We start from the raw sequence: 69,254 nt of genomic DNA on the forward strand, positions 1-69,254 counted from the left end.
CGTTCTTCGTGGTTCTTCCAGAATGCTTTTCACCTCTGGGGTGTAGGGGGCTTGGGCTGACTCTCCCTCCCGCCAGGGATTAGGTCCACCTCTCAGGCCTCCAGCCTCTGCCCATCTCTGAGAGGAGAAGTCCCACCACTACCCTGGGGAGGAGCATCTTGGGGCAAAAACGTGTCCGGGGAGGTAGGAACAGCCATCTGGGGGCAGAAGAACCAGAAGAGGCCTGCAGTGGGCAGGACTCAGGGCAGTATGTGTCCTCAGACTGGCCCTGCCCTGCCAAGGGGCTCAGGCCTCAGCTGGTGACATCGCTCACTTCCCAGCAGAGGCCTTGAACTTCTGACCAGGACTGAACATGGAAATGTCCCCCCCCAGACCCAGCTGTGCCCAAGGTCCAGGCCGGGCCAGGCAGGGCCTTCACGGCAGCCAATCCCTCGCCTTCTGGTTCACATTTGCAGCCTTTTCCGGAGCGCCACCCGCCGCCCGCTGCCGCCTCACGCCTGCCAAGATTCCTGAGCCTTCGCGGCTTCCCCGCTCGGTGGCGGCAGCGGCAGCGGCGGCGGCGGCAGGAGGAGTCGGGCTGGGCTGGGAGGGGGCCCGGCAGGAGCACAGCCAGGCCACTGCACCCGGGCAGGCCAAGCAAACACAGGCTGCGCCAAGGAGCCGGGGCGAAATAGTTCACAAATGAGAAAAAGCTGCTTCCGAGTTGGGCTGGGGTTTTAAAAGCCCAGGCCGCAGGGAGCTGAGGTCACCTGCAAGAGGGGCTGCCCGCTAGGACACCCTGAGCCTGGGAGGGGCTTCTGCTGCAGCAGGCGGGAGCGAAGTTAGACAGCAGCAAGCACAGGCCTCATCCGGCTGGGGCTATCAGCGAGCCCTGCCCCCAAATCTAGCTTACCTCTCAGGTCAGAGGGGCCTCTGAAGGTCCCAGCAAAGGCAAGGCCTGAGGATGAAAGAGAAACAGTGAGGAAGATGCCAGGAGCCGGGAAGCCTCCTGCCCTGGCTCAGCCACCCAGTGCCCACCGCAGTCCTCTTACCGGGAGCCTCTGCTGGAAATTGGCCCCAGTCTCAGCCCCTCGTCTCAGGGAGCCAGGATGAGTGCCCCACAATCACTGTCTTCCTTCATCTGTTCCCAGCACACTTGGCAATGCCCATGGGGTGCCTGGCCCTGGCTTGATGGAGTCCCTCCTGCCCTAGGGCCCAGGCTGAGGAAGCTTCTCTGTGTGCCAGGATCCATGCTGGAGATGTCCCTACTCTCTGCCACGCCCTGGGCTAGGGTGGCCCCTACTAGAGGCTACAGTTCCTGCCTGAGGAAGCTCCTTCTATGTGGGGAACCGAGGCTGGGCCTTGGGGGCACAGAAATGGCTCAGCCCCATGCACTTCCCTGCCCTAAATTATCTGGAGGCATCAGACAAGTGACCATCACACAATTGGCTAAGATCTCTGGGTTGGGGGAGCACAAAGCAGGGAACATTGCCTCCACCTTGAGTTTCCCCAGAGGCTTCATGTAGGAAGGGACTCTGGAAGTGGATCCTGAAGGGAGAGTAGGAGTCTGAAAGGCAGAGTAAGAAAAGGAACTTCAGGCACTAGGAAGCTGCTTGGCAGATACAGGGAAGGTCCAGAAGTGCCGTGGGCTGGAGAGGACAAGTAGGAGCTGAGAAGGCCAGGGCAACAAAGTGAGGAGCCTTGAATGCCATGCTTGCATTTCTTTGGAAGGCAGTGGGGAGCCACAGAAGGTTGTTGAGTGGGAAGGAGATGTGGTCAGAGCCCTGGATGGCCAGGTCCCCATTTCTGCCTCCATCAATCATGTCTAGTTCATGTCACACAGCTGGACACAAGGGAGCTGAGGCTGTAGTCCAGGCCCAGCTGTAACTCCGGGGTGGATAGGGAGGGGACACCTAGCCAGCCCACCTGGCAGGGAGGCCAGCAGCAGCGTCACTTTCTCCTCCAGCTGCTTGCTTGCCTCTGCCTGCTCCCATGGAAACTCTGACATCCCAGCCCCGTCTCTTGCTGCACAAGCAGCGAGATGCCAGAGCCAGCAGCTCCTAGGCCTTCCCTCTGACTCAGCTAAGAACTGCCTCAGTCCCTGCCACTGAACGCCATGACCCTTCACGTGGGTCGTGAGGCTACTCTCTGAGGGCCCGGCCCAGCCGATGAGGTTGAGTGGGAGGTCCTCACTGCCCAACTCAACCCTAGCCTCTCTGGCCACAGCCCCCAGCCCCACCATGAGGCTCAGGGAGGAGGAGTGGTTTATGTCAAATCTGGGCTTTGAAGGATGAACATGCATTTAATGGGGGGGGGGGGGGGGGGGGGTGGCGGGGACAGGTCCAGGGAGGGAACAGCACGTGTGAGGGCGTGGAGGTGTGAAAGCCCTAAACGTATCCAGAGGATGGAAAAAAACAAACAAAAGAACTAACCAATCACAGCTAACATTTATTGTGCACCTATTATGTGCCTGGCTCTGGGTTCCTGTCGTGGATGATCTCATTTCACGAAGCAGGGTACTTTGCCTTCCCTTCTTACAGAGGGGGAAACCAGGGACAGAGAGGTTAAATAACTGGCCCAAGGACACACAGCTCATGAGGGATGGAGACTGAATTGGAACCGAGGCTGTTGTCTCCAAAGGGGCTCTTAACCTCTGCATTATACAGATGATTGGAAATGAGAAGGGCTAGCTGGTGTCAGCCTGAGAACATCAGAATCAGAGACCCTGGGCCCAGCCTAAAGCTGGCTCCCCACCCCCTCCCACGTTAGCATTTATGGACAATGGTCTCTAAACCCCAAGTACATTTTATGCCTTGGACATGGCACTAGGCATGCTCCTGGCACTACGTCATCAATTTTCATGTAAGCCTGGAAGGTGGGAATTGTCCCGTTCTGAGGAGGACCGCTAAGATCCAGAGGGGTGACATCCATTCTGCAAGGTTACAGGACTGGGAAACACAGGGGCCAGATCTTAACTTTGGTGCTTGCCCAAACCCCAAATGGCCAAACCCCTATATAGTTGGGGTTCCTGGAGACCTCAGCCATGGGTCTTTCTCCCCACTTCTCCTCCACGCCACCTGTGCTGCCTCAACCCAGATGGCAATGGGGACAGGCAAGGCTGGGAATAGGATGGGCAGCTACTGTCAAGGGCCTCAGGAACCTTCTCCAGTTGATCAAGGCTCCCTCAGTCCTACAAAATAGGAAGCAGGGGCGGGTGGGTGTGCCAGGGCAGTGCCCGGGCCTACTTCAATGGGACTCTGTTCTTAACCTCCACCCACAGCTGCCTTTCCTAATCTCCTCCTTGAGCCCCTCCCCTGGCGACATCTCCTCTTTGCACGGAGCCTGTTGCCAGCTAAATCCCAGGCCAGATGTGGGTGGGATAATCTGCACCCCCCAGCCCCCTGCCAGCTTCTCTGCAAAGGGCTCCCAAGGAGGCTGGCCAGGGTCCCAGGCCCACATCCCCATCCTAACTTTCCAAACTGAGGTGCTGATCGGCAAATGATCCACCTGTCCTGGAGATGGGCTCACGGAAGAAGTCCCCATTTTCCAAGCAGGCCCAGACTGAGAGTCTTGCTTGAAAAATCATGATAGGTGGGGCGCCTGGGTGGCTCAGTTGGTTAAGCATCCAACTTCAGCTCAGGTCATGATCTCACTGTCCCGAGTTCGAGCCCCACATCGGGCTCTGTGCTGACAGCTCAGAGCCTGGAGCCTGTTTCAGATTCTGTGTCTCCCTCTCTGTCTCTGCCCCTCCCCTGCTTGTGCTCTTTTTCTCTCTCAAAAGTAAACATTAAAAAAAAATTTTTTAAAGAAAAAAAGAAAAATCATGATGGGTTAAGAGCCTAACTGCATGGATTCGTCTCCCAGCCCTACCTCTTACTAGCATGTGACCTCACTCCTCTGTGCCTCAGCTGCTCCATCAGTGACATGGGATCAACTCCTATTCATGGAGCACGTGTAAGGATTCCATGAGTTAATTTCATATAATGAACTTCTCGTGGTATTTGGCATATAGGAACGTTCAATAAATGTCTGCTATTATTATAATTATCATCACTACAACCCCTCCCCAAAGCCCTGTGAGGTTAGTATTATAAACCCTATTTTACAGATGAAGAAACCGAGGCTCAGGGAGCAGTCACTTTCCCCAGGTCACTCAGCCAGTTAGTGGTGGATAGCCCCAGAGTCTGCACCTAAGCTGAGGGAGCCCACAGATGAGGACAGCTTCACAGCCCCCTGGAGCAGAGGCACAGTGGGGGCGGGGAGAAGGGGGTCCCCTCAGCCCCTCCTGCCTGACCCCCAGGATCTCTCCCCTGCCCAAGTCCCTGCTGCCGTCCCTGCTGCCTCCGCAGGAGGGGACTCTGCATTCCTGGCTAAGCGGCCAGATTTGCTGTGCTCCCGGAACTATGAAAAGAATGTTTGCCACGAGCTGAGCCGTGGTCGCCTGTCAGAGGAGCGCGGCCTGAAGGGCCCACGCAGGGCTGCATGGCGGCCAGCACCAGCCAGGGTGGGAGGGAGCAAGGCTAGACACAGAGAAAGCTTCTGGGGAGTGAGGGCTGTGGCCGCAGGGCAGGGATGCACACCACAGAGTCAGCCTCCAGGGATTGATTTTCCGGAGAGGAGAAATGACCCCTCCACCCCCCCAGTCTACATCGCTCCTCGGCACAGGCTCTAAGGAGAGCCAAGGTGGCATCAGTGGCCCATCTCATAAATGGGATATGGGGCCCCAGAGGAGAAGTCACCTGAGATCACACAGCAGCCAGTGGCAGAACTGAGACCCAAAACCAGGACCCCTTCCTTCCAGAAGCTTCCCTCCCTTGTAGGGCCCACCAGAACCACTGTGGGCTCTTAGACACTAGAAAACACCATCCTAGGCCCCTCTCTTCCGGGCTCTTTGGGCCTGACCTTCTCATGCCTGCTACACCCCATGTTCCCCACCCCACAAAAAGTGCCTTGTGCTGTGAAAATGTCTGGGGGCACTGTGGATGCTCAACAGTTAAGTTTCCATCCCTTTCTCCACCAAATCAGGCCCCGGAGAGGGCAGTGACCCGGGAGGTTGGTGGGAAGCACATGAGTCAGGCATCCTCACAGACTTGGGAGTGAATCCCAGCTCAGCACTCAACAAGTTGACACTTGGCCAGATTATTGACCTCTCTGAATCTCCACTTTCCCCTCTGTTAAATGGGCCGCTGATTCTTGCCTTGCAGCACTGTTACAAAGACTAAATGAGACCTGTGAACATAGGAACGGGCACACAGTAGGCACCCAATAAACTCTTACTGTTACCCTCCCCCAAGGGGACAGAAAGAACTGATGTTAGAGAAACTCAGGTGATAAAGTTCCTTCCACCCCAAGTCCTTGATGGTTCTTGCTAGTGGAGCGGCCTCTGGAAGGAAGGGAGGCTTGAGGCCAGGATCCTGGCCTCTGGTCTCAATTCTGCTACTGGGTGCTGTGTGACCTCAGGCAAGTTCCTCTTTGAGTCTCCTTGAGCCCACCCCTGAGATGATAAAGCCGGCATGGCTCCCCCCACGAAGCACTAACCCTCTACCACCCCCTTCTGCCCTCCAAGAGCCAGGAATCTCAGCCAATCCAGGTGGCACGGGCACAGTCGCCTCCCAATTCGGACCTTTCCAAGAATCTGGAAGCAGGACCAAGTCCTCCCACGTCCCTTCCCAGGATCCGCCCAGAGAGGTGCAACCAACACTGATCAGAAGTGTGGGGGAAAGTCCCAGGTGCTACACCCTGATGACACATGTGACTTGGGACCACTCCTTACCTCTCTGCAGGTAAAATGACCCCTGGAGACAAACATTAGCATTCTCATTTTATAGATGAGGAAACAGAGGAAGCCGCTTACCCAGGGTCACATGGAAAGGAACCCAGGTCTGTCTGACTCCCAAGGCCACCTCTTCCGCTCACTGCACACACTGCCTTCACTCAAGACCCACTGCCCACACCCCAGGACCCTGGAAATGCCCACAGAACAGAGTGGATCCGGAATTCCCTTTCTGAGAGTGTGACTTCCCTGGCTGATGTCTGGGCACCTGTGTATACACATATGGCCTCACACCCCTACTCGGGCTTCTGTACACACCCCAGGCCTCCCAGACACTACACCCCCAAACTCATGGCCACACTCAACACCCAGTCCCTCGCTATCTCAGCATACCAGACTCCAGGGTCCAAATCCATACCTCTCCTTCACCTGCCTCCACTAGAGACAGGCCACAATCACCCAGGAGAAGGGTCCTGGCTGACCCTGTCCTCACCCTCACAGCCAATCACCGAGGCCTGACCAGTCTCTCCCCTTACTGCTTCCTCTCATCCCCATGCCAGCCACCCACCTCGGCAGCCATTGCATTCACCCTCAAATGGGCCCAGCCTCCTCAGTGATTTCCTTGCCTATAAGATGCCTTTTTATCCTTGCCCCAGGAGCAACCACAGTGATTCCCAGACTGTATCATTGTGTGGCTCACACCCTTTCTCTGGTCAGGGCTCTTGGAAATCTGACCCCAAAGTAGTGCTCAGTCCCTCCCACTCATTCCCCTTCTGTGTGATCCACCAATTGCTCACTGTCCCCTAAGAGAACCTTCCCACCTCCATACCTTTGCACTTGCTGTTCCCTCTGACTGGGATGGCCTCCATTCCCCCTTTTCACCACCTGCACCTGTCAAAGTTCTCATTCTCCTTGAAAGCCCTAGCCAGAGTCACCTCTTTGGTGTTGCCTCCTTGATAGGCCCTCCCTCCGGCACTTTGGCTTGCACGGTGCCTCCCTCTCATGTACCTCGACAGACACTTTGAGACACAGCTGCACCCCATATGACAGGCCCCTGTGCCTCTCCGGTTCTCCACTCCAACTCTAAGTGCCTCGGGCCACAGATGGGACCCGCTCATCTGAGGCCCCATGGTCCCATAAGGGGAGCCCCCCATGCCTGCTGCTGGGGGGTCTGGAGTGGGCTGGGGGGCCAGCAGGGCTGGGAAACTGGGGCTCTGCCAACCTTTGGTCTGGCTCAGACCAGGAGCAGAGGAGGTAGTGAGGGGTGGTTAAGCTGACAGCCCTGTTTGGTATCTTTCCCCTCCCTCTTGCTAGCAGACAAATTCACTTCCATTTTTTCTTTCCTCTTCCACTGAGCCAAAGAGCAGAAACGCTCATTTTCACTCTGGTGGACAAAGTGAAACCAGAGGGAGAGACCCTGGTGAGTGTGCCTGAGTGTGTGAGCGTGTGTGTGAATGCGTGTTGTCCTGAGTATGTCTGGCTGGGCCACATGGGGCCTGCCATGTGTCTGTAGGAGTTTGGGTGTGTGTGTGTGTGTGTGTGTGTGTGCGCGTGCACACACGTGCCCTGTCATTTCAGCATCTGTGGTGGTGTGTGTTCAGTAGAGCATGTTCACCTGTGTGGTTGTGCATGACTGTCAGTGGGAGGGAGTGTAGCTGTGTGTGGCTGTGAATGTGTCTGTGGTATGCCCTCATCGTTCTGGGATGACTGTCCAAGGATCTGTTAGTGGTCACCAGCCCAGCGAGAACCCAGTGGAGGCATCTATGCCCCGACCAAAACCGCCAGCTCCCCTGCAGAGTGGGTGCCCACCAGACCCCCCCCCCGCTCCCTGTCCCGGGCTCTAGAATGGGCTCCCTGAGGGCACTCCATCTGCTCAGGGCAGTGAGGGTCAACGCCCAGAGAGAAACCCCAGCCACCCCAGCTCCCCACCCTTTCAAATGACCATGGCAGCTCCCCAGAGGTGGCCTTTGCTAAGGGCACTCTGAGGAGGGGATGGACCCTTGCCAGCAGACAAGGACAGGGGTCTTAGCAAGAGGCACTGAAGCCAGACGAGAGGAAACACTTCTGGGTTGCGAGGGACCCCTGACGGAGGCCTGTGTGGAACCTAGCATGTTCTCACACACACTGGGGGTCTCACCCAAGCACCCACCGACACACATTAATAAACTGGCAGACACTCACTGTCCCCCTCGCATCGCGCAAGTGCACACACTGACAGGCGCACACACTGGTACACACGTACACGCAACAAGCAAACTCAGAGAGTTTGCCCTTCCCCAGCTGACCACTTCTGGGGAATGGGGAGCGAACCGGGCTTCTCCACCCAGGGACTCCCGGGGCTACCCCGTCTCCAGCCTCTGGACACACACACTGGGGAGGCTGTCCTGGGGTCCTTAGACCCCAGTCCCTCTGGGCCAAGCAAGGGCCCTCTCATCCCTGCAAGTCTCGGTTCCAAGCTGGGGCAGGGGGATGCTGAGCCTCAGTCTCCAGTTTGGGGGTGCTGCCAGAACACCTACAATAGGAGGGACCTGGGGGCAGAAGCAGAAAAACAGAGGAACTGGAAGGTGGCCAGCGAGCCAGGAATGGCAGAGAGATGGAGAGAGGGGGAAGGGAGAAGCTGAGGGGTTTCCCCTGCCCAGGGCTAGAGGGGGGCTTTAAGGCCCCTCACCCCTCCTGTCTCCTCCACCGCCCTGTGGGGGAAGCTTTGTCGCTCTCACTTCGCAGGTGGGAAGGGAGACTCCCAGAGGTGAAGTGATGTGCCCAGAGCCCCATCATCTGGGATTCCACCCGCAGTCTGATGCTGGAGCCCCCACTTCTGGGAGAGGAAGGGAGGAGAGAGCTTTATCCGGGAATCTGCCTGGGGGAAACGGGGCACAAGGAACGGCATGGGCTCTCTCATCCTAGCGCCCACACTCTGGCCCGAGGTCCCATCTCGTCTCCACGCCGCGGCCCAAGTCGCTGATCTCGCTGTCCCAGACAATCTCAGGGGCAGCCTAGGCCGGGTCCTGCCCTCGGGAGCCCCCAGCCCCGGAGTCCGAGCCAGCCTCCCGGCCTTTACCTGCAAGGGCGGCCGCCGGGCGCCGCTCCCTGCCCTCGAGGGCCGCCCCGGGCGCGCGGGCTCCTGGCAGGGGGTGTCGTCGAGGTCCGCGCCGGCGGGGCTCCGCGTCGCTCTGCCGGCCGCCCCTCGCGGCTGCCGGAGTGGGCGGGCGGCGCGGGGTGGGGGGGGCTGGGGCGGCGGGAGGGGCGCGGCGGGGCGGGGCCTCCACCCTCCTCTTTCCACAGCCACGGCCAAGGCCCGCGCCCCGCCCGGCCAAGCGCGCGCCCTGCCGGGGCCTCGACGTGCGCCCCCCGCCCCCGCCCCGGCCTCCCTGGGTCCCAAGCTGAGACCCCACACACCCGCGCGTCCCCTTTCATCCTCGCGCACCCTGTATCTGGGTCTGGGCCCTCTGCCCAAGAGGGCTACCGTCCAGGGGGACACAAACCTGCCACTGAGAAGAAGGGCAGGGGGGTGGCCAGTGCGGGGATGGGGCAGCACAGGAGTGTGGCCCATAAACGAGCAGTCCACAAAGGCTTCCTGCAAATGGTGACCTAAGCTGAGGGCGTAGGGCTTGGGGCCCTCAAAGGAATGGAAGGAGGAGCAGTCGTGAGCTGCACATTGGGTTTAGGGAGGTGAACCTCTGTGCTCAGAGGCAGGCAGGGACCAATGCTGTGCAATCTAGCAGGACACGCTGAAGCTGGTCAGACTTCACCTTCAGGAAAATGGGCAGCCACAGAAGACTGGAGCAGAGCAGTGAGAACTGTGCTTTAGAAAGAGCCCCCTGGGGCGCCTGGGTGGCTCAGTCGGTTGAGCATCCGACTTCAGCTCAGGTCATGATCTCGCGGTCCCTGCGTCGGGCTCTGTGCTGACAGCTCAGAGCCTGGAGCTTGCTTCAGATTCTGTGTCTCCCTCTCTTTCTGACCCTCCCCCATTCATGCTCTGTCTCTCTGTCTCAAAAATAAATAAACGTTAAAAAAAAAATTAAAAAAAAAAAGAAGAAGAAGAAAGAGTCCCCTGATTGTTCAGGAGGCGGAGGCAGGGACAGAGGCAGGGACACTGGTGAGGAGGCTGCTGGAATAATCCTGGCTGTAGTCCAAGGGGCAGACAGTAGGGGTTGGAGGGAAGGGTCAAGGCTGAGAAGAGTTAAGGAAGTGGAATAAGGAGGATTTGAATGTAGGGATGAGGAACCTAGAAGGAAGGAGTTATCAAGGACAGAGCCCAGGTTTGCAGTTAGGCAACCAGGAAGTGGTGGTCCGGAAGAAGGGTGTTCAGATGTACTGAGTTGGACGTGCCTGTCGGGCTTCCATGTATCCAGAAGGGAAGTGAGAGTTCTGGGCTAGAAATTAGGGGCTCATGGTGACAGATGATGACTGATGTGACCTGGACAATGCCTAGGGAAGGAGTGCAGGAAGAGGAGGAAGCCCACGCCAGGACCAGGACACAGGGAATGCCAACATTCAAGGGCATGCAGAGGGAGAGGGGTCAGTAAAGCAGATCCAGAAGGTATGGCTGGGGAGGTGATGGGAAAAACCAGGAGAGCACTCAGAAGGCAAAGGCAGAGTGTTTCTAGAAGGCCAGGGAGCCTCCCAGGGTCAGGTGTCACAGAAGAGCATGCTTTGGGACTGGCAATTAGGGACTGGTGGCTGGGGTGTGGGGCGGGGCAGGCCAGGGGAGGAGGCAGCCTGCAGAGGCTAAAGGAACAGCCCCAGGAGAAGTGGAGGCGGAGTGCAGTGGGGGAGTTCAGATGAACTGAGGCCAGCCGAAGCGGGGGTTTGGGTGAGGGTGTGTGTGTGTGTGTGTGTGTGTGTGTGTGCATTCTAAGTGGGAAAGAGCAGAGCCCTCAACAGGTCTAGAAAAAGAGCAGGGAGGGCCCACAGCAGCCTGAATCTGGGTCTGGGCCCAGGTCCATCGCCCCTTCCCCCTCCTACCGCCTGCCCTCCAAGGGCCTCCCACTTTGCTGTCCCCCTGCCAAGGTATACACCAGCCGCGCCACTCCTCATTGGGGCCTCTCGCCCTTACCCACCTCCAGATCCTGGGCCCACTCCTGTTCTACCCCTCAGACTGAGGAGATTGCAAGAGGTCTTTGGGTCTGGCCTCCTGGCCTGAGCCAGCCCTGACGGATTATAGGAGGCCGGGCTGGGGTACTCTCCTAAGAAGGGGAAGGGGCCAGTGGGCAGGGGACCTAAGAGAACACTGGCTGGGGTGGAGAACTGGGTCCCTCCCCCAGAGCCGGTGTGAGAACCAGGCCCTTGATAGGGATCAGATGGGGAGTGAGGGCTCAGGGAGGGGGGTGGGAGCTGAGCAGCAGGGGCTGAAAGTTGACAGCATGGACTCTGGAGTTAGACTGCCCGGGTTCAAGTCCAAGTACCCCATTCCCCAGCTGCATGCCCTTAAGCGAGTTACCTAACCTCTGGCACCTTTGTTTCCTCATCTGAAAAGCTCACAGGCTAGCTGTGAGAATTAAAGCCATCAATCCGCCTGTGAGCTGTTCTTAGAGAAGGGAGAGGCAGTCAGTGAAAGGGGAGCTGCTGAGGCAAGCAGGCAGGTGTGTGTGTTGGGGGGGGGGGGTGGTGCACTGGTGCTGGGGAAGGGGCTCCTACAGGCTGCATGCACAGACACTGACACGCTCAGCCAGTGCCCCACAGGATCCCGCCTGATTCTCCTAACTCCTTGAACTTTCCTGAAGCGCTTGGGCCTGGTTCTCTGTGGCATACATGGGCCCCTCTCTTCTGGTGCTGCTGAATGCCCTGCAGGGAGAAAGAGTTCACCTCCTTCATTCAGGGAGCCCCAGTCCAGGACCTGTCCTGTTGTCCCATAGCTCTGGTGTTGACTGCACTCTCCAGGTGGGCCTCAGCTGCCCATCCCCCAACAGAGGCCGAGATAGCCTTGCCGTGACCCTGCCACAGCTGCCTCCCTGTCCACCAGCTCTTTGCATAGCAAACTTCAAGGCAGGAAATGAGTGTCCTAGAGCCAGATGTCTGCAGATTCTGCCATCAAAGCTCCCCTCTGGGCTAGGCCATCCCAATTGCCAGGGGCAATTGGTTTGTTTCTAGTGCTGTCTGGTTATCAGTGGGTCAGCTCTGCCTGAGGTCACCTGCTGTGTGGCCTTGAACAACTTGCTGCCCCTCTCTGGGCTTCAGCTCCCTCCACGATCAGAATCAAAGGCTGGCAGAGAGGACTCAAGGACTATTCTAGGGGCACCTGGCTAGCTCAGTCAGTAGAGGGGGGTGACTCTTGATCTCAATGTCATGAGTTGAAGCCCCATATTGGGCATAGACATTATTTTAAATTTTTATTATTTTTTTAAAATTTTGGGGCACTTGGGTGGCTCAGTCAGTTAAGCATCCAACTCTTGCTTTTGGCTCAGGTCATGATCCCATGGTTTTGTGGATTCAAGCCCCATGTTGGGCTCTGTGTTGACAGCTTGGAATTCTCTCTCTCCTTCTTTCTCTGCCCCTCCCCCACTCTTGCTGTCTCTGTCTCAAAAATAAACTTTAAAAAACCCACTTTTTTTTAATATAAAAAGTTTTTTTAAAAAGGACTGTTCTAGACCTGAGCAGGGATATCAAATGGAGTGGGTGGTTAAAATAAACCAGACCAGGCGTGCAACCTGCTTAGCGCAGCCCCTGGCAGAACCTATGCTGGCATCTGCCTGATGGTTCAGAGCGTGGGCTGAGGAGTCAAGCAGACCTGGGTTTGGATCCCAGTTCTGCTTCTCTGTGACTGTGGGCAAGTGGCCTCATTTCTCCAAACCTCAAATTCCTCCTCTTTAAAAGAGGGACACTGAGGGGCGCCTGGGTGGCTTAATCAGCTTAATCGACTCTTGATTTCAGCTCAGGTCATGATCTCACAGTTCATGGGTTTGAGCCCCACATCAGGCTCTTTTAGTGCAGAGTCTGCTTGGGATTCTCTCTCTCCCTCTCTTTCTGCCCTTCCCCTGCTTGTGCTCTCTCAAAATAAATAAGTTTAAAAAAAAGACTGATAGTCCCTAATGATAACAGCTAACTCTCACAGGGCTCTGCCTCCATGCCAGGCACTAGTATGAGTGCTTTATGTGGACTAACTCATTTGATCCCCCACAAGAACCCTTTGAGATGGGTATCATTATAGTTGCCCCTTTGTAGATGGGAAAACTGAGGCACCGACAGGTTAACTGACTCACCCAGAGTGACATAGCTGGGGACGTGGGTGAGCTGGGAATTGCCTCCAGGCAGACTGGCCCCCAAGTCTACCCACCGTGTCACAGGGCCTCTTGGAAGACAGAATGAATATAAAGTCTACACAGGCCGGGCACATACCAGTGACTCAATTAATGTGCATAATCTTTACTACTGTTACCACGATTCTCCCATTCATTCTAAACTTCTATCTTGATCTGCCAATAAGAAAACTCTCTAGGCTCCAACCACTTCAGCTTGAAGCCTGGGGAGGGCCTGGATGGAACCTTCCTCTTGCCACCACTCCATCTGTCTGGCAAGCTGAGGAGGGGGGAGGGATGTTTGCACAGATGTGTGGCCCAGGGTGTGCAGATAGCCGGGGGAGGGGTGTGGTGCTGGTAAATTCCTGCTCCACTAGTGCCTTGGCGATTCTGCACCCCCACCTCATCCCCACCCCCAGCTTTGACATCTGCTGGAGGACTGGTTCTACAATTCCTGGGAAGCCCTTCTCTCTGTCTCACCCTCCTTTCTTCCAGTCGCCAGAGGCTTCTCCTACAGGACTAGAGAAATAAAGACCCTCCTGCAACCCCCACCACCCCCTCACTTCCACCCCAGGGGATCTCTCGGCCCCATCCTCAAAAATCCCAGTAATGCAGTGGAAATTAAAGTTACCTTAAATGTTCTAATCTTATAACAATTTTGCTTCAATCAACATCTAAATGTGACCACATGTGCCCAGACCACCCAGAGCCCTGGTTGGTGGCTTGGTGGGGGGAGCGGGGAGCTCCTGAAGGGATGGAGGGCCGAGGGCTGCTCTCAAGCATGGCCTGGCTCTGGAAAGGCTCCCTGGCGAGGAGGTCTGCAGGTCACTGGGCCCTCCCTCCGCTTTCTCCTGGCCTGCCCACAGGTGGGTAATCCCTCCCTTCCTCACCTCTCCTCCAGCAAGCTGGGAAGCATGGTGGACCATGGTTGGAGTCTGCTTGTACTCTGTCCTGGGTATCTGGGCTTGGGGACAGCTGGGGACTCAGGCAAGTGGAGGCCAGGGCTGGCTTCATGGGGCATGCCTGCCTGCACATTCACACAGAGCTCCTTGCTCAGACAGGCTTGGTTTACTGCTCTGCGGGGTCACCTTGAAATTCATAATTTTTGAACAAGGAGTTCTACATTTTCATTTTGTACCGAGCCCCATAAATTAGGTAGCTGGTCCTGGTGGAGGTCCACATACCCCTCTGTCTATGGACCCTCCTCACTTCATCCTCACACTCAGTCGGCATGCAGGCAATAAACATTTATTGAGCACCCAATTTGTGCTAAAAAGTAGCACTAGATGCTTGGGGATACAGCGATGAGCACCACGGACACAGCCTTGAATTCACAAAATTACTCTCTGCACACACTCAGACCCTCCTATATCCACAAGCAGTAGTTTTGCAAGACGGTTCTGTACTCGCAATCACGTTAAACATAACTGCCAATTAGGGAACAGCCAGAATATGCCAGGAAATTTACACACTTCTTCTTGTTTCATCCTCAAAACAGTCCATAAGGCAGGCATTATTAGCCCCATTTTAAACCAGATGAAGAAACTGGTGCTCAGAGTTCAAATCCTTCACTCAGTGTCACATAACCAGTAAGGAGCAGAACCCAAACTTGCCTTTGTCTCTGGTCTACAACCTCTTCTGTCCCTTTCCTCCTCCCCGCCACTACACACACTGCATTGGGCTGCTCCCCCATGGACGGAAGCTCCCAGCATCTCCCCAGCTCCCAGCACAGGACTCTTTTTGTTAAGCGAAAGAGTTCACATACAGACACACTCCCCAAGGAATACACAGAAACAGACACACACTGAAACCCCAACACTTACACATGTAACACATAATTTAGAGTGTGGTATCCAATACTGGATTGTTTGGGTTCAAGTCCTGAATCTACAATGTACTAGCTCAGTGTTCCTCAGTTTTCCCATCTCCAGAATGGGCATAGGGATAGGGCTATTGGGAAGGCTAAATGAAAAATGTATGTGGGGCGCCTGGGTGGCTTGTCAGTTAAGCGTCGGACTTCGGATCAGGTCATGATCTCACAGTTTGTGGGTTCGAGCCCCGCATCGGGCTCTGTGCTGACAGCTCGGGGCCTGGAGCCTGTTTCAGATTCTGTGTCTCCCTCTCTCTCTGCCCCTCCCCCACTCACACTCTGTCTCTCGCTCTCAAAAATAAATAAAACATTTAAAAATTTTAAAAAAAGAAAAGAAAAATGCACGTGAAGCACTTAGACCAGCACTGACCAGCGTGTAGCCCCTCTTCAACAAATATTAGCTGTTGCTATGAATAACATTTGTCCGCGCTCACTCACACACGCTCTCAAGCCCTCACATCGTCCCCCCAGCCCTCCTCAGCCCAGCTCAGTCCTACACGTCCCCACGGCTGACAGTCCAGGCGCCCAGAGCCAGGAAGGAAGAACGGCTGCTTCTCTGGGCGTCCCCTGGGGCTCTACCTGGGCTGGCCCACGTGTGTGGTGCAGAGTGAGGGTGCTGCTCCTCAGCAGCTCTGGGCCCATCAGAGAGGGCTTCCCGGAGGAGGCCTCCGCCCAAGCCAGTGAAGGCTTACCAGGCGAGGTAAGATGGTGCCGCCCTATGCCTTGGCTCCCTCCACTGTCCCTCACAACAACCACCCCCTAACTTCTTCTGCAGCGCCCTCCCTCCACCCCCTTCCCCACAGTAGAAACTTTCCTCTCCTCCTGCCAGGAGCGTAAATTGCCCCCAGGAATGCGCTGTGTCCCACAGCAACCCTGGCAGTGGCCCTCGGCTGTCCTAGGGTCAGGCCTGGCTCTACATCAAAGGCTGGGGAGCCGTAACAGCGAGGCTCCTTGCCTACCGCCACCCTCCCTGCACCGCCCCCCCCCCCCGCCCCCACCGGCCCTCTGGCTTCCAGGGAACAGCACATGGTAGCACTTAAGCTCCGAGAGAACCAGAAGATGCCTTTCCTGCACCAGCACCCCCAACCATCCACAATGAACTACTTGTTAGGAGACTATTTTAATTTTACTTAATGCAATTTCTGTCCTGGGCCTCTGTTGCCACCTCCTTCTCTGGATGCCCAGTACAAATATAGGGGAGGCCAACCCACCAGGGGAAAGTATAACCTAAATATGGAAATGTCACGCGTGGAGGTCTAGGGCAGGAATAGGACTCTCTTACATCAGGGGAACAGTGCTGGTGCTCTGGTCTCCACTTAGGAAGATGAGGGGTTGATGAGAGGAGGGCTCAGGGCTAGCTTGTGCAACTGAGGCCAGCATGAGAGTTTGGGGTATGCACAGGGGCCACACACTTCTTTGCCCAAGTGCTCTAATGCCCTGGGTTCAGTAGCTAGGCCCTCGCCCTCACTTAGCCTGGCAGCACGTAAGCTTTGCTGTCAGATCCTGTGGGAGTGACTGGGGGAAAGGGGGGAGCGCGTCCACATTCTAACCAGCTTCTGAGATTTGTCCATCAGGTGCATCTTCTAGCAAATTATGAAAACCAGGGGTCCAATGGTCACGCTAGGACAACAGAGTGGTGATCTGGAGACCCCTGGTGGCCAAAGGCTGAAGAGCAAGGCCTTTTCTTTGAGCTCTGCGGAGCCAGTGCCAAGCCCAAAGGCCACCAGCATGGACTCCGGCCCCAGGCCCCAGAATTTAGCTTCAACCCAGGCTGCTGACCTCATTATTCAGCCCCCCTGCCGTAAAGCCAGACAGACCTGCCCCATCTTGCTTGGGAGGGCATGCCGGTAACATCCTGGAGAGCAAGGAATGGCCCAGCCTTGGGGGGCTGTCCCAGCCTCAGTCAGAGTAAAGGTGAGGGATATATAATCCACAATGAATTAATTCCAGGGGTGGGGATGTGGTAGGGGACCTCGAAGCTTGGTTGCTGGACTTGTATATGTTTGGCTCATTTGGAAGAGATGATGAGGTGATGTTCCCAATAGTTCCATAGTCCCCACCCCCTCCCTTCCCTCAGCCTCTGGGTGCACATCACACAATTGTGGGGCTGCCACTGGGAAAAATCACTGAGGGGGCTTTGTTTCCACAGCTTGCCGACTCTGTAATGCTGCCCATGTTTAACTCTGGGAAAGGAAATATCTAAAACCTCATACCATACAAAAGGCTGCCGGGAAGTGGGGGTGGTGCTACAAGAGGAAGGGTGAGAGCCCCCTGGAGGAGGGAAGGGTGCGGTTCACTTTCCTAGGCAGGGCCCAGGCACCGCACAGCGCGTCCACATCTGGGCCCACATTCATTCTCTTTACCTCCTTGATTCACTCAAACTCTAGGGTGACTGGACCCAGCCCTATACTGGGTGCTAAGGATACCATTGACCGAAATGGGGTGCCCGCCCTAGGGCCCTAAATTGTATCTGGAGGGGGAGGTAAAGAGGCTCAGAAAAGACAGGATCCCAGAGGGAGCCTCCCTATACTTGGGAACACAAAAGTGACACCCCCTCCCCACCCCTGCTTGATGGCCTAACCCAACTGGAGGAGGCAGGTCGTGTGCAAACTGCCTCTGTTACTAGCGTCCCAAAACCTTGGTTCTAACCTACACAACCAAGACAAACTTAACGCACAATGCATCACCTCAGGCCTGTGCACTAACCTTGAGAAAAGCCCAGAGGCCCCATTTCCCCCCAACAACCTGAGTATCGGGACCTCAAGGCCCTAGGCTGTCTCTAAGAACAGTGCTACCAATAAGGCCTGACAACCTCTGATCCCTCCCTTGAAAAGCTATCCTAACTTCTGTAAGGCTGGGAGAGGGGCCCACAGGCCTGCTCCCCTCCCACCTCTCCATGTGAACCAGGCATCACAGTTAATATGGGCTTTGTTGGGAATGCAAGCTGGTGCAGCCACTCTGGAAAACGGTATGGAGGTTCCTCAAAAAACTAAAAATAGAACTACCCTATGACCCAGCAATTGCACTACTAGGTATTTATCCATGGGATACAGGTATGCTGTTTCGAAGGGACACATGCACCCCCACATTTATAGCAGCACTATCAACAATAGCCAAAGTATGGAAAGAGCCCAAATGTCCATCGATGGATGAATGGATAAAGAAGATGTGGAGAATATATATACACACAATGGAGCATTACTTGGCAATCAAAAAGAATGAAATCTTGCCGTTTGCAACTACGTGAATGGAACTGGAGGGTATTATGCTAAGTGAAATTAGAGAAAGACAAAAATATGACTTCACTCATATGAGGACTTTAAGAGACAAAACAGATGAACATAAGGGAAGGGAAACAAAAATAATATTAAAACAGGGAGGGGGACAAAACAGAAGAGACTCATAAATACAGAGAACAAACTGAGGGTTGCTGGAGGGGTTATGGGAGGGGGGATGGGCTAAATGGGTAAGGGGCATTAAGGAATCTACTCCTGAAATCATTGTTGCACCATATGGTAACTAATTTGGATGTAAATTTAAAAAAAAGAAAAAAGAAAATTAAAAAAAAAAAGAAAAAATGTCAATAAAGCAAAAAAAAATCCAAAAAACAAAAAACAAAACATGGGCTTTGTGACCTAGCTTCTCCCCTTAATGGCCGTATAACTTCAGGCAATTTGTCGTCTTCCCTCTAAAAATGGACTTATTTTGGGGCACCTGGGTGGCTCAGTTGGTTAAGCGTCTGACCCGTGGTTTCAGCTCAGGTCATAATCTCACAGTTTCATGAGTTCAGGCCCTGCATCAGGCTCTGTGCTGGCTGCTGGTCGCCTGCTTGAGATTCTCTCCCTCTCTCTGCCCCTCCCCAACTGGTGCTGTCTCAGTCTCTCTTCAAATAAACTTAAAAAAAGTTTAAATCAAAATGGAGTTATTGTGAATAATGGAATTATCGTGGATTAGGTAATGCAAAGTGCTAGGACAACGTCTGACACATGGTAAGCACTCAAAAAATCGTACCCAACACCAGAGGTTTAACTTTCCTTTGACTTCATATCACCCTATAGACACTACCCTACTTCTTAGCTCTTCTTTACAGCAAAACTCCTTGAGGGGCGTCTGGGTGGCTCAGTCAGTTGGGCGTCTGACTTTGGCTCAGGTCATGAACTCACGGTTCGTGGGTTCGAGCCCTGCATCGGGCTCTGCGCTGACAGCTCGGAGCCTGGAGCCTGCTTCGGATTCTGTGTCTCCCTCTCTCTCTGCCCATCCCCCACTCGTGCTCTGTCTCCCTCTGTCTCAAAAATAAATAAACATTTTTAAAAAAATGAAAAAAAAAAAACTCCTTGAAAAAAAAATTTAGTACTCTTAGTCCTCTCCCTTTCATCCTCTCAAACCTCCCATCTGGCTTTCACCTATTTTTATTTTTCAGTATTTATTTTGAGAAGGAGGGAGAGCACGCACATGTGTGCACGTAAGCTGGGCAGGGGCAGAGAGAATCCCAAGCAGGCTCCATGCTGTCAGCAGATCCAGATGCGGGGTTCGATCCCATGAACCATGAGACCACGACCTGAGCTGAACTCAAGAGTCAGAAGCTCAACCGACTGAGCCACCCAGGCATCCCTATTTTCAAGTAAACTCTATGACACACGTGGGACTCGAACTCATAACCCTAAGATCAAGAGTCACATGCTCTACTGAATGAGCCAGCCAGGTGTCCCCTCCCTATTCTTTTTTTTTTTTTTTTTTAATTTTTTTAACGTTTTATTTTTGAGACAGAGAGAGACAAAGCATGAACGGGGGAGGGGCAGAAAGAGAGGGAGACACAGAATCCGAAGCAGGCTCCAGGCTCTGAGCCGTCATCCCAGAGCCCGATGCGGGGCTCGAACCCACGGACCGCGAGATCGTGACCTGAGCTGAAGTTGGACGCTTAACCGACTGAGCCACCCAGGCGCCCCTCCCTTCCCCATTCTTAACAAGGTCTCTCTAGCCAAGCCTTCCAACTTAGTGGCCAAAAAGCTCAAGGTAGTCCATTTTAGGTATATCTGCGGTAATGGTCTGCTTCTAGATTTTGCTAGATAATAAACCCAAAAGTGACTTTGAAGGAGTATTTGCTCCCAGGCTTCCCAGACTCTCTAGTCTGTGGGGAGAAGCCATTTCTAGACCAGGTAAAAGCAAGGCAGGGTCCAGGGATTTAGCTGGTCTCCTCACTCCACTGCAATCAAATTCCAGAAAGAAAACAGAACATGATTAGGATTTCACTCAAGAATGTGTCTTTATTGAAGAATTTGTAAGAAAAAAGGATGGACCCTCTGTAAAAAGAGGAGATGTTGCCTCCAAACAGCAGGGAGGAATGAGACCTGGGTGGCTTCCCAGAAGTCAGTGTTTCCAGCATGGCTCCCCTTTCCTGGCAAGCACTAGAGTGTGTCACACCATGACTAGTAATTCCTGTCCATCCCTATCAGCCTCTCCTCCCCCGTCCCACAACCCTGGATTCCCTACAGCCATTTACCAATGGCTTTCTGAAGGCCCAGGAATAGATGTGGGGTAGGCTTGCCTCTTTAATGGGATCAAACGGGTTTTGCTTTGGAAAATTCAAACAGGAATGTAAAACAGTTGAGCTCTTTGTAGTCCAACCAGAGATGACTGCATCCAACCCCTCTGAAGGGAGAGGGAGCAAAGAGTTTCCCTCCTGAATGTACACACTTGTGGGGTAAATGGACTAGATTGCAGTCTGCTGTTTATTAGCATGGAGAATGGAAACAGAAAAATATGTAACAACCATGTTAAAAGAGTCACTGAGTTCTAGAGGGCAGAGGGAGCTGAGGCTTCTGATTCCAACAAGTGCTCCTTCCTGCTAGCTACCCTGAAGTCCTGGGGATGGTCACTCCTCTCCAGCTGGGAGATTGTCCTCAATCCGCCTGATGAACCTCATCCGGATTTCTGTCACACCGTCTCCTTTCAGGGTGTCCTGGACAAACTTGGCCTCCACAGCCATCTGGACCTGGGGGACAGTGGGAAAATGAAGGGGCGGGTGCCTAGTTGCAGCCTCTGGGGAACCACAGGGGACAGGCTGTAGCTGACTCATCCATGGCAGTCCCAACAAGGGGGCTGGTTTCTCGCAAGGATAGGATTGCCAGTTCGTGTCCCTGTAGAAAGCAGTGGCCCCGATCTGTAAGGCTGACTTAACAAAGAGCACCCACAAATGAGACCTTTACCCAAATAAGCCAATCTGGGAATTTCCTGGGCTTTGGGGGCTGACAGCACTACTATCAGCAAGAATCATCACCATGTAGAAACATCCACCTTGGATCCTATGCTCAGCAGCGTCACATCTCAGGTAGCAAAGTGCTGAGGGGAGCCAAAGGCCTTTCTTTTCTCTCCTTCTCTCATTCCTTCAAACCTTTATCAAGCCCCTACTACATTTCAGGTGTCCCAGGAGGTAAAGAGCCGCACTCACCATTTCCAAGGCTCCCCGTAACACCCCACACAAGAGATTGGAATAAATAAGGGATGAGTGGTTATCGGGAAGTTCCACAAAGTCCACCAAGGGATTATTTTCCAAAATGAGGGAGAATTCGTCACCAGCTGGGCTCCAATTGGTGATGCTTGGAGTGATGCCCAAGTACATCTTGAACGCCACCTGTCAGGAACACATGACAGCACTATGTGGAAGAGGAGTAGGGACCGCACACCAGGGAAGGTGATGGGACTGGCAAAGGAGAACTAAATGGCTTGGGAACAAAACTGTGGCCTTTGCAAAACACTGGAGTTTTAGGCATTCAGGGCAAAAAAGACAAAGCATCTGTGCACAATTCCACACCCCGCTCCTTCAAGGCGTCATACAATTAGGCAACTTGCTGCCCACCTACACTTCTTCTGACGGGGTGGCTTCTCGGAACCAGCACATGAGAGGCCCGGTCCACTTCCTCGTCCTCTGTGCTACCTGAATCCTTCTTGAAAGCAAGTATGAGTCACTGTGGCAGAATTACTCTGAAGACATCCTTCCCTCTATCCACCCTCCTGATTCCAAACCCTCACACTGTCTCTTCACTATCAGCTCTCTGTAGGATTGGGGCCGGCATGCTCTCCAACAGAAAGAACCAACCTTTAGGCAACGGACGCCACAAAGCTAAAGGCGTTTTATCATTTATTATTAATTCTACCATACGTAATGTTAATATTATCAATAGTGACCATTTCCTATAAGCACACTAAGTTAAGTGTATTCGTTTTAATTGAATGCTCATGTTCATTATTTCCTTTACTTCTTACAATCACTCTGTGAGGCAGCTCTTATTTTCCTTTTTTAAAGATGAGGTAAGTGATAATTAAAAGGTTAAAAGCAACTTACCCTTAACTGGTAAGTACTGGAGCCAGAATTTGAAGCCAGGTTTGTCTGAATCCAAAGTCTGTATTCTTAACCCCCAGGCTGCTCTGCTACGTCTTCATAGTCAAGGAGACCTGGCTTTGACTTCAGTGGGGCTTTCATCCACACAGATGATCCCAACCACTCTTCCCTTTTCATAATCTGTGCTATTCCCAAACCACCAGGAAGACTCCTTTGACCAGACAGCTGCCTAACTAGTATTTTGGAATACTAAGGGCCTCTCTAAGGGAGATGGAGAGTGTGGTAAGCAGTGCCTCCCAATGACATCCCTCAGCACAACAAGGTGGCCCAGGATAATGACCTTGGCGATGACGTCTGCAGTTTCCCGAAAGTCGTGGCACCTTCCAACATTTGACCGTGCCAAGAAATCTTCTATCAGTCGGACTCCAATGTTATAGCCCCTGGGAAGAAAATAAGAGAACAGACTGTATTATGGAGTGTGAATGTCTTATGTCTGAACATAAGGCTGCTGGTGGTAAAGGGAAAATAGGGGACAATTCCAAAACATCTCAATACATGAGCTCAGTGGAAACTGTATCCAAAATATTGGTTACAAAAGAGAATCCTGTTCTGGGCTCTAAAGGACCATGCGGATTGTGCACTAGGGAGCCCCATTCTTGTCCCTCCCGCAGAGCAGCTCACTCACATTTTATCCAGCTGTTTATTCACATCTTCATCATTTTCATAGTCCTTGCATAGCTGGGTGACCAGGGCCCCATAGGTAAGGGTGAAAAGCTCAGAGCTCTAAAAGACATTCAAAAGACAGTCAGAACCAAGATGCACAAAAAACAAAGTTTAGTGAGTCTAGATCAGCCTCAATGCAGCTGTCAGGATTCAAAGGAAGGTCATCCGTGTATGGTGAGAAAGAACATCCTCCTCTATGGAGTGCCAACGAGTGTGGCTCCCCAGGGTCAAGGTGGCAGGGCTTCAGCCAGACCTACTACAGAACAGGTTGTAGAAGGCACTTCATGCATAGAGGAGTCACTCTTCCAACATATCAAGGTGGGTTTCTGCTAACCCAGGACCCCACCACAACCGCCAAGCTAAGCTTGGGTCACCAGAATCTGGGGTGGGAGCAGCAGTCATCCACTAGATACCATGAAAGACAGACCTGAAACAGACAGTTACAGATTAGCTTCTGTATGTTAGCAGGTGTGACCAATGGCTTCTCTACACCTAAGAATATCTGGGGTGTCCTGGCCTCAACTCACTCCCAGCGCCCCACCCACGAGCAGCAAGGACCCAGGGGCCTTGTCTGTGGGGAGGAAAGGAAGTCCTAGACAAAGTCCGCTGCTCTGATAATCCCCCTCCTAAGTCACCAAAATGAGGAAAAATAATGTTCCTCTTGACACAGAGCAAAAATGTTTCCAGGAATGGGGTCACTCTGAAAGGAGTCCAATCTTTTGTGTACCTGGAACACAGCCCTGATCTGGACTGGTTTCTACTACAACCACAGTTAAAATCACAGAATCCCTGTCTCAGATAAAGACTCCTGTCACCTACCTACCAAGAAACAGAGATGTGGAAGGGAAAGGATGACAAATGCCATGACTACAGAATGAAAGCAGGAGGTCAGGAGCTAAACACAGTGAAGAACATGCTAACAGCACATCTGGGGCAATGGATCCACACAGAAGGCAGGCTGAAAGATCAAGTCAGCCACCCAACCGCTCCCTTCTGAGTGGAAGCTCGTCAGACTTGGGGCAGAGCACCTTTCTGTCCTCAAGTCTTCTGGGGAAGAAAGTCCAAGTAATGTTAAAGCCCAGGCTCTCAGGACCTCAGTGCTCCTCACCTCGTCCCCCTGGCCTGGTGCTGAGGTCACTGCAAGAATGATAATGTGAGCCTTCTGCTCACATACTGCCTTCTACTTTTCATAGTCTCATTTTCCACCCCACCATAATTCTGTAAGGCAGAAAGGGCAGGGATTAATCTCATTTCAGAGATGAGGAAAACTGAGACTCAGAATGATTAAGTAATCTGCCCAAAGACAAACAGCTAATTATTGACAAAAGTAATTTTGGGAGACAAAAAACAAGAGTTTCTAAGCCAATATTCACTCTACCCACTGTTCCCCATAAGTTCAATATTAATAGCCCCCCTAAAAAATAACAAAAAACTTACCTGCACTAGAGAGTCAGAGAATCAGTTTCAGAACCAGGAGGCTTTTTGAACTAAACTAAAACAGTCAGATCAGGGTGTCTCCCAGAGACCATTTACCAAATATGGCAATTAAGGGGAAGCTATTAAGGAGGCCAATGATTTTTTAGTAAAGTTACGGGTTTGGCACTAGAATGGCTTGGACATGAATGGATGGAGACAATCCAGCAGTTACCAGTCTATCGAGTTGGCACCACTGCATTAAATCAGGAGAGCTTTCCTTCCATTATTAATGAGCCTTTGGATAGAGACTCCAATGGCCTCAGCCCACCATAATGCCAAGTAACATGCATATCACAATGTTATCAAGCACCTTATACACGCAGCAGCCCCCAATTTACCAATAAAAAAAATCAAGGTTCTAAACAGATCTGTCCATGGTCACAGAATCAATATGCCTGGGATTTGGGAATGAGATTCCTGACCCAGGTTCTCCACACTCTCTCTTAATTTGCAATTCTGTCTCCATCTCTGATTATGAACCAAGCCCACTTGAACAGTGTGCAATGTAAATACATCACTTAAAGGTCTTCATACTTTAAAAATAGGAGTGGAGCTGTGGCACAGAAAAAAGTCATCCATTCAATGTCTACTATGTACCAGAGATTATCTAATAGGAGGGTGATACATAATAAATTGAATAAAATATATGGTTTGCCAGATGATGATAAGAGCTATGGACAAAAAGCCAGCAAAGGATACACACACGCAGAGAGGGAGAGGGAAAGGGAGAGGGAAAGGGAGAGGGAGAGGGAGAGGGAGAGAGGGAGAGGGAGAGAGGGAGAGGGAGACAGAGAGAGAGAGACAGAGAGAGAGAGAAAAGGGGAGGGAGAGAGAAAGAGGTGTCAATTTTAAATAGGATAGTCAGAGAAGGCCTAGTAAGGTGATATTTGTGCAAAGACCTGAAGGAAGTAAGGCTATGCCATGAAGAAACCTGGGTGAAAAGATTGTAGGAAGCAAGTGCAAAGACACTGACATGGGAGTATGTCTGCCATGTTTGAGAAACAGCTAAGAGACCAATGTGATTTGACAGGAATGAATAAAAGAGAAAACAGAAGAGGAAGACAGGTTACTGCTGACCTGGGTTTTCAGTCCTTGTGACCCTTACGACAAAAGGTTTCATGGGACCTTAAAGGTCAGCTAATTCAATTGATCCAACTTCTTCATTGAACATAATAACCACATTCTCCTTCCCAACAAAAACATGAATCTCTTCTGCAACATTTTTAAGTGCTTTAATTATGTTTAGTAACAAGGGCCATTTACATTTATAAAATCTTCAGAATGCCTTTCATTAATCCTAATAACAACCAGGAGTTTAGCAAACATCATCCATCCCCATTTTATAGGTGACAGGTTAAGTAACTGAGATTCAGTCTTCTTAATAGTTGAGCACTGTCCTGTAAAAAGTTATGTGATCGAAGCCATCACTTAGTATTTTGGAACATCAGTTTTTTTCACATCTGTACAATGGTGACAATACTATCTGCCCTCGAGGGCTACAATGAGATATATATAGGGCACCTGCTGCATAGTACCTACACAAGAAGTACAGTACCTACAAAAGAAGTAGATGCTGTTATTTTTTATTCTTTTTTTTTTTTTTTTAACGTTTATTTATTTTTGAGACAGAGAGAGGACAGAGTATGAACGGGGGAGGGTCAGAGAGAGGGAGACACAGAATCGGAAGCAGGCTCCAGGCTCTGAGCTGTCAGCACAGAGCCCGACGTGGGGCTCGAACTCACGGACCGCGAGATCATGACCTGAGCCGAAGTCGGCCGCTTAACCGACTGAGCCACCCAGGCGCCCCTGTTATTTTTTATTCTTAAACTAGTTCTCTGTAGTGTGCTATCAGAGAGTATCCTGAATTGGTTTGAGGGAGATTTTTGAATCAATATAAAGAACTTTGTAATAACTAATAAGGCAAAGAGAAAGAATAATGGGTTTATGGGGCACCTGGGTGGCTCAGTCAAACCTCTGACTCTTGGTTTTGGCTCAGGTCATGATCTCGTGGTTGGTAAGTTCGAGCCCTGCATCGAGCTCTGTGCTGACAGTGCGGAGCCTGCTTGGGATTCTCTCTCTCCCCTTCTCTCTCTGCCCCTTTCCTGCTCATGCTCTCTCTCCCTCTGACTCTCTCTCTCTCTCAAGATAAATAAACTTTAAAAAATTAAAAAGAAAGAAAGAAAGAAAGAAAGAAAGAAAAGAAAGAAAAGGAAAAAGAAAGAAAGAAAGAAAGAAAGAAAGAAAGAAAGAAAGAAAGAAAGAAGGAATGAATGAATACTGGGTTTGTAGTCAGAAGACCGGATTCTGAGTCTGGACTGCCACTTACTAGCTGTGGGATTTTAGGTAAGTCACTTTACTTTGCTAAATCTCAATCCCCTCACACAAACACGGGCAACAGTAAAATCTGTCATGCTGGAGGATCTAATGAGATAACGGACTTTAAATGTTTTGCAGACCAAGAAACCACAGAATAGCCAATATGATCTCCAAGTATTATAGGCACAACCTGAGCAGAGCAAGTAAAGCCAAGCCCTACTTCAGGTGAGCTACTGTACTTGATGGTTTTCAAAGCCTTTTCAGTTAGTGCCCCGGACAAACAAATCTTCCTAGGGGGGCCGATCTTTGGAGCTAATGCTCCAAGAGTCACGTTTACTATTTTTATCAACACAAATAATTCAGTGTGACTGCCCCAAGCAGCTGGGAATGAAGGTCAGTAACAGGAGGGAGTTGATCCCTCTCTCTTACCCTCCGGCCTCCTGTATGGAGATTCTGAGTGCTGCCACTGAAGTAGTAACCCACCTGAGCACTAGACAATACAGCCACTGGGGTTGGGTTACTAGTAACACAACACAAAATAAAGTTGGGTTTGACTGTCCATGGAATTCAAGAACCAAACACTGTACAGACACATAAAGGCTAATATCTGTACAAACAAGGATGCTTGCTAGCTGACATTTACCGAGTGCCAACTGTGTTGAGGGGACTGTCACACTGCTAGCTTTTCATGCATGATGTCAATGAACTCTCAGAACAACCCCATGACAGATACTATTACTACCCTTTCGAATCTATTTTTTAAAGATGGTGAAACTGATGCTTACAACAATGAAGGTCACACAGTCAGTAAGCAGTTAGGCCGGGACAGTACTACACCCCTGTGTTATATACTTTTCTGCCTCTCTCATAGCATGTGCTTCTCAAGGTCAGGGACTAGGACTGCATCTCTGCACTTCTCCCAACACCTAGCACAGAGCCACCCATATAGTTAGGGCTCAGGAAAAGTTTGCCAGATACATGGGCTGTTTCTGCTCACACAGACTAAAAGCAGAGGTCTAGTTCCTTGGGTATATTAATCATTTAAGTCTTGGAGGGTTTAAGTGGGAACACAGTAATTAGCAGAAGGTTGGGCCAACTGGGAAGAGGGCTGCTAGAGGGAGAGACCTCCCCCAGGAGGAGAGGAGCATACCAAAACCAGGTGGCCAGCAAAAGGATCATGTGACAGGCCCTTAAGTAGGCAGCAGCAGGAAATTAATGAGAGGGTGCCCCAAACCTTCATGTCATTCATTCACTAAATATTGATTCCCTAGAGCCAAGCATCATCCCAGATGCTGGGAACAGAGCAATGGACAAAACAAATCCTTGCTCTGGTGGTTACATTTTCATGGGGAAGACTGAAAAGAAACAAGTATATAATTTATAAAGGAATAGCGCCATGAAGAAAAACAGAGTAGAGTAAGAGGACAGAAAACTAGTCAGGTAGTCAGGAAAGGTCTCTTCAGAGGAGGTGACATTTGAGTAACTGCGAATGAAGTAGGGAGTAGCTACATGAGGGTTAGGGTTACTCATTGGGGGAAGGAAGTTCTAAGCAGAGACACTAGCAGTTGCAAAAGCCTTGAGGCAGGAGTGTGCTGCTCCCCTCCCTAATTCTCCCCTCACCAAAGCAGAATGAACACGGAGGGGGTTGCTGCTGGTGTTAAGGGTAGAACCTGGAGGTTCCTGTTTAAAATGGTATTAAAAGGGCACCTGGGTGGTTCGGTCGGCATGGAGCCTGCTTCAGAATTTCTGTCTCCCTCTCTCTCAATATTTAAATATAAACAAATAAATAAAATGGTATTAAATATTTCAATAGGGATTTCAGGTTTAAAAAAAGTACAAAACAAAACTAAGATATGAAAACGAAGCATCTCCTCATATCTTAGGAAAAGAGGAAACAAACATTTCATGTCCCATACATTGTACACTGTTATCTCACTTAATCTTAAGTAGGCATCATTGTCCCCAATTTATAAATAAGGAAATTGAGGATCAAACAAGACTTGAGAATTCCAACAATGTCCATGCTTCTTCCCCTACATGACAGTTTCCTAGTAAAATATACTTTTTTTCTTTTTAACTCCTTGATATTTTCTCCAAAACAGGAATTCTTAACCTGTGATCCATGGAGGATCTTCAGGGACCCACAAATCCCCCCAAAATGTAAACAAGTGTCCATGTACATGTCTGTCAATTTAACATTTCTGGGGAGGGGCACCTGGGTGGCTCAGTTGGTTAAGTGTCTGACTCTTGGTTTCAGCTCAGGTCATGATCTCATGGTTTGAGTTTGAGCCCCGTGTAGAGCTCTGCACCATTAGAGATTCTCTCTCCTTCTCTCTCTGCCCCTACCCTGCCCATACTCTCTCGCTCAAAATAAATAAATAAACTAAAAAAAAAAATCTGGGGAGGCGATCCATTGGTATCAGCAGCTTCTCAAAAGGGGTCTGAAAAAAAAAGTCAGGTACTACTTTGGAGTGTTAGGGCCTCCTGTGGCCCATTTTTGGTGGCTGTTCCTAGTGTAAGATGCCAAGGTATAAGGGATGTTTAATCACCCCGCTAGAGCTGAGTGTCAACAAAGGGCCCCTGATTGAGTTTCCAAATCGGGAAAGAAAGATAGCATGGGCAATTCTGGAGGAGGTAAGAATATGGCAAAGAAAAACACCTGGCAAGAGGTCCCCTTAATTTGGAGGAAAGCGTCATCTACCTTACTTTCCAGGTCAGGCTGCCACCTGCAACCAAACTTTACCAGACTACATGGTGTCCCACTATTCCCAGGGCAAGAAAGGAGTCCCCCCGCCCCTCACCAGAGAGGTACCACTTACTGCCACCCTGCCTACTCCTCCAAATAAAAGTTCCTTTCTGGCAGGATCAGTATCGGAGCATCTCTTACCATCCCCAGAGCACAGTGTGAGAGACAGTAGGGCCCAGTAGTCTGAAACTTGGAAGTTCTACAGAGACATGAGTTCAAATCCTAACTCTTCCTAGATGTAAATTTGGGGAAGTTATGTAACCTCTCGGAGCCGTAAAACTGCGGTAACATTATCTACCTGAGAGAGTTACTTAGCGAATTAAATGACACCGTGTACGTAAAGTGCCTGGCTCGGTGCCTAACACACAGTAAGAGAGCAATAGTGGTAGTTACTATTACCGTCGTCGCTGTTGGTCTAGCACACGGCGGCTCTCAGGCGTCGGGGGAGGGATCTCTGAGCTACTCCAGCGGCCCTGCAACCTGCTTCAGGCCCGGGACGTCCCCGGCGTGACTCTCCCCTCCAGGCCCACAGGCAGCCCCCTCCTCCTTCCTTCCTGCGAAAGCACTTTGCGCTCATAGGAGACCCTTTTCCAATTGCGCCCCGCGCCGGGCCCCTTCCCCAGAACGCCTCCATTCCGCCCCGCTCGCCGAGGTCACGCGCTCCGAGTTACCATTTTCTTGCTCTCGGTGCCACGGTTCGCCTGCCTAGACATGGTGCCGGCCGCCGGACCCCGCCTCGCCACAGACCTGCTCGGCGACCCCTCTGGACACCGCTCCACCCAGCCGCGGCCCCTCAGCCTTCGGGACTGACCGGCACCAACTCACCGCGCCTGCGCGGCCTGCCGCGGGGCACCACGGGACTCGTGGTCCGGCGGATGAGGATAATTCCCGCCCGGTAAACGTCAGACTACAACACCCAACCGCTCCGTTGGCAGCCCCGCTGGACTACAAGTCCCAGAGTGCTTCGCGCGGCTGACTCTCTTAGAGCCTGGCTCCCCGAGGGCTACATTATAGCCGCTGGGTGGCGTCCGGAGCTTGCGGGAATCTTGTGTAGTCCACACACTTCCCTTCCGCCCACCCCCTCACCCTCACAGATGCTCCGCAAATTCCTCTCTTGTTGGGTTGGTCTTGGAAAGTCCCCCTTTCGAACTAGCTTCTTCCGCTCTTGCTGCAATTCAGAGCCAGAAGCTCCCAGGATGTCCCAGAAAACTAGCTACGGCTCATACACAAATCTGGCTTCTTACTGCAAAAATATTTAATGAGAACCTATGTGCCAAGCATTTCACTAGTGTTTTTTTTCAAACTGTCATTTGTTCCCAAACTCCAAAAGCAGCCAGTACCTGCATCCTACCACTGTGGCCTCATGATGGAATATCCAGTCTGTTTGCTAAAATTCAGGTCACTTTGTCTCCCTCCCCTTCCCCAAGAACTACACTGCCTGGTCCCTGGAAAAGAAAGATCGCCAGCGTTGGTAGCAGCCAGTCCCGGATTTTAATCTCAGCTTTGCCATTTTAGGCAAGTTGCTGGATCTCTTTCAGTTGTTGTGAAGATTGGTGAGACACAAGTGCGGAGCACTTGGTCACAAAATAAATGTGCATTCCCTTTCTTCCAGACACTCTCTAAAAACAGCCAACAGGTCCCAGAAACACCAGGGGAATGTGCTGGCCACACCCTCACCATCACCAAGGGAAGTCCTACAGTCCCTGACCATAGCTCTTCGGTTTCAGCTCCAGCCATCCCCTCTGGCCAGTCAGTTGTAAGCAGGTTGGCCTGGGAGTCCCTGAGCACCCTCTCCTCACTTAAGCCTGGTAGCCTGACTCTGTAAGCAGCTGCATTCTAGCCCCTAGCCTTCACCATGACAACCAGTCCGCCCAGACGTGAGCCAGCCCGGCTGGGGAAGACTGGGGAGGCCCAGGCTGCTCCGGCTAAAGGCCAGTTCCCAAGATTCTCCCAGTCTCTCCCTCAGGGTGCAGGACCAATCGTTATTATACCCTTCTCCCTGTGACAAAGACATTCTGGGGCCTCCCTAGAGGCAGTGACCTTTGACTCTCCCTCCTGTGTCAGTGCCTTGGCTGAGAGTTCTGGGAAGGAACTGGAGGGCTGGGCTGTGGCAGGGGAGGAGGCAGGGGGTCAGCTAGCCCCCAGCGGCCAGCGCAGCCAGGGAAGAACCTCCTGCATTCCCAGGAGAGAGGACAGCTGAGGTGAAAGCTGCAGTTGGCTGGTCTGTCTGTCGGTCTGGGCTCCTCCCTGCCGGCTGCCCTTGGCTGCCCACAGAAACCTGAGTCACAGTCACGGCCAGCCGCCCGACCCCACCCAGACTGCTGTCAGGCAGGGTGGTTCTGGAGAAGCTGAAGGCGGAGCCTTTCCCTGCCCATCTTATGACCTCTGAGATTCTTCTTCTGCCTGTGACTGCTCCTTTTGGTGTCTTTTTCTCTGGGACTCCTCCTTCCAGTGGCACAAGTCCTGAATTAAGGATGGGGGAGGGTCCATTTTAAGCTGATTTATAGGGTCTCCTCCCTCACTCAGATGTGAACCTAAACCTCCTTAGACAGCTGCTCCAAGGGCTCTCGGTACAGCTCCCATCATTCCCAAATCCCAATCCTTCTCAACCACTGCTCAGGGCCAGACATCTCAGAACACTAGGCACCTACTCCTCACCCTTGTCTCCTTCTCCCTAGAAAAAAATGTAGCAGGGACAGCTTCCCATTCCTAGCAGGGGCTCTAGGCAAAGACCCTTCCCAGGAATCCCAAACAGTGAGCCTGTTTGGTCCTGTATCTGAGTTCCTCCCCCTCCAGTCAGTCCCTGTCCCTTCCTGTCTCCAAGCTGGTGGGAGGGAGGCCTTATTGCCGCTGGTGTCACCACTGACCTTGAGGACATTCCCCACCCTCAGCCTCGAGGAGTGGGCCTGGAGGGCTCCCCAGGAGAGTGGTATGGGTCTCTAACCCATTCACCATGCTGTGCCTTGGGGTGGGGTGGGAGTGAGAGTCTGGTGTCTGTTCTCTCTGCTGCCCCCAGTATGAGGCCCCTCCCACTTCCTATTTTGTGAGTGTGGAGGCAGCCTCCTGGGCCTTCCTCCTGATTCATATCTCTGTGTCAAATCTCCCAGTGATTTCCTTCACCCCTCCATCAGTTTCGTCCTGGACCCTGCCCCACCAAACCCAGGAGGTTGTAAATGCTCTTGCTCCTGCCCTCCCCCTGGGGGATCGGGAAGGGGACTTATTTCTGATCCCTGCCCCCTAGCTCAAGCCCAGCCTCGTGGTGAGAGGAACAGCTCATTCGTGCCTGTTTCCGAGGAGGAGGGACTGCCCTGGGTGGTAAGGGAGTCACAGGGGAGCCAACAGAGTTCCTTGCCCCTCACCAAAGCGGGCAAGGCATCCTATTGGGGCTTCAGTCCTTGATATTTCAAGTATCTCACTTCTTCCTTCTCTGGGATGTCTAATATATGGGGGTAGAGGCACGTGAGGCTCCCAGATGCTGTCATCCAGCCCCAAACTTGGAGAGACACACATACTCTAAACCTTCTCAGTTGCTAGCACTTGGGACCTGCCAGGGATCCTGATCAGTCAGGGACTAAATGGAGAGGAGCCCACTCCATCTCTCCGTTTGTTTGCTTTGACTTAATCACAGGACACTGGTGCACGCACTCCTGGTTCCCCTTAGCCATCCTCCCAAGACTCATCCTGGACCCATCAACTGTACAGGAAGCCTTCTGGGGCTGGCTGGGAGAAACGTCCATCAGGTTGGCTAACTCCCAGATGGTCTGCTGGTCCCCACCACTAGCATCTTGTGAGGGGGTACGGGCGCCTCCACCCTCAGTCTAGAGAAGAGTTCCTCTGCGTTGGCACTGTCGACATTTTGGGCCTAATGATGCTTTGTTCTGAGCATTGTAGGATGTTAAACAGCATCTCTGGTGTCTAAGAACTAGATGCCAGTGATACCCCCAGTTCTGACAACCAAAAGTTCCCCTAAATATTGCCAAATGTTCTCTGGGGGACAAAATTGCCTCTGGTTGAGAATGACTGACATAGGCTAATACCACACACTGTCTCTTTGCCATGAGTTCCTCAAAGTCAGTCCCGGATCATTAGACACAATAGAGAATTTCCAGTTCTAAAGCAGTGCTCACCCCTCCCCTTGCAAAGAAACTTTCACGACTCCCCACGGTCGTCATCTACATGATGTCAATTGGCATTCAGACCCTCTTATATAGACCATCCCTGGCCTCTCTTTTCATCTTTAGCTACCGTTTATTTCCTCCTCCACTACTCTTGAGGTCTAGCTAATGAAGGTATCTCACTGTTCCCACCCTCACTGAAGACCCAGGTTGTTCATCCTCAAGATCTACCCTAGAGGGCTCTCCCCCTGTTGGGTTTCGTTCATGAATCCTGGCTCAGGGTAGGCCTGTTCAATTCTGGAAAATGCAGGCCCTGAGTCCTCTGACCTCATAAAGAGCAGTCCTGGACTCCATCATCCACATGGTCCCCTCACTTTGCAGATGGGATGGCTGACAACAGAGATCTGCTCCTCCTCCTAGTCTGCTTTTATGCTTAAAACTCCACCACCACCACCACCATCATCATCATCATCATCTTTATTTATTGCACACATTTTATATGCCAGGCTCTGTGCTAAGCATCTCATCTGCATTGCCTTATTTAAACTTTACAATGACCCCATGATACCTCATGGTACTATCATTTTCCTGATTTTATAGGCGAGCAGACTGGGTTTCAGAAAAGTTAAGACACTAGCTTAACGTCAGCAGCTCCATTTGCAGGCTTTCCATCATCATCATGTTCTAATGATTTGGGGCCAGAGGGAGCACTATTCCCTCCCCCACCCTTCCAAGAGAGTTTAGGTCCCCAACTACTCACTCCTCCTAGTCAGGCTGCTCCTAGGTTGCCTGAGACCCAGACCCTTTTGTCCCTCAACCCCCCTTGAAATGGCTGCTTTCTGGAGCTGTTCAAAGAAGAAGACACTGGCGGGAAAGAGGGGCAGGAGGCTTGCATCTCACTGGACCTAATCTCTGGACAATGGAGAACCAGAGAACTGACCTTCTGGAGGTCAGGACAAAGGGCAGGGAGGGGGTGGCAGGGCTCAGCTGTGCCTCCTCCTTCCTCCCCTCTGTCAATCCCTGCAGCACCATCATCGATCCACCTTTCCCAGCAAGCTCCCCCCTCGCTTCTCAGGCTGGCCAGACTTGGCTTGAGGCCCCACCTCCGCTGGCACCAACAAGGGGATTGGGGGATCCACCGCGAAGAGCTTGTGAGCAGGACTATTTGGGGGAGGGGAGTCAGAAGAGGCTTACTGCCTCCTCGACAGGCCACAGGGAAGAAAATCCTTCCGGGGAGATCGGAGGGGTCGCCCGATAGGGGTGGGGGAGGTTCAGGGCCAAGACCACCCAGTTTGGAGCTGGGAGGGACCCAGCAGATTAGAGACCTGAGTAAAGCATTGGTGCAGGCCTGTAATTACCCCTGAGGAGCAGGGAAGACACCAACCATAGGATACTGGAGGAAGGGCAGCAGCAAGGTTCCGGGCCTCTCCCATCCCAGCCATCCCCAGGAGAGAGAAAGCAGAGTCCTTTTAGGGGTCTCCTTGGGACCCTCCTTCAGGTCTCTCCACACCCCCGGGGTGGATTTGGTTTGAGGTGGGGTTGGGGGAGAATTTGGATTTGAAGCTAGCGCCAAGGCCCCGGGGCCCCGGAGCCGGAGCCTCCAGGTTCCAGGGTGGGATTGGGGGCTCCCATGCCCGCTCCCCTCGACTCCCCCCAGTCCTAGCCGCGGGTGAGTCACCGGAGCGCTCCCTACATAGTCTTCTCTCGCTGTGGCGCGTACCAACGCGCGGCCGCAGGGGGAGTCACAGGGACCCGCGTCCTCAGGGAGCCGTGGCGTCCCCTCCGCCACGGCCGCAGGAGAGGCGTCCCCAGCTCGAGGGCCCGCGCTCCAGGGCGGAGGCGGGGCGGGGCGCGCGGGGCGGGCGCGCGGCGGCTCGGTCCCTGGACGCTGAGGCGGAGACCTCCCCGCGTCGTACTTGGTACGCGCCAGCGGGGAGGCCAGGCCCAGCCCCGGCGGTACAATAGGGTTGGGCCGCGGCCGGGACTGGGCCGGCGCCGGGCAGGGAGAGGGATCGCTGCCGGATCCTACAGCCACTGGGCGCCCGGCGACTCCGAGCCTCGCAGGCCACCAGCCGAGCCAGCCCCGACCTTCCCCGGAGCGCCCCCGCCTCCGAGTCTTGCCCGCCGGGCCGGGCCGGGCGTGATGCACCGTGGGACCCCTGTCCTGGCCGCTGGCCGCCGCCGCCGCCGCCGCTGAGACCCCCAAGACCCCCAGTGACGCCGCAGCCATGGAGAGCGGCTCACATGCAGAGCCGGGTGCGGGCGCACCCCCAGGTATGCCGGGATCCATGCACCGGAGAGATGGGGGGAGGTCGCGGGGCCTCGGGAAGGCCGAGGAGAAGGCCAACCCGCTGGGCGGAGACCCCTCCCCCGCCGCGCCCTCTGACCACTTGGAAGTTTAAAAATAAAGGCTGCAGCGGCGGCGGCTCGGGGCCACCGACGCATCCTCTGACAGCTGCCCCCTCCCCCACTCTGGGCGCTGGGACGCACTGGGCGGCGGGATCCGCGAGGACCCCGCGCCCGAGTTGCTGGAGAGACCCTTCTGCCCCGACCCAGTGCCACCTCGGTTTCTCCTCCTGCACCCCCTCCCCGACCCACCCCAGGCCCTGATGATCCTTTTCAATTGAGCTGGGACGTCTATCCCCCACTTCATCCCAGGTGGGGAAGTGTGACCCCAGCCTGAATGTGTGTGTTGGGGGTCCAGATTCTCAGGCCTGGAGCCCTGCATACCGAAACTTAGGCCCTGGCGCCCCGCGACGCCCAGGCCCTGGCCCAGACCTCGCCCCCACCCCATCCCTCCAGCTGCCGCGCAAAGGGCCTGTTGCTGCTGCGGGCCGGCCGGGAGTGGAGGGGAGGGCAGGGGGAGGTCTCTAGCTGCGGCTGCCAAGTAACCCGCCGGATAAAGACGAGGGGGAGGGGGAGGCGGCATTGTTTGGGGCGAGGGCGGGAGCTGGGAGGTGGGCCGCCTCCTCTGCAGCCTGGCCTACTCCGGAGCCCACCCAGCCCGATTTGGGGAGGAAGGGGACAGAAGTAAATCTGCGTATCCGGCCACCCTCCTTCCGACCCTCTTTAGGCCTGAGTCTCTCTCGAGAATGAGGTGAAGGCTCAAGGCCGCACTCCCGGGACCTGCCACATCATTCCTCACTCAGCCTGAGGCTCTGGATGCCTACCCCCGCCCCCCTACACACACTCCAGGCCCCAGACCATCAAAGCTACCCTCCCCTCCCCTCACCCCACCAACCACCAGTGCCCTGGACTTCTGCAAATCCCATTCGGATCTGGGAGCAGCTGATGAGGGGGTGGGGACAGGTTTCTGGTTGGGCCTGGTGTCGGAGGGAGGGATTTCTCTTTCTCTTTCTTCCTGGAAGGGGAGGGAAGAACATGATTACTGAGGACCCAAGTTCCGTTCCCACTGACTCAGGGGGGAGGCGGCCCCAACCTCACACCTCCATAGAGTCCTAGAGCCTAATCCCTGCCACCTCCCTGACCCCTGCGGCGTAGGCCCAGCATGAAACAGTGTCTGTGGGTGCGGAGAGCCCAAGAGGAGGCGGCACAGCTTGGCTGTGGGTGGGCTCCTCCCCATGCCAGCGTGGGTGCTTCCAGGGGACCGTGTGGGTGTGGGAGCTGGAAGGCGCAGGTGGGGGAGGGGGCTATCAGACTGTTGTGGTCTAGGAGGTTTGTAGCCTGTGCTGGAACAGTGGCACTTGGGTCAGTCTTGTCTCTCCTGAGCCTGAGAGGGGACACCCAGGGAGTCCTAGACTGGATCCATTTCATCTGCTTATTGGCTGTCTGCATCAGAGGGGCACAGGCACTGATGTGTACATTGGGGCCTGAATGGGCCTGATTACTGGGCTGCAGATGAGGGCCTGAGTGAGTGTCTAGTTTAGAATTAGGGCACTTGGGTGGGATGCCAGGACTGAATATGAGGGCATGGAGGGGAACATGCTTGGCTATACCACCCGGCCTGAGGGGGCCTGCATGCAGGGTCCTGAGTTGGGAAGACTCTTCTATACACAGGACCTAGACAGAGTTACAGGAGAACCTAGATCAGGCTGGTGGCTGATCCCTACACACAGAGAAGGTGAAGGTGACAGGAACCCCCTATAAGCCAAGGGCACTAAAGGTGGTGCCCGTGGCACGTACCCTGTCAAGTTTGAGGCATGGGGCTGCGACACTGAATGCACATGGCACGATCCCAGCCATCTTTGAGTGCCCTTTGCACCCTGAGCATTACTAGGAGGCAACATGGAGTAGGGGACAGGTGCGGACTGGAGCAAGTGACTTGCCTCCTCCAGCCACAGTTTATGCCCCTGGAAAATGGAGGTCATGTTATCAAACCTTGTGGGGTTAATGTGAGGGTTAGAGATGATGTACTAAAGGAAACTGGCACAGAGACGCCCGCAATACAGTATTATTACCATTATTGTGGTTATGCTCATCAGAACTGGTGCCAACAGGGAGGTACAAAATATGGGGGAGGTGAGGACAGGAATTGGGAGCTGGTTTGCTTAAGAATGTAGACTCTGGAATCAAACAGTTTAAGTTTCCCCTTCATTACTTACTGCTGTGAGGCCTCAGGTAAGTTGCTTAACCCGAGTCTTAAATTTTCCCATCTATAAAATGAGAATAGTGCCAGAAATTATGTCATGGAGATATTGGGATCATTAAATCAGATGAACACATGACACACTTAGCCCTGGCACATAGTTAGTGCTCAATAAACTCTAACTATTTGTTTCTTTTGTTTATTGTCTTTAATTCCTTTGGAGGCCTGAGGAGGAGGTGTGATTAATTAGAATTTCAGGAGGTCAGTATGGGACAGAGGGCCAGGGAGAGGGGAGTTCTAGATACACATGAGCCAGGGTGTATCGGGGGGACAGAGGGGCCCCTGTGCTTGAGGTAGGGCAGTGGAAGCAGGAGAGAGACCCAAGAGGTGCGTGCAGACAGTCATCCAGCACAACATAGTGATGCCTGCCATGTGCTGGCTATGCAGATGGCAGAGAAGTGAATCAGACAGAGTCACTAGCCTCTGGGAGCTCCTGACCCAGTGACGGAAGGCGATGTGTTCACTGTAGGGGAACCCAGGTATAAGGGTGATACAATGGTCAGTGGGCTCTACTTGTGGAAGGCTTCACAGAGGAGGAGGCATTTGAAGTGGACCTAAAAGGATGAGTAGAAGTTAGCGAGACTGACACAACGAGCTGTCTCTACATATAGCAGCCAGCCTAGCTGGTGCCTCTCACTGACAGCTTCGTCCCTGCTTGGGCCACTGGGCCCAGTAAATGAGGCCTCTAATGAGCCCCTAATGTGCAGTCACGCATATGCAAACGAGGAGGAAGGGGCATCAGGCCAGTTTACTCCCCCTTTCCCTCAGGATGAGCATCAGCTGTTGGTGGGGCAGGGCCGAGGGAGGGGGAATGAGCTGAAAGCAGGGCCCTGACTGGAGTGGCGGCACTTGAGAGCGGCCAGGGCAGGTCTCGGGTCTACCAAGGCTGGAAGTTAGGCCGCAAGCAGCAGGAAGCCATTTCCTTGGTTCCCCACTGGGCCTTGGGACAAGTGAGGGAGCCAAGGAGCCAGGCCCAGATAATGCAGCTTTGTTGGCTGTGGTAGCGGCTGCCTGGCACCCCGGGGCACAGCCTTCAGCATCTCCTCCACCACCCCTCAGCTGCAGCTCTGCCCTGAGGGGAGCAGAGAGCATGGTAGGGGGTACATAGCATGGTATTGCTACCTCCATCAGTGCTCCTCACCAATAGGAGGAGATTCAGGCTCTTACGAGGGATAAGTCCAACTTATCTCCAGCCTCCTATTTATTAAAGGCCTTCTCTGTGCCAGGCCTGATGCTTAGCCTGTCATGTGCGTTGTCTCATTTGATCCTCAAAACAATCCTTGAGTAGGGCCTAATGTTATCCTCCTTTTACAGATGAGGATCAGAGAGGAAAGTCACTTGCCTAAAGTCTCACAGCTAGGAACTGACAGAGGCAGGATTTGAACCCAGGTCCATCTGGCTCTAAAGCCTCTGCACCAAACCTCAAGACTGAACTACTGTGGCTGAGCCAGCCAGTGATAGAGTCTGACATGCTTCCCTTGCATGACTGATCTTGGCATCTTGGCATCTTGGTCTTAGGGACCCCATGACCCATTCTCTGGCAGGCATAGTAGAGCCAGCAGAGCCCTGGGTCCCCTGTGCATCTTGCCCGGTTGGAGTCTGAGTAAGTCAGCTCAGAAGGAGGCCCTGGACCCAGGCAGTAGGGACAGTGCAGCCAGCAGGCCATCCCCAGGCCCCTGCCCTGAGCATGTAGGCCCCAGCCCGGGCAGCCCTGCTGAGGCTGAGGGAGGACCCGTGGTGGGGCCTGAGCTGCGGGATGGGGTCATTTCCTGCCGCCTAAAATAACAGGAAGTGGGTGCTCCTGATTGGAGGCTGGGAACAATGGCCGCCAACCAGGCCAGAGAGCTCCTTCAGATCTGCGGTCTCAGTTGTGATCCCGGCTTTATCATCCACAGAGGCCCGAGGCCTGGCCCCAGTGCCCTGCCGCTAAGGGCCTGTGGCCCAGGTCCTGAGGACTGCTGGAGCAGGCTGCCCCGCTCTCTGAGCTGGCTCAGCTCTACACTGGCCGGGAGTAATGCTGCCCCCTAAGGGTCCCCTCTGTCCCAGCCCGGCAATAAGGCATATCGCAGAGTCTGTCCTTCCTGCCTTCCCCTGCCCCATCCTCCCAGATCAGATCTTTCCAGGAGGGGAAACCCAGGAAGCTGTACCCCTTTGAGTGAAGGTACAGACTGTCATGCCGATTCGGGCCCAAATCCCAGCTTTGCTACTCACCAGCTGTGTGATTTAAGCAAGTGTCTTAATCTCTCTGAATCTATTTCTTCATTTGTCAAATGGGGTAATAACATCTGCTTCATAGGATTGTGGGTAAAGAAGAAAGGGACTGATGCGTTTAAAGTGTTTAACTGTGCCTGACACAGCATTAGCTATTGCTGGTGTTAACAGGACTTTCCCCTGGCCCGGGTAAAGGAGTGCCCAGAAGGGGCAGGGCAGAAGCGACCTGGAATGGGGCTGTATACGTGTGCCGGGAACATTGTGTCTCTGAGTGCTGTGTGGGTCTCTGAGGCTTCATCTGTGCCTCAGAGGGATGCCTGGCTCCGTGTGTGTGTCTGTGTGTATCTGTGTGTCTGTCGAGTTCCAAATCCCACTAAGTCTGACTCCTGTGTATATAGGAGGGAGAGAGAGAAGGGAGAAAAGAATTTGTTCTGTCTCTCACCATTGTTCAGGCTCCGTTCACTTTGTCTGAGTCTCTCTCTCTCTCTCTCTCTCTCTGTGGTATGTATTCTGTCTCTATGGGTCTTTGCCCCTCGGTTGGCCTTGCCATCTTCATTTGTCTGCCACCCGAGGAGCTGCTGTGAGAGCCGGAAGGCTCTGGCTACAGGTGCCCATCTCTGTCTTGCTTCCTCTCTCTGCCTCCCCATGCTCCCCACCCAGGGGTGCTGTCCATGCACCCCCCTCTGCTAGCTCTCCTCTGGGCACTCCTTTGCTCTGACCCCTGGAGGAAGGCCACTCTCCCCCCATCTCCTGCCCAGGTGCCTCACTTCCTGTCTCCTGGTGGCCAGCCTGGGCAGGAGCCCGCCTTATCCTGCATTCCTGCCCTCTGAGCTCAGTGCCTACCTGCCGCACCTGCACCCTTCGCCATCTTGGGGGGAACCTCCCTGGGGGAACCACCGAATCACTTCCTTCTTCAGAGAACAGGCAAGGTGATGTGACGCCTACCAGAAACACTGTGACATAAGGGTTCTGTCATCAGATAGCCTTGGGTTCAAATCCTACCTCTGATGCTGACATGAGTAATTCACTGAACTTGTCTGAGTAAGTTTTCTCACCTGTGAAAGGGGGGCCATCCATAGAACTTTCCTTTTAGAGCTGTCATAAGGATGAAATGAGATGAGGGAAAGTACCTGGCATACGGTAGAGCTTCAGTACCTTAGCTTGTTTCCCTTCCTGGGCTTAGTTGCCCGCAGGGCGCACACAGGGCTCCGGTATGAGCAGGACCTTTAGGGTTCAGAGAGGTGAGGCTTTGGAGCAGCTCAGGGTTTGACTCTGTGCTGGCTAGGTGGCTTTCCACAGTACCCCCATCCCGCGCATGCGTTTATCCATCCGTGTGTTCATTAAACAGACACAGAACCCCTGCTCTGTGCCGGCAGGTCCTATGTGAGGCCCTGGGCTGGAAGAAGGCATATGACCCAGTCCCTTCTCTCCATGATCTCCCACGCTGGCAGGGACAGGGGCAGCAGGCAAACAGAAGAACCAGACTGAGTTATCAGTGTTGTGAGAGGAATATTTGGCCCAGCAGCAGTTGTTGGTATGGAAGGAGGGAAGGACCAGAGGAAAGGGACTGCCAGCTCCCAGAGGGTGGAGATGGGGCGTAAGCAGGCACCCTGAGACATGTGACACACCCTCTGAGAGACTTGGCCCGGATCTTTCTGCAGACCCCACACGCGGTCCCTCTTGGGGCTCTTGAGAAGATAAGACTTTCTGTGACCCTGTGATCAGCTCCTACACCTTTGCCCTGCTGGTGCTCTTTGTGCCAAGAAATAAATACAAACTATCTGTCTCTTATCCAGTTCTTAGCAAATACTTCTAGTAGATATCAGCAAAGCAAAATAAAACTAACAGTAACTAAAACCTCACAATTTGACCCAGGCCAAAAATAAAGTGCGATGGCCGAAGGATCACATTTGATGAGTGAAAGTGGCAATAATCAGAAATTGGTTTAACCATACCAAATAATTTATTTGGCTTACTATGATTTGTTCTGGGTAACCCTGTCCCAGTGGCATTTCGTCAGTGTTGGCATACTTCTGAGGAAAATATTTGTATTTCGGGTCAATAGTCCACCAGGTCAAAAGAAGAGATCCAAACGTCCTGTTTGCCTCTCGAGAAGTCTTTCTTAAATTTTTTTTTAATGCTTATTTATTTTCGAGAGAGAAACAGAGAGACAGAGCACGAGAGGGGCAGAAGGAGAGGGAGACACAGAATCTGAAGCAGCTCCAGGCTCTGAGCTGTCAGCACAGAGCCTGACGTGGGGCTCGAACTCAGGAACCATGAGATCATGACCTGAGCTGAAGTCAGACGCTTAACTGACTGAGCCACCCAGGCGCCCCTCTTGAGAAGTCTTTCTTGTTGAGCTGCTGGAGTCAAACACTCATTATTATTATTTTTAACTTCTACCTGAGTGCCTCATCCAGGAAACTGCCCAAATGCAACTGAGATGGCGTTGTTTTGCTTCCCTTCAAGTGTTTATCCCTTTGCAATAAATTGCCACGTGGATTTACTCCTTTTCTGTTTGTTTTTGTTTCTTGTTTTTTTTTTGTTTTGTTTTGTTTTTTGTTATTGTTGTTTTGGCTCCCGAACAGGTACTCCTTTATTTATTTATTTATTTTTAATTATTGGCCTCCTTTTTTTTTTTTTTTTTTTTTTTTGTTTAAATGTAATTAATTTACTTTAAGTAATCTCTACACCAAACGTGGAGCCCAAACTCACAACCCTGAGATCAGGAGTTGCATGCTCTTCTGACTGAGCCCGCCAGGCGCCCTGGATTTACTCTTTATTAGAGTAAAAATCTCCTTCTCTTGCACTGCGTTAGGCCAGGGTGGCTTTCTGGTATGGCATTTTATTCTCGTTCAGCAGCATCTCATGACTGTGTCTCCATGTACTTGGCACTCTGGTGGCTGCTACTGGTGCGGCAGTGAGCAAAACAGACATGGCCTAGCCCTTGTCGGGCTTCCTCCCAGTCTAAGGGGAGGCTGACAATAACAAGAGAGGCCCACAAAGAAGTTTGAAGTTGTATTAGTCACAGTGCTCCAAACAAGAGGCACACGAAGCCATGAAGGAATTTGTCCTGATCAGAGAAGCCAGGGAAGGCTTCCCTGAGGAAATGATGTCTGAGCTAAGATCTGGAGGCTAAATGAGGTTTAACCAAGAAAAGGGCAGGGGCTCCTGGGTCGCTTAGTCAGTTAAACGTGCAACTTCGGCTCAGATCATAATCTCATGGTTCGTGAGTTCGAGCCCCGTGTCAGGCTCTGTGCTGACAGCTCAGAGCCTGGAGCCTGTCTCCCTCCTCCCCTCCCCTCCCTGACTCATGCTCCATCTCTCTCTCTCTCTCTCAAAAATAAATAAAACACTTAAAAAAATAAGTGTAGCAAGAGCATATGCAAAGTCCCTGTGGCAGGAGGGAGTATGAATGGTTACCAGAATCAGAAGGTGAGTATAGGAGGAGCACAGAAAGCAAGTGGGGAACATGCAGAAGAGATTTAAGAGGTACAGGAGATGGGGACAGGGACTTCAGACTATGCCAGACCTGTAGTTTGCACTCAAGAATTCTGTTTTTATCTTTAGAGCAATGAGAAGCCACTGGGAGGTTTCAGGTGTCTAAAAGTACCGTGATCAGGTTCACATTTGGAAACAATTACTCTGGCTGCTCAGTAGAGAGCAGAGTGAAAACGGGTGGTGGGGAGAGCAGTGGGAAGACGTTGTAGTCATCCAGGTAAGAGAGATGCTGATATCAGCCAAGGTGGAGTCTGTTGATTATTTCATTCAACAGATAGTTGTGGAGCTCCTATGTGCCAGCCCTGTTGGTCTTAGGGTTACAACAGCTAACAAAACAGACACACATGTGTGCCTTCATGGAGGTTATCTTCTAGAGATGGGAGACAGTGTTACAATGGTGTTAATACTTGAGAGAAAAATAGTGTTGGAAAGAAAACGTACCATTGGAGAGGGGAAGGAGACTTCTATTGCAGTTTGTAATTTTAAATAGGGTCAGGGAGGGTGTAAGTGAGAAGTGACATTGAAGTAAGGGCATGAAGGAGAGGAGGGAGTGAGACACGCTGAATCTGGGCGCAGAGAATTCTCAGCAGAGAGCAACAGCAAGTGCATAGCCCTGCAGCAGGGGAATGCCTGGAACAGTGGCTGGAAGAGCCCGATGCAGACCTCAAACTCAGGAACCCACAAGATCGCGACCTGAGCTGAAGTCGGACGCTTAACTAACTGAGCCACCCAGGCGCCCCTGATCTAACTTATTTTTAAACGGAATCACTCTGCTGCTGTGTTGAGAAAAGTTGAAAGGGGAACAAAGAATGGCAGTAGGGAGTCCTTATTTAATTTTATTTTTAAGATTTTATTTTTTAGGGGCGCCTGGGTGGCTCAGTCAGTTGGACGTCCGACTTCGGCTCAGGTCATGATCTCGTGGTCCGTGAGTTCGAGCCTCGTGTCTGGCTCTGTGCTGACAGCTCAGAGCCTGGAGCCTGTTTCAGATTCTGTGTCTCCCTCTCTCTCTGACCTTCCCCCATTCATGCTCTGTCTCTCTCTGTCTCAAAAATGAATAAACGTTAAAAAAAAATTTTTTTTAAAGATTTTATTTTTTAAATCAATCTCTCCACCCAACATGGGGCTTGAACTTACAACCCTGAGATCAAGTTGCAAGCCCTGCCACTGAGCCAGACAGGCACCCCAGCAGGGAGTCTTTATAGGGGATGACAGTGGCTGAACCAAGATGATAGAAGTGGAGATGGTGAGAAGTGATTGGATTCAGAACATACTTTGCACACAGAGCCAGAAAGATTTACTGAGAGATTAGATGTGGGATGTGAGATAAGAAAAGACTCTACAATGACTCCCAAGATTTTTGGCCTGAGGACGGGGTTGCCCTTGGTTGAGATGGGGAAAACAGGGAGGAGCAGGGCTCTGGGAGGAAGATGGGGAGCTCAGGTGGGAATGTGTTAAAGCCGAGGTGTCTGTAAGACATGCAGGGGTGTCAAATAGGGAGTTGTATGAGCGAAACTGGAACTCAAGGGAGAGGTCTGGGCTGGAGATACAAACTCGGTTGTCATCAGCAGAGCAATGGTATTTAAAGCCATGAGTCTGGATGAGGTCACCAAGGGAGTACATGCAGATGGAAAAGAGATGAACTCCTCCACTGAGCCCCGGGGCACCGGGCGCTAAGAGGTTAGGCAATTAAAGACGGATCTGCAAAAGGGACTGAGGAGTCAATGGCTAGCAAGGTAGAAGGAACGCCAGGAAAAGTGTGTTGTCTCCACAGCCCAGTGCAGAAAGTGTTCAAGGAGCAGCGAGGGATCATCTGTGTCAAATGCAGCCCACAGGTTAGCAAACCGGGGACTGAGAAACGGCTGCTGCTTTCACAGTGTGGAGGTCATTGGTGGCCTTGAGAAGAGCAGTGTCATGGAGCAGCAGGGGTGAAGGCCTGACCCAAGCAGACTCTTGTAGCAGAGATTTGGGAGAAGTGGACAGAGTCGTCTGGGCAGGTGCCGTTTCCTGAGCCCCTGCCAGGTGCCCGAGATGATGTACCCACTCGCTGTTGGAACCAACATCTCAGTGGGGAAACTGCAGCTCAGACAGGCTCAGGGCTTGCCCCAGGTCCCACAGCAGAGCTGGGATTTCCCACCCAGGCCTATTTGACTCTGAAGCCTAAGATCTTTCTACTCCACTGCATCTGACACTTGAGGGCCGGTCCTCCCAGGCCTCATCCCTCCACCTCCTCCCAAGCTGCACCCGGCTACTCAGGACCTAGTTGGAGATTCACTGTCTTGCCTGGTGGGTGTGATTTGCCTAGGTGTAGACAAACATCCACCCACCAGTTTTCCTTGCAACACCCGTAGCACGCACAGATGCTAGAAGAATGACAGTAAACAGGCCTCACCCTCAGCCTTCAAGCTGAGTACTTCACACACCTAAGCTTTTTGGCTCCAGATGGCCCTGGGTTCAAATCCTGCCTCTGCCACACACTATTTTTCTTTTTTTTTTTTAATTTTATTTTTTCAATTTACATCCAAATTAGCATATAGTGCAACAACGATTTCAGGAGTAGATTCCTTAATACCCCTTACCCATTTAGCCCATCCCCCCTCCCCCACCCCTCTAGTAACCCTCTGTTTGTTCTCCATATTTGAGTCTCTTATGTTTGGTCCCCCTCCCTGTTTTTACATTATTTTTGCTTCCCTTCCCTTATGTTCATCTGTTTTGTCTCTTAAAGTCCTCATAGGAGTGAAGTCATATGATTTTTGTCTTTCTCTGACTGACTAATTTCACTTAGCATAATACCCTCCAGTTCCATCCACATAGTTGCAAATGGCAAGATTTCATTCTTTTTGATTGCCGAGTGATACTCCATTGTATATATATACCACATCTTCTTTATCCATTCATTCATCCATCGATGGACATTTGGGCTCTTTCCATACTTTGGCTATTGTTGCTAGTGCTGCTATAAACATGGGGGTGCATGTGCCCCTTCGAAACAGCACACCTGTATCCCTTGGATAAATGCCTAGCAGTGAAATTGCTGGGTCATAGGGTAGTTCTATTTTTAATTTTTTGAGGAACCTCCATCCTGTTTTCCAGAGTGGCTGCACCAGCTTGCATTCCCATGCCACATGCTATTTCTATGACCCTGGGCAAATCACTTGGTGGGGTGAGCTTTGACTGTCTCATCTGTATAACGGGGGTAAGAATCTCTACCTCTCAGAGCTCATATAAGGATGCAGGATAGGGATGCAGAGGGCTAGCTTAGTCCCTGGGATGCAGTAAGCACTGAGTGATAGCTGCTAATTTTCTTGCCCACTGGAGTTGGAAAGGAGTTTGTGGGTGGCTGGGAAGTAGACTAATAGTAGCCAGGCAGCCTTCCGAAGCTGGTGTGGGGAAAGCTGGGTGGGCCGTCACGGAGCCTAGAGGCTGGCAGACTTTTATGGGCCCTTAGGGACACAGGGCCTCTGCTGGGGCTCTCGCCTGAGCCTAGGAAGCTGCAAGGGAAGGAATGAGGGGAAAACTGTGATCCTCAGATTTGGTTGCATAACACATACTACTTCGTACTGCCTTAAACAGAGACAGGAGGCTGTGATTGCTGAGAGCACAGACGCTGGTGACAGGTGCCGGGTTCAAGTCCAGACTCCTTCACTTACCAGCTGAGTGACCTCAAATTGCTTTACTTTTTCCCATCCGTAAAAAAGATATTTATAGTGTCTCCTGCCTAAGTATTTTCAGTAAGGACTAAAACGAGTATCTGTAAACTGCTTTGAATATAGGAAGCTCTTAAAATATACGTAACTGTTAAAAGGTTATCGTTAGCACTAAAATCACAATCTTGCGAGGTAGGTACTATCCCCACAGGGACTGTGGCACAGAGAGGGTGTGTAACTAGCCCAAGGTCACACAGTTAATGGGGAAGCCAGAACTCACATTCAGATAGTCTGCCTTCAGAGCTCACATTCAGTCACTGGATACCTGTCTCCCTGGAAAAGGTACCCACAGTCCCAAACGTGACTCCTTGGGAGTGTCCTCTCCCTACACACACATTGTCACCCACAGGGATGGGGAGTTTGCCACCTCCTGAGAGGGCCAGATTTCCCAGAGGAGAGCACTTAGTCTGGTAGTTTGCTCTGGTAAGAGCGAAAAATGCTTCCTTAGACTCACCTTCCCGTGCTCCCTGCTCTCTAAGCCCAGGTTCAGTGGCTGTATCCCTTTGTTCCCTTCAGCGCTCAGAGGGTAGCAGCAGATGTCAACAGGACTTTTTGCAGAGCTTTATGTGACCCACAGGGAAAGGGCAGGAAGCGTTTGCTGGCACGTGAATCATGCCAGGTGCTTCATTGACATCCCTGCTAGCTTGGGCTCATTATCCCCATTTTACAGATAGGAAAACAGAGACTTAAAGAGGTTGAATGGCTTCCCCAAGGTTACCTGCTGGGGAAGCATGCCCTCCTTTCCTGTGTTGGGGTGGTAAAATCAGAATTGGGCCTTCATCTGACTGATTCCAAAACCTGTCTCTCAACTCTCCATAACATGCATGTGCTCACATGTGTGTATATCCACGTACATACCAAATCATGTGGCTTCCTTACTTGGCACTGTGCTGTCTTTTACAGGGATCTTGAAATATTATTGTCTCAAAAAAAATTTTATTTTAATGTTAATTTATTTTTGAAAGAAAGAAACACACACAGCAGGAGCAGGGGAGGGGCAGAGAGAGAGAGAGAGGGAGACACAGAATCCGAAGTAGGCTCCAGGCTCTGAGCTGTCAGCACAGGACCCGAAGCGGAGCTCAAACTCACGGATTGCAAGATCATGACCTGAGCTGAAGTCAGACACTCAACCGACTGAGCCGCCTTGAAATATTATTATCCTAAAAGAAGAAATCTACGTGTGTTTGGGAAAGGAAAAAAAGATTACAAAGTGAAAGTAGCTGGTTGCCCCGCCCCCACATTGGGGCTTTAGCAACATGGCCTCCCACTTGTGCCCAGACTCATGGCCTTCCTCTTGGCCAGTCCCCTGTGCCCAGCACTGGCACTTCTGTGTACCAGGCCTTGGGTTGGGCACCGTGACCCCGAAGTGAAGCAGAAAGAGGCGGGAGGCAGATGTGACCATTTGGTGCACCAAGTGCTACCAACTTTCTCTCGGTTTTTCCAGTACACCCTGCTCCCTCCTGCTCCTTTGCAAATACTCTTTTCTTTGCCAGACCCTCTCCCCTTTGCTTTGCCAACTCCAGGTCACCCTTTAGCTCTTGGCTTGGTTGTTACTTCTTCAGGAAGCCCCCTAAATGCCGGTTAACCATCTCTGCTGGGTTACCCTCCGACATAGTACTTACTTATTCTATGCTGTAATTGCCTAGCTATTTATCTGTCTACCTGCTAGAAGGTAGGTTCCACGGAGGCAGGGACCATGGCTGTTTTCTCAGCATGATATCATTAGTATCTGGACCAGGGCCTGGTACACAGAAGGAACTCAATAAACATGTTGCGTGAATGAATGAAGGAGTCACTTGGACGAGGGAGAGAGCTCCGTGTTGGACTGAGGGCACGGCTGTGCTATCTCACTCTCTCTCTTCTCTTGTGTTGGTCTTCCAGCTGTGGCAGCCAGGACCCCCCCAGAGCCAAGACCTTCTCCTGAAGGTGACCCCTCCCCACCGCCGCCACCACCACCGATGTCCACCCTGGTCCCTGACACTCCCCCAGACACCCCACCTGCCATGAAGAATGCCGCTAGCTCTAAGCAGCTCCCACTGGAACCAGAGAGCCCCACAGGGCCAGTGGGGCCTAGGTCAGCCCCCCAGCAGGAAGAATCCCCTTTCTCAGAAGGGAAGAGCAGGGCACCCACCCCACCAGCCACAGGCCCCCGGGATTCCAGACCTCCTCGAAGGAGCAGCCAGCCATCCCCGACGGCGGTGCAAGCCTCTGACAGCCCTCCCACCAAGCAAGGTATGTATGATGTGCCCAGTCCTGGGCCCAACTCCTTGGCTCAGGCTTCCGGGCACGGATGATGCCACTGGACGGAATCTCCTGGGCCCAGGAGGAGATGGGGAACAAGATGGGGATGAGGCCTGGGGGAGGGCCCTGAGGCTGACTCCCCATTTGGGGGGAGCCTCTGACCTAAGTCTGTTCTCATTCCCTTGTCTAAGATGTAAAGAAGGCAGGAGAGAGACACAAGCTGGCAAAGGAGCGGCGAGAAGAACGAGCCAAGTACCTGGGTGAGTGTTGGGGAAGCGTCATCATCCCCACTATCCTCGCCATCAGCCTCTTATCCACAGCACTAACACTTCTGAATGCTTCATTACGTGCACTGTGCTAAGAGCAGTACGTGCATTATCTCATTATCTCAATGGGTCTCTCGACCCTTCCTGAGGATGGGAAAACAGAGGCTCAGAGAGGTGAAATCATTTTCCTCAGCTGCACAACTAGAGAATACCTGATATTCAGACCCAGAAGCCTGATTTCACCCTCAATCCCGTGCTCTTTTTTTTTTTTTTAATTTATTCATTTTGAGAGGTGGGGGAAGGGGCAGAGAGAGAGGGAGAGAAAGAACCCGAAGGAGGCTCCATGTGGTAGGCATAGAGCCCTACATGGGGCTTGATCTCACGACTGTGAGATCGTGTGACCTGAGCTGGAATTAAGAGTTGGAAGCTTAGGGCCGCCTGGGTGGCTCAGTCGGTTGGGCAACCGACTTCGGCTCAGGTCATGATCTCGTGGTCCGTGAGTTCGAGCCCCGCGTTGGACTCTGTGCTGACAGCTCAGGGCCTGGAGCCTGTTTCAGATTCTGTGTCTTCCTCTCTCTCTGACCTTTCCCCATTCATGCTCTCTCTGTCTCTAAAATGAATAAACGTTAAAAAAAAAAAAAAGAGTTGGAAGCTTAACCAACCGAGCCACCCAGGCTGCCCTCAGTCCCGTGCTCTTAATCACAATTTATGAAAATCTGTCCAGCAGGCTCCAAAGTCAGACAGGCCCTAAGGAACTCATTTCTCCTTTAGCACTGAGAGACCATGAGGCCAATGGGGGAGAAAGAGACCTTCCATCAGGGAAATCTTGCTTCTGAGACCTGATCCTGCCATCAGAAAGCCCTTCAGTTTGGTGGGGGGGAGCCTGGGGGCAGAGGCATCTCCCCTCCCAAGCAGGCAGGAGAAAGACCCACCCGGGGACACAGTAACCGGGAGGGCCACCCAGTTGGAGGAGACAGGCTTGGCCTGACTGCAGCAGAACCTCTCACCCCCCACCCTCCCCCCGCCGGGGCTCCTTTCCCACAGCGGCCAAGAAAGCAGTGTGGCTGGAGAAGGAGGAGAAGGCCAAGGCGTTGCGGGAGAAGCAGCTCCAGGAGCGCCGCCGGAGGCTGGAGGAGCAGAGGCTCAAAGCCGAGCAACGCCGCGCGGCCCTCGAGGAGCGGCAGCGGCAGAAGCTGGAGAAAAACAAGGTGCGTGCGTGCTGACTTCTGGCCGGGCACGCATGGCCTGTGTACACGTGTGTGTGTCCACACATCCGTGTTCATGCCTCTGTGTCATCCGTGCCCACACGGTAATGTCTGTGTTCGTATCTGCCGTCATGTCCCTGAGCGCACAATCTGGGCACCCGTGCGGCCGCAGACGCGCTTGGTTCTGTGCATGCTGGGGTGGGCACCTGTAACCGTATGCTGTCAGTGCGAGTGTCTGTGTGTGTGTCCCGTGTGTGCGTGTATGCAGAGGCGTGTCTATGTGAGTGTGCTGAGTTCCAGGACATGAGGAGCGCCCTGGCTTGTGCACTGGTGAAGAAAGGAAGGAAAAGGTGGCCTGGTCTTGCCAGGGGGCCCTCAGGCTAAAGGGAAAACATAGTCCCAAGGTCAGGACCCTCAGTGCCAGGGGGGACACGGCCCTCCCTGGGAGCCCCAGGGCAGGGGAAGTCCCACCCCATCCTCAGAGAAACAGCTCATACATCCAGGAAATGACTCAAGAACAGTGAAAAGCTCCCCAAGAACAAGTTGGAAGGGATCTGTTACAAATGGCCTTTAATCATAGCAAGCATTCAGTAACCTTGGTTACCTGCAATGAGTCAGGGAAAACTTCTTGGGTGGGGGAGGCTTTGTCACAGGCGAGAGAAGGGGCCTTTCTCCCAGGTATGATGGATGATTCTGAGCCCAGACCTCTCTCCTCTCCCCTCTCCCCACCAGGAGCGCTATGAAGCGGCCATCCAGAGGTCAGTGAAGAAGACATGGGCCGAAATCCGGCAGCAGCGCTGGTCCTGGGCAGGAGCCCTGCACCACAGCTCCCCAGGACATAAGACCAGTGAGTGGGCTGGAGGGCCTAGTGAGTGGGTGGGTGGGGCTGGGGCCTGACGAGTGGGGACAGGGACCAGCATTGGTGCCAGGGGCTGGCAGCACCCTGCAGCAGGTATGCCTTGCTTCACACGACCTGTGTCTTCTCGAATGACCTTGTAAACCAAATTGTCCCTTCCCGAGGACTTCTGCTATCAAGTCAGAGGTGAATTCTCTTCATTTGGTTTGCTCTTCAAACCTCTGTCACTTTAGATTAGCCTTCTTTGCTCCCATTATTACTATCGGTTGATGATACAGAAAAGAACACTTTAATGCCTTGCAGACACTGGGTATTTAAGAAAACTACCACCCCCTTGTGTACCTGTCTTGGGAGGCAGATTTGTGTTTCTGAGTTTTCTTCATGTCGGGCCATCAGGATTGGGGTCTGATTCTTTGCTGGCATGTATGTACCACCGTGTTTGAATGTCTTTATGTAACAGCAGAGTTCAGTATTTCCAGCTGTGGACCTTCTGGTGTATGTGCTCGTGGACATGTGTGTGTTGTATGTCAAAATATGCGTTTGTTTGTTTGCCTTGGTGTGTTTATGGCCTTGTGTACCTCAGTGAGGGCTCCCAAGTCAGACGGAACTGGGTTAGGATCCCAGCTCTGGCACTTGCGGTGTGACCTCTAACATCTCGATGTCACTTTCTTCGCCTGTAAGATGGGGATAACGATACTACTTGCCTCCGAGGTTGTAGGTAGATGTTTGGGAGGATCAAGTGAGGTAACATGTGTGTGGTGCCCAGCACAGTGCCTGGTACATGGTAAGCATCCAACAAACGTTAGCTGTTACGAATACCGTGATTCAGTTGCTTCGACGTGTTTGTGCCTGTGTGCATCTGGGTCCGACCCATTACCTGTCCGTGTTTGTGTTTCTGTATCTGTGCATGTCTGCACACACATGTGCATGTGGAAGTGTACCTTTCACTCTACACGCCCCTGCATGTCTTTGTCTTTGTGTGCCCGTACGAACGTGTGGATCTGTGCGAGTGACTGTGACTCGGGGTTCTTCTGTTTAGGAATGTCTGCATTTGTCCGGGTACGTGGGTGTGGTAGCCATAGCGCCTTGGCAGGGCAGTGCCAGCAAGCGCCGACACCGGGTGGCTGTGGGGGAGGGGTTGCAGCGCCCAGCCCCAGGGAATGGCTTCCTGGCCAGGAAGGCTATAGTTTCTCTAGTTCTGCTCCGTCCCCTTCCTCTGTTCCTTCTCCATTGGCTCCCCCAATCCAGGTTGTCTCTGGTCACCTATCCCCCATCCCCTCCTCCCAGAGCCAAGTCCGCCTTCTCCTCCCCTTCCTAGCCTGCCCACTCTTCCCTCTCCCACCCTGCCCGCGGAGCATCCTGCATGGAAGGCCTCAGTGCCCCCCCTGGCTCCTGTCCGGCCCGGCCCTAATGCCGTGTCTTTTCCCCTCCAGGTGGGAGCAGGTGCTCCGTGTCGGCAGTAAACCTGCCTAAACACGTGGACTCTATAATCAACAAGCGGCTCTCAAAGTCCTCTGCCACGCTCTGGAACTCCCCCAGTAGAAGTAAGAGAAGGCCCAGCCCTCCTCCCTCCAGAGCCCCTTGTAGCCCCCACCAAGCCTCTTCCAGAGCTCAGCAAGAACCCCAGATCCCAGGAGCCCTCACATACTCCAGGTCTCCATCCCCATTCTACCCCACCCAGGGCTCTGCACCCCTCAGGAGAGCCGGGTGTATGGGTCTGGACCCTGAGGACAGAGATGTGCTCTGCAGGGGAGGAGAACAGAGACAAAGAGCAGTGTCCCAGCAGACAGAAGGCCTGGCTGGGGCCTCAAGAGCAGGTGGAGGTGGGGGTGGGGGTGGTGTTGGGGGTAGGGGTGGAGAGTGGGAATGGGCAGGCAGCCTCATCTCCAACCACAGCCAGCTGGCCTAGGCCCGCCTTAGGCAGGTGGCCTTGCCCCCAAGTACCAGACTAGCCTGGGTGCTGTGTGTGCAGAGCGGGCCCCTTATTCTGGCTCTACCCTGGGGGGCCCAAACGACCCCGCCCTCTCTGCCTTCAGAGCCCTAGCCATGGCCTCAGCTGGCTCCAGAGTTGTGGGCAACTAGGGTGGCATGGCCCCTGTGTTCCTACCATGCCCTGGTGCTCACATGTGAAGGGGCCATGGTAGGAGTTATTTATAAGTTTCTCCAGCTTTTATTTGGTTGTTCTGTTGCCTAGCAACCAAATCAGCTGCTGTACCAACTCCACCTGACTGAGGCTTAAAAATAACCCAGCAGCTGAGGGGACAGAGCAGGGTGGCCCAGGCCAGCCAAGCCCCCTAGCAGCCTCTCTCTTGCATGGGACACCCCTCAGTCAGGAGCACAAGGACCCTCACTGTCCCCCATCCATGGAGCCATGCAACCCCAGGCCAGCCCTCTGATAACAGGAGGTGCAGGGTGCTACAGTGGGACGCAGGAGTGGGCAGGGTCTGTCACCTAGGGAAAGTGGTAGAGGGGGCCCTCAAGCCATGCAGGGCATTGCCCTGGGAAGCATCATGTTGCCTGGGTCTGCAGTGAAGGTCAGGCCCCAGAGCAGACAAATGTGGCTCCACCGGACTGGGGTGAGGGTCCTGGGGAAGCCTCTCTGGGCCTAGCAGGGGGACGACGGCACCTGACAGTTCCCTGCGCTTCTGCCTCCCTGCTGCGACCCCCAGCAGTAACCCGCTTCTGGCATTCTCCCTCTAGATCGCAGCCTGCAGCTCAGCGCGTGGGAGAGCAGCATCGTGGACCGTCTGATGACACCCACCCTCTCCTTCCTGGCACGGAGTCGCAGTGCGGTCACACTGCCCCGCAACGGCCGGGATCAGGGTAGGGGCAGCGGCCCTGGGAGAGCCCCCACGAGGGGCGGGACAGGGGCCAGATTCGCTCGTGGGCCGCGCCCCGACCGCACTCATCCCTCTGCAGCCGTGCCCGTGTGCCCGCGCTCGGCCTCCGCCAGCCCCCTCACGCCGCCGAGCAGCGCCCCCCGAAGCGTGCACCGCTGCGCCCCAGCTGGGGAGCGCGGGGAGCGCCGCAAGCCCAGCGCCGGGGGCAGCCCGGCCCAGGTCCGCCGCCGGCCTGAAGCCTCGCCGGTGAGTGGGCGGCACGCAGGGGTGGGGCAGGGAGCCGGCCAGGCCGGGGGGAGCGCGGCGCCTTCAACTTCTGGTCCCCGCTCTCCTTCCCCCTCCTTATCAGGTGCAGAAAAAGGAGAAGAAGGACAAGGAGCGGGAAAATGAAAAGGAGAAGAGTGCCCTGGCCCGGGAGCGCAGCCTCAAGAAGCGCCAGTCACTGCCTGCGTCTCCGCGCCCGCGCCTCTCTGCCGGCAACGCCGAGCTCAGGTGGGCACGCACAGTGGTGCTTGCACATCACCAGGCCATCCATCCATCCATCCATCCATTCACAAATATTTGTTGGGCACCCACTCCTAAAGTGAAAATGAAAGCTCTTTGAGGGCAGATTTGTTCTGTTTTGAACGAGTGTTTGGATGGCTGAAGTACAGTAGCACCTAGAACAGTGCCTGGCATTTGGTAAGCAGTCAACAAATACCTGCTGAATGAATGAACTGGACCCGCCAGGTACTGTTCTGAGGGCTGAGGACACATTGATGAGCCAAACCAGGGCTGGTTCTTGCTCTTTTCAATCTTCCTGGCTATTGGTGAGACAGACAGTAATCAAAGACTCACAAATGAGGATGTGATCACGAACTGGGATATGCTCTAAAAGGAAATAATCTGGTTCTGTGAGAGCATATAAGGTGGGCAGGGCTGAGCCAGCCCAGTGGGGAGAGGGGGATACTTCCCTGAGGAAATGACATGCTCAGAGGGTGCGTAAGTGTGTGGCTGCTGTGCTCAGGGCCTAACTTTTCCTTTTCTCTCAGTCCCAAAGGCAAGGCTCGGCCATCCTCTCCCTCCACATCCTGGCACAGGCCTGCCTCCCCCTGCCCCAGCCCAGGGCCAGGCCACGCTCTGCCCCCCAAACCACCGTCCCCTCGGGGCACCACTGCATCACCCAAGGGGCGGGTTCGGAGGAAGGACGAGGCAAAGGAGAGCCTCAGTTCGGCAGGACCTGTGGACAAGAACCAGAACAAGGGCAAGACCAGTGATGAGAAGGAGCCAGCAGCCCCTGCCTCACCGGCTCCCTCACCTGTGCCCTCCCCCACCCCAGCCCAGCCCCAGAAGGAGCAGCCCACAGCCGACATCCCTGCAGGTGGGTTGCCAGGGAAGCCAACTTTGCCTGTGAGGCGGAGGTGGTCAGAGATATGGGCCCAGGGGTGCCTGGGGACTGGGTGTTGACAGACAGGCAGAGGAGGTTCTTGCCCTCAGCAGGTCTAGGCCCAGAACACAGGCCAGAGAGGAGAACCACACCACTCTGAGTTGATGGCAGAAGTTGGGTGGGTGTGTCTCCCTGAGGTCCAGGAAGCAGGGGCATGCAGTGGTGATGGAGGTGCCTGAGCTGGTATGTGCTGACTCCTGGTCCTGGATCCCACTCCAGATACTGCTGTCCTGACCTCACCCCCAGCCCCTGCTCCACCAGCGACCCCTAGCAAACCCATGGCGGGCACCACAGACCGAGAAGAGGCCACTCGACTCCTGGCTGAGAAGCGGCGCCAAGCACGGGAGCAGCGGGAGCGCGAGGAACAGGAGCGGAGGCTGCAAGCAGAAAGGGACAAGTGAGTCAACCCATGGGGACTGAAGGGGCCCTTATGGAGGCTGTGAAAGAAGCGCAGGACGGAACCCGAGTTTCCTCTGTCCCCCAGGCGCATGCGAGAAGAGCAGCTGGCGCGGGAGGCCGAGGCTCGGGCCGAGAGGGAGGCGGAGGCCCGGAGGCGGGAGGAGCAGGAGGCCCGAGAGAAGGCGCAAGCAGAGCAGGAGGAGCAGGAGCGGCTGCAGAAGCAGGTGCCCCCGCGGGCCGGCTGGCGGGCGGGCGGTGCGGGGCTGGGTGTGGGCGCCTCCTGGTGGCGGGCTGGGGGGCTGGCCCGGAGGGAAGGCTGGAGTCCAGCTGCTTAAAGCTCGCGGGAACCTTGGGCAGAAAGAAGAGGCTGAAGCTCGGTCCCGGGAAGAAGCGGAGCGGCAGCGTCTGGAGCGGGAAAAGCACTTCCAGCGGGAGGAGCAGGAGCGGCAAGAGCGCAAAAAGGTCTGCAGAGCCGTGCTGTGTGCTTATGTGGGCGGGGCCATGCTCTGTGCTGGGTTCTGGCTTCAGTTACTGGGATAGTGGAGGCTGGGGGAGTGGGCCCTGCCTTGGGCTTGTAAAGGGTAGACCAAGAAGCAGGTGGGGTGAGTTCTGGTTCCTTGCCTGGAACGGACTGGTATGAGCTGGAAGGGCCCTGACAGGACGAGGGCCTGGCTGGTGGGAGGTTTAGGAATAGGGCAGCACTTGGGTCTAACTGATGTGGGGCGTCCCAACAGCGTCTGGAGGAGATAATGAAGAGGACTCGGAAGTCAGAAGCTGCTGAAACCAAGGTCAGGATTCCCCAAAGGCAGTGCTGGCAGCGGGGGGGGAGGAGGGCGATGGGTTTAGGAAAAGAGGTTGGGGGTGGGGCGCCCTCAGGGTCTGGGCCGGGAAAGCGAAGTCAGCACCTCAGTCCCTTGGGGCCAGATATCCCTTGAGTCTGACTGCTCTTCCAATTCAAAGCAGAAGCTGGACAGAAAGGAGGCAAAAGCCAACAATTTCAGCCCAGGTAAATGCCCTGTTCCTCTCATCTCTGTCCCCTTGGCCACCCATCCTCAAACTTCCTGCTCTCCCCAGCCCCTAACTGATGGGCATTCCTTCCCTGTGATAGACCCTGTGAAAGCCGGGGAGGCTCGGCCCTCAGGGCTGCAGAAGGAGGCAGTGCAGAAAGAGGAGCTGGCCCCCCAGGAGCCTCAGTGGAGGTATCTGCTATGATCTGGATCCTGGGGGCCCTGGGCAGGGAGGCAGGATGACACTGGGGCTGTGGGGTGCCCGAGTGGTCCTGGGGTGGGAGGTGCCTGAGTGTTGGCCCTGCATCCACAGCCTGCCGAGCAAAGAGTCACCAGGATCCCTGGTGAACGGCCTGCAGCCTCTCCCTGCACACCAGGAGAATGGCTTCTCCCCTAAGGGGCCCTCTGGGGACAAGAGCCTGGGCCGAACGCCAGAGGCACTCCTGCCCTTCGCTGAGGCAGAAGCTTTCCTCAAGAAAGCTGTGGTACAGCCCCCACAGGTCACAGGTAGGGATCCCTGACTTTTCTCCCAGCAGCCTTCCTCAGACTCCCCAGCCCTGCCCTTTCTTCCAGCTCTGCCCCAGGCCCTCTCACGCTCCTCCCTGAAGACCCCCAGACATCTGGGCTAGGAGGCCTGGTTTGCCTTGACTGTTTCCCCTCCTGCTTTTTCCTCAGAAGTCCTTTAAGGGGTTGCCTTGGATCCAGGCATAGCTATGAGGGCTCCTCTGCATCATCTACCAGGACGTCTGGAAGAGAAAGAGACAGAACAAAGCCGGAAGTGGCCTGGGCCCCTTGGGGTGGGTCCTCTGTTATTTTTAATCTGCACCTTATAGACTGATGTCTCTTTGGCTGGAGCCAGGCCCTGCCCCTCAGTGCATTCGTGTGCTCGCACGTGCGGACACCCCCCTCCCATACACACACATACACTCACAGCCTCTCTGGCCACCTCCCTTGGGGAAGGGCCGCCTGTAGTATTTGCCTTGGTTTGGTGGGGTACAGTGGATGTGAATACTGTAAATAGCTTGTGCTCAGACTCCTCTGCGTGGAGGGGGCGGGTGCAGGAGGCAGACCCTCCCAAGACTCCCTGGGGTGATCTTCCTCTCTCTATTTAACTGTAACTGAGGGGGAACCCAGGGCTGGGGCTGGGGGGGGCACCTTGGGCCACAGAATACTGGTTGCTTTAGGGGTACCCGTGCCCCCTGCCCTCGCCTGGAATCAGTGTTATTGCATCTGATCAAACTTCTCCAGAAATAAAGTGAGAATAATTCTGCCAGTCCTGTCTATCCTTGGGGCTGGCGGTGGGTGGGAGCAGGTGCCTCCTGCATTTTCAGAACTTTAGGAGCCAGGGCCTGGCGATATCCACCCCTAGGTACCAGTCCTAGACCTCCTGCCTGTAGTCTCCATCTTGTCACGAATTCATCCATTTAACACATATGGTTCCAGGCAGTGGACTACATGCTAGGGATCCGGTACAGGAAAAGACGTAGCCTCTGTTCTCATGGAGTTTACAGTCTAGCAGGTGAGTGTCATGGACACTGAGTTGCCTATGCAACATCCATTCCCATTGCCCGAACAGAAATGATTTCGTTCAGGTGGCCATCTTCCTCCTGGATCCTCCCACCCCCCACCTCTGTGCTTCGTTAGAGATAGATCCCAGGCCCAGGCGTGAATCATGATTGTAATGAGCTGAAAATGGTAGTCCCAAACCCCTCATGAGTGACTGGTTTAGGTACGGGCATGTGACACAATTGCGGCTGGCAGATATAAAGAAAAGTCTCTTGGGCTTCTAGGAGAAAAAAAATGAGGACCTCCCAGTGTCCCCCACCTCCTCGTGTTCACACCCTGTGTAATCCCTTCCCATGTTGTGCCAGGGCTGGGTGACCAACTGAATACAGCAGAAGTGATGGCGTGTCATACGAGAGGTTAGGTCATATAAGACACTGCAGCTTCTGTCGTGGTCGCCCCTTGCTCTTGGACCCACTCTGGAGGGAGTGGCTGCTACAGTGCAAACAGCCTGAGAGGTCCGCATGCCAGGGGACCAAAGCCCCCCTGCCAACGGCCACATGCCAACAGCTTCTCCAGCCTCAGTCAAGCCTTCAGATGACTTCAGCCCTGGCCAACAGCTTGACAATAACCTCATGAGAGACCCTCTGTCAGAACCAACAAGCTAAGCCATTCCTGGGTTTCTAACCCGTAGAAACTGTGAGATAATAAATATCATTTTAGACTGCTCAGTTTTGTGAGGATTCATTACACGGTAATCGTTAACTAAGACACATAACAAGGGGAAAACTCAGTATGAGATGAAGTCCGACTGTGATGCCTGGAGTTGCCGCATCCATCCTGCTGACCAACCTGAGGACAAAGCCAACATCAAGGGTGGCAGAGCAGGGAGATGGGGAGAACCTAGGTCCTTGAGAAGACCACTGAGTTAATCAACCCCAAATCCAGTCCTACCACTGGACAACTTCTTGTTTATGCCAACACAATCAGATTTTCTGTTTGACGTAATCAAAAGTTTCTAACTCTTCTAGGGACACAGACAATAAATGTAAAACGCATTTCTATTTCAACGAAGGAAATGAACTGGATGAAAGGCTGAGTGATACCAGGGAAACTTACTCAGATAAGGTGTCTTCTAAAGGAGCAGCATTTAGACTTGACCTGAAGGTTGAGGAGGAGCCAGCCATGTGAAAAAGAACAGGGAGAAGAGTTGCAGGTGGAGGGATCAGGATGCTGACAGCCCTAGAGGACTAGGGGCACGGGATCAGGGTTGCTGGGCGGTGTGAGCGATGGGGAGGGCTGGGGGCGCCACATCTCAGGTAGTGGGGATCAGGAACCGCAAGGACGCCAGGACAGGACTAACAGCTTCTAGGCCCTCTCCTGGGAGACAGATCCTTTGCATACCCCTCCAAGCCCCCAGCCTAAGCCCCAGCTCATATTCACACCTGGGCAGAGGCACCAACATTTTCCAAGCAGCAGTACCCTCTGAATACTTTTTTTTTTTTTTTTAATGAGGAAAGCGGTATTTACTTATTTTATTTTTTTAATGTTTATTTTTGTGAGAGAGAGAGCATAAGCAGGGGACGGGCAGAGAGAGAGGCACACACAGAATCCGAAGCAGGCTCCAGGCTCTGAGCTGTCAGCACAGAGCGTGACGTGGGGCTTGAGCCCACAAACCGTGAGATCATGACCTGAGCCAAACACTTAACCAACTGAGCCACCCAGGCGCACCCCCCCCGTCCCCACCCCCGCCCCGGAATACTCTTGCAGAAGAATCATTTATTCACTCCTTTATTCAGTATATTGTGGAGCACCAGCTAAGCACCAGAGGGATATGATAGTAAGCAAAAACCAGACATGGAAACTCCTGGTGGGGAGGGTGGGTATTAACCAAATACACAAATCTAAAAATAGGAAATGCAGTCAGTGCTAGGAAGGTGGAATAGAGAGAGCAACTACAGCCTGTAACAGAGGAAGCCTTAGGTTGAAGGTTGGATAAGATATCCCTGAATAAACGGTGTTTAATCTGAGATCTGGTAGGTGAGTAGGCGTTGACTGGGCAAAGTCAACAACGTGGAGAAAGGAAAGAAGAGAGAAGCACTTCCCAGACAAACGGAAAAGCATGTGCAAAGGCCTTGCATGGAAAGAAGTATCTGGAGTATTGTAAGCAGATCTGAAGGAGTCTGTTTTTACTCACCACTAAGTCCTCAGGCCTGGGACAATAGGCACTCGATCAATATTTGCTGAATTAAGAAAGGTCTGTTGAGAAGGTGGTGTCTGGGATGAGGTGAGCCAGACCATGCAAGTCCTTGTAAGGCTGTGTTCAGGAGTTTGGATTTTATCTCGAGGGCCATGGGAGGCTGTAAAATGGGGTGGGAAGGGTGACATGGTCAGCCTGGCATTTTTATTAGACCACTCTGGCTCTTGGTTGGGAAACCGGTAGAGGCTTGATTGTAAACTGGGAAACCGCTGAAGAAGTGATTGCTGAGGTCCAGAGAGGAGACAATAGAGGCTTAGGCTCAGGAAATAGAGATCGGGAGAAATATGCCACACTAATTTGCTTATTTATTCAAGAAACATTGAGCACCTGGTATGTGCCCGGGCATATAGGTGCTGGAGACTTCCAGTGAGTGAAAATTGACACGGTCTTTATCTTCATGAAATTTAGAGTCTGATGGAAAAAAAACAGACCTTAATTACATAATATTGCAAACAAATCAACAATTACAGCTATGACAAATATGTGAAGAAGTATGTGGTGCTAGGAGAGTCAACAGTAGGGGATCTGACCTGGCCAGGGAGGTCAAGGAGAGTGTCCCTGAGAAAGCAATGCTGGAGCCTCTAACTGAAGGAGTAGGAGTTAACACGGCAGAAAGGTGGGTTTCCAGGCAGAAGCAGAAACAGCATGTGCAAAGGCCCTGTGATGAGCACGGCCCTTGTAGTTGGAACAAAGAGAGTGAGAGAGAGGGTAGTGCCAGAGAGGTAGGAAGGACCAGGCCAAGCAGGACCCTATGTGCCATGCTAAGAATTTGGTCTTTAGTGCAAAAGCACTAGAGGAAGCGATGGAAAGATTTCAGCAGGTGGGTGGCCTGATCAGATTGACAATCTGGAAAGATTACCAGGGCTACCACCTGGAGAAGGGATGGAGCGGAGAGGGGGAGTAGAGAGACAGTAGTGAGTCCAGACAAGAATATAAACTCTGATAAGAAAATGACCGGCAATTAGCCAGTGAGTGGTGGGAACCCAGACACAAGAGGAGAAAAACCGGATTGGCCATGGGGAAGGTGAAAGAAAGTGTCAAGGATGATTCTAAGCTTTCCAGGTCAAACAACCAGATGGATACTGGTCTACTAATCAAGAGAGGGAACTCGGGAAGAGAGCCAGGTGTAGGGGGATAGATCATGAGTTTGACCTGGAAGTCAGTGCATAACCATTTCTTGTACAGGTCTGGCTCTAAAGGGGATGGGTCTGATCCCACAGGCTGTGGGGGAGGAGCGAGGAGGGAGGGAGGGAAGTGTGGAGGGGAAGTTCCAGGGACGAAGCAGTGTTCAGAAGCCTGGGGATTGGAGCCTCTGACACCTCAGGGCTCTTCCGGGCAAGTCCTGGGGCAGGGCGGGCTTTAGAAGAACGGGCCCAGGCTGCAGGGAGGCTGGCCCCCTGGTCTATTTCCTGGTTTCCCGTCGGAGACTTAGGAATGTCCGGTCTGCTCCAGGCCCTGAGCGAGCCTGAGAATAGAGGGAGAGGCAGCGGCCCTCCGCTCTGGAGACCCCTCCCTTTCTCCAACTGGGCCAGACAAGGCAAAGCCAGAAGGAGGCAACGAATGCCCTTCCCACCGCGTCCCTCCATCCCAGCCGCCAACGCTCCTGAACCCCTGCTCCCTTACAAAACTGCCCCCAACACACTACCCTTTCTTTACCGGGACTCCCCAGTTCCACAGCATCGGTCCGGGTGGGCCTCCTTCAAAGGAGCAGTCCCTGCACCCCAACGCCGGCCCCGGCTTCCCAAGGAACGGGCATCTGGCGCCCCCTCCCGGTGAAACGGGCACATTGGCAAACTGGGTGACGGACGAGCTGCCCCGACTGGACGCAGGGCTGTGGTGTGTTCCTGGCTGAGAGGTCAGTAAGTGTATGTCCAGAGCTGGCCACTGAGTCACTCTGTAGCCGTGAGCAATTTCTCCAGGCTCTGTGAGCTTCCATTTCTCACCTGCTAATTAGGGTTAGTGATGTGAGGAATAGAATAAAAGAATTTTGTTAGTTGCAAGGCCCCCTCCACACCTTGAGGGACCTTGACACCCTGGGGCAGCTCCACACCACCTCCTGGGTACTACCAGCCCCTTCCTGAAAGCACTTAACTTGGAGACAGACATGTTAGACATATCCTGATGTGGCCAGAACCTAGAGCACTCACTGATTCAGAGGGCCCAGTTCTTATTTCCAGGGTGCTCAGCCTAGAATTGGGGACATGTAATACAATGTAAGAGGTCACTGACGGAACCGGGCACAGGGTCCTGTGGGAATAGAAAGGAGAAATACTTAATCCAGATTCAAAGGGGGAGAGAATGTCAGGGGGAGTTTCCTGGGAGGGTCCTTTAAATTAAGGACTGAAAAACTAAATGCCTCCAAAGGGCAGCCCCCAGGCATTCAGCTCAGGTCCACAGTTGCCAGGTGGAATTGGACCCCGGTGTTGCTGGGGGTGGCCTACCAAGTGTAGGATGATGGTAGGTGTCTTCCCTACCCAAGTGTGATCAATAAAGATGCATTGTCTGTAGAGAATTTAAGAGCCAGAATAAAAATGGCTAAAAATGGGTCAGCTTTTTATTTTTACCATCCATCAGCAATATTAAACAATGTCAGTTAGGGGCACCTGAGTGGCTCAGTCAGTTAAGCTTCTGACTTTGGCTCAGGTCATGATCTCACGGTTGGTTCCTGAGTTCGAGCCCTGCTGCACTGACAATGACAGCCTGCATGGGATTCTGTCGCTCCCCGCCCCTCCCCTGCTTACATACTTTCTCTTTCTGTCAATAAATAAACTTAAAAAAAAAAGAATAATATTGGGGCGCCTGGGTGACTCAGTCAGTTAAGTATCTGACTTCTGCTCAGGTCATGATCTTGTGGTCCCTGGGTTGGAGACTTGCCTCGGGCTCTGTGCTGACAGCTCAGATCACGGAGCCTGCTTCGGATTCTGTTTCTCCCTCTCTGCCCCTCCCCCACTCATGCGCACGCTGTCTTCCTCTCTCTCTCTCCCTCTCTCAAAATTAAATAAACATTAAAACAATGTAAACAATGTCAGTTAAAAAAAATGCTTCTCCCTAAAAAAAAAAAAAAAAAAAAGCTTCTCCCCGAAAAAAAGTTTATTGGTTTAAGTTCTAAATAGTTACTACAGATACTGTTGAGTTTATTAATATATATGCTTGTTTCAGATTAGCACAATGTATTACTTACCTTTGAATAAACATTGTGTTCTACCTGGAAGTTAATTAGGAGAAATCTCACTTAAATTGTCACCTCTTGACACACACAGATTTCAGATAATGCACATTCATTGTGATATCGCTCAAGCTTGCTTTGGGCTCAATAGGTGTCTTCAACTCTGTGACACTACATATTTCTGAGTTGAAACAGTAGTTTCAGAAAGAACAATGACATAATCATTGTAAAGGCAAAGAAACAGACTTGAGTTACTTAAATTCTGTCATTTTATGTGAACACTTGTGCTAATAACTTGTGTGTGTGTGTGTATATATATATATATATATATATATATATATATGCCTTTTGAAAATATTTTCTTAAATTTTCTTTTAAAGTTTATGTATGTATTTGGGGGGGAGGGGAAGAGAGAGAGAATCCCAAGCAGGCCCCATGCTCAGCTTGGAACCCAATGCAGGGCTTGATCCCACGATCACGAAATCATGACCTGAACCAAAATCAAGAATTGCAGGCTTAACTGACTAGCCACCTATGTGCCCCTAAAGATTTTATTTTAAAGTGATCTCTACACCTGACATGGGGCTCAAATTCACAACCCTGAGATCAAGAGTCACACACTCTACCGAGTGACCCAGCCAGTCACCCTTAAACTTGTATATATAACATTAAAACTCAACAATAAACAGAATTTTGTGTTTCAAATTAAAACAGTGGGAACTGTAAGGTATCATATTTTTATTTGGAAAGTGCAAATTTACTCAAACATGAAATGTCTTGCCACACTTAAATAATATTATAAAAGTTAAAGTTATCCTTTTTGTTAATATTTTTTCAATTTTTTTTATTGTGGCAAAGTATACATAGCAACATTTACTTTTTATTTATTTATTTATTTATTTATTTGCTCCCCCACCCCTTTTTTTTTTTTTTTTTTTTTTGCTTACTTTTTATTTTTTTTAAGTAGGCTTCATGCCCAATACAGAGCCCAACACAGGGCTTGAACTCACGGCCCTGAGATCAAGACCTGAGCTGAAATCAAGAGCTGGAAGCTTACTCAACTGAATCACCCAAGCGCCCCTAAAATTTACCATTTTTGAAGTGTATAGTTCTATGGCATTGAGTACATTTACTGTGCAACTATCACTAACATTCATCTCCAGAACCGTTCATCTTCCCAAACTGACGTTTTGTACCCATTAACAGGATGATAGTTAACTCCCCATTCCTTCTCCACCCAGTTCCCGGCAACCACCATTCTTCTTTCTGTCTCTATGAATTTGAATACTCTAGGTACCTCATCTAGGTGGAATCATGGACTTCTCCTTTTGTGACTGGCTTATTTCACTTACCATGATGTTTTCAAGGGTCACCCATGTTGTAACATGTGTCAGAATTCCGTTCCTTCTTAGGGCTGAATCACGTTCCATTGCATGCTACATTTTGTCATCCATTTATCTGTTGATGGACATTTGGATTGTTTCCACCTTAGGCTACTGTGAATAAGGCCACTATGAACATGGGTGTACAAATAGCTGTTCAAGTCCCTGCTTTCAGTTGTTTCGGGCACGTACCCAGGCGTGGAATTGCTGGATCATATGGCCATTCTATGTTTAATTTTTACGAGGAACGGCCACACTGTTTGCCATAGCACCTGTACGACTTTATATTCCCACCAGCAATATGCAAGCGTTCCAATTTCTGCACTTCCTCACCAACACTTTTCTGTTTTGTTTGTTTAATGACATCATCCTAATGGGTGTGAGGTTGTATCTCATTGTACTTTCAATTGGCGTTAGTGAGAATCAACATCTTTTCATGTGCTTATTGGCCATTTGTATATCTTCTTTGGAGAAATGTCTATTCAAGTTCTTTGCCCATTTATTTTTGTTGTTGTTGTTGTTGTTTATTTATTTATTGGGGGGGGCAGAGAGAGAAGGAGGGAGAGACTCTCAAGCAAGCAGAGCCTGACACAGGGCTCAATCCCACAAACCATGAGATCATGACCTGAGCTGAAATCAAGAGTCCGCCACTTAATAGACTGAGTCACCCAGGCATGCCTCTTTGCCCATTTATTAATTGGGGTTTTTGTTGTTGTTGAGTTATAGGAGTTCTTCATAGAGTGTGGATATTACCCACTGATCAGTTATGTGATTTACAATTATTTTCTCCCATTCTTTGGTTTGTCTTTTCAGTCTGCTGATTTTGATGGAGTCTAATTTATCAATTTTTTCTTTTGTCGATTGTGTTTTGGTGTCATATTCAAAGAAATAACTGTCAAATCCGATGTCATGAAATCTTTCGCCTCCGTTTTCTTCTAAGGGTTTATAGTGTTAATACATACGTTCAGGCCTTTGACTCATTTCGAGTTGAATTTTGTATGGAGATTCATTTTTAAAAATGAAAACACTAAGCATTTCAAAGAAAATTTAAGAGCAGGACTCAGCCCCTGGGCTTTAGAGGCTCATATTCCTCAGGGTTGATTAACTGCCCTTCTCACTCCCTATCCTGAAGTTGATCTGACCCACTTTTGGGGCTCAAGCAACTGTCTAGGTGAGAGGCTGTATGGTGTGGTGAAAATCATGGATTCTGACTGGATTGCTGTTGTTTGAACCTCCCTCTGTTATTTAGTAGTTGTGTGACCTTGGTTATAGTACCTAACTCTTCTCCCCTCATCTGTAAAATGACAAGAGTGAAGACACGTATCTCACGAGGTTGTTGGGAGGAATCAATAAGTTAGTGCGTGTAAAGAACTTAGAAAAGTGTCTGACACTTGCTAAGTACTCGATGAAGTCTCAATGAAGATAGAATTTTTATTGTTATCTTTATGCCGATGGCTCCCAAACACCAACCTCCAGTCCAGACTTCTTTCCCGAGGTTGACAGCCTATATATCTGTCTGCTGGCCATCCTGGCTTGGGCGTTTTGCAAGGACCACCAATTCAAAAGTCCAAAAGTGAATTCAGAAACCCTATCCTAGAGAACATCCCCAGGATCCAATAGTCCGCAAAACCAGAAGATACCTCAGAAGTCACTCCTCACACCGCCTCACCTCTAAATCTGTCTGACTCTGCCACCAGTGCCCTCACACTAGACCAGGCCATCCTGGAGAGGATAGCAAGGCTTCTCCTCCAGTCTAGTCTCTGCCCAGCAGCCATAAATCCACCCCCACACTTTCGTGCTTCAAGCCCTCCCAGGCCTCCTTGCCCTCAGGATAAGATGCACAGCTGTGTAGAGTGGCTTCCTTGAGGCTTGTCACCCTGGGGCCCTCACATTCTTCCTCTCTTCTCTGTGTTCCCATTACCTCGCTTTTGTGATTCTCCTTGGCCTTTGTATGAACTGTTTCTTTGGCCTGGGATACTCTCCCCTGCCCACTCCCAGTCTCCCCCCATCAAGGTTGGCTGATGATTGTCCAACTCTCTTTTTTTCTTTTTTCATTTTATTTATTTGAGAGAGAGAGAGAAAGAGAGAATCCTGAGTAGGCTCCATGCTCAGTGCAGAGTGCGATGCGGGGGCTGGATCCCACAACCCTGGGATCATGACCTGATCCGAAATCAAGAGTCAGAGGCTCAACCCACTGAGCCACCCAGGTGCCCCCGTTGAACTCTTAAGTACCACTTTTTTGAGGCTCCTGGGTGGCTCCTGGGTGGCTCAGTTGGTTAAGCAACTGACTCTTGATTTTGGCTTAGCTCATGATCTTGCAGTTCATGAGTACAAGCCCCATGTCCAACTCTGCACTGTCAGTGCTTGGGATGCTCTTTCTCCTTCTCTCTCTGCCCCTCCCTGTTCTTGCTGGTGTGCTTGATCTTTCTCTCTTTCAAAATAAATAAATAAATTAAAAAAAAAAGATACCACTTTTCCTAGGAGGCCTCCTTTGACCCCAGAGCTCTGTACCTACCCTAGCACAACAAATGCTTTATTGTAACTATTTGTCTATTTTTTAATGTTTATTTTATTTTATTTTTAATGTTTATTTATTTTTGAGAGAGAGAGAGAGGGAGGGAGAGATGAAGCGTGAGCAGGGGAGGGGAAGAGAGAGAGGGAGACACAGAATCCGAAGCCGATTCCAGGCTGTGAGCTGTCAGCACAGAGTCTAACATGGGGCTTGAGCTCACAGACTGCGAGATCATGACCTGAGCCGAAGTTGGACACTTAACCGACTGAGCCACCCAGGTGCCCCAATGTTTATTTTTGAGAGAGAGAGAGAGAGAGAGCGAGCAGTGGAGGGGCAGAGAGAGAGGGAGACAGAGGATCCGAAGCAGGCTCTGTGCTGACAACAGAGAGCTTGACACGGGGCTCAAACTCACAAACTGTGAGATCATGACCTGAGCCGAAGTCAGACATTTAACTGACTGAGCCACCCAGGTGCCCCTATTTTTTTTTTTTTAAGATTTTATTTTTAAGTAATCTCTACACCCAATAGGGGGCTTGAACTCACAACCCCGAGGTCAAATATCACATGCTTCACCAACTGAGCCAGCCAGGCACCCCG

General features: G+C 52.3%; 2 protein-coding genes across 8 annotated transcripts; one reads left to right on the forward strand and one right to left on the reverse strand.

Moving 5' to 3' along the window:
- Positions 1–20,095: 20,095 nt before the first annotated feature.
- Positions 20,096–31,227, reverse strand: TRAPPC3 (trafficking protein particle complex subunit 3). 4 transcript variants are annotated; one of them, XM_042952028.1, is made up of 6 exons: positions 30,129–30,309; positions 29,857–30,011; positions 22,882–22,979; positions 22,537–22,636; positions 21,306–21,488; positions 20,096–20,849 (listed from the first exon to the last, which is right to left on the reverse strand). In XM_042952028.1, coding segments are annotated over exons 3-6 (405 nt in total). In that variant the 5' UTR covers positions 22,884–22,979; positions 29,857–30,011; positions 30,129–30,309; the 3' UTR covers positions 20,096–20,729. The 4 variants fall into 4 exon arrangements, with proteins under 4 accessions (XP_042807962.1, XP_042807961.1, XP_042807960.1 ...); XM_042952027.1 differs by lacking the exons at positions 29,857–30,011; positions 30,129–30,309 and adding an exon at positions 31,166–31,227; XM_042952026.1 differs by lacking the exon at positions 29,857–30,011.
- Positions 31,228–35,522: 4,295 nt separating this feature from the next.
- MAP7D1 (MAP7 domain containing 1) lies at positions 35,523–59,107 on the forward strand. 4 transcript variants are annotated; one of them, XM_042951767.1, is made up of 18 exons: positions 35,523–35,846; positions 49,476–49,826; positions 50,027–50,095; positions 51,146–51,309; positions 52,039–52,153; positions 53,596–53,706; positions 54,863–54,985; positions 55,082–55,248; positions 55,352–55,494; positions 56,034–56,362; positions 56,675–56,825; positions 56,913–57,051; positions 57,185–57,289; positions 57,562–57,615; positions 57,791–57,833; positions 57,936–58,026; positions 58,148–58,341; positions 58,510–59,107. In XM_042951767.1, the coding sequence occupies exons 1-18, from the start codon at positions 35,801–35,803 to the stop codon at positions 58,518–58,520; spliced, it is 2,406 nt and encodes an 801-aa protein (XP_042807701.1). In that variant the 5' UTR covers positions 35,523–35,800; the 3' UTR covers positions 58,521–59,107. The 4 variants fall into 4 exon arrangements, with proteins under 4 accessions (XP_042807701.1, XP_042807700.1, XP_042807699.1 ...); XM_042951765.1 differs by having other exon boundaries at positions 35,524–35,846; positions 56,648–56,825; XM_042951764.1 differs by having other exon boundaries at positions 35,524–35,846; positions 54,863–55,248; positions 56,648–56,825.
- Positions 59,108–69,254: the final 10,147 nt, after the last annotated feature.

The sequence above is a fragment of the Panthera leo genome, chromosome C1 (genome assembly GCF_018350215.1).
Source record: "Panthera leo isolate Ple1 chromosome C1, P.leo_Ple1_pat1.1, whole genome shotgun sequence".
In the NCBI taxonomy this organism is placed as follows: domain Eukaryota; kingdom Metazoa; phylum Chordata; class Mammalia; order Carnivora; family Felidae; genus Panthera; species Panthera leo.

What these genes read in the sequence shown, in the direction of transcription:
- TRAPPC3 (XM_042952026.1), bottom strand. Translation starts at nt 30,170, where the DNA reads ATGTCTAGGCAGGCGAACCGTGGCACCGAGAGCAAGAAAATG. An exon ending in GCACCGAGAGCAAGAAAATG is followed by an intron (nt 22,980 to 30,128) that starts GTAACTCGGAGC and finishes AATGTCTTTTAG; the next exon opens with AGCTCTGAGCTTTTCACCCT. An exon ending in AATAAACAGCTGGATAAAAT is followed by an intron (nt 22,637 to 22,881) that starts GTGAGTGAGCTG and finishes TTTTCTTCCCAG; the next exon opens with GGGCTATAACATTGGAGTCC.
- MAP7D1 (XM_042951764.1), top strand. Translation starts at nt 35,801, where the DNA reads ATGGAGAGCGGCTCACATGCAGAGCCGGGTGCGGGCGCACCCCCAG. An exon ending in AGAAGCTGGAGAAAAACAAG is followed by an intron (nt 51,310 to 52,038) that starts GTGCGTGCGTGC and finishes TCTCCCCACCAG; the next exon opens with GAGCGCTATGAAGCGGCCAT. An exon ending in CTGCAAGCAGAAAGGGACAA is followed by an intron (nt 56,826 to 56,912) that starts GTGAGTCAACCC and finishes TCTGTCCCCCAG; the next exon opens with GCGCATGCGAGAAGAGCAGC.